The 70,826-nt window shown below is 45.6% G+C and overlaps 5 protein-coding genes across 6 annotated transcripts; 4 read left to right on the plus strand and 1 right to left on the minus strand.

Moving 5' to 3' along the window:
- Positions 1 to 3,475: 3,475 nt before the first annotated feature.
- LOC149273658 (nuclear receptor subfamily 1 group D member 1-like) lies at positions 3,476 to 9,190 on the minus strand. Its single transcript, XM_089506063.1, has 8 exons — positions 9,136 to 9,190; positions 6,021 to 6,308; positions 5,835 to 5,923; positions 5,335 to 5,479; positions 4,814 to 5,223; positions 4,349 to 4,534; positions 3,788 to 3,998; positions 3,476 to 3,675 (listed from the first exon to the last, which is right to left on the minus strand). The coding sequence occupies exons 1-8, from the start codon at positions 9,188 to 9,190 to the stop codon at positions 3,476 to 3,478; spliced, it is 1,584 nt and encodes a 527-aa protein (XP_089362189.1).
- Positions 9,191 to 17,288: 8,098 nt separating this feature from the next.
- On the plus strand, positions 17,289 to 25,499 carry LOC149273659 (male-specific lethal 1 homolog). The gene is made up of 9 exons (XM_089506036.1): positions 17,289 to 17,578; positions 17,726 to 18,248; positions 21,433 to 21,662; positions 21,808 to 22,184; positions 23,756 to 23,820; positions 24,443 to 24,510; positions 24,628 to 24,752; positions 25,202 to 25,274; positions 25,409 to 25,499. Exons 1-9 carry the CDS (start codon positions 17,289 to 17,291, stop codon positions 25,497 to 25,499), a joined length of 1,842 nt encoding a protein of 613 aa, XP_089362162.1.
- Positions 25,500 to 27,075: 1,576 nt separating this feature from the next.
- On the plus strand, positions 27,076 to 35,104 carry LOC149273660 (protein CASC3-like). The gene is given in 13 exon segments (XM_089506058.1): positions 27,076 to 27,252; positions 28,953 to 28,980; positions 29,756 to 29,793; positions 30,013 to 30,186; positions 30,414 to 30,565; positions 30,857 to 31,036; positions 31,302 to 31,966; positions 32,346 to 32,407; positions 32,890 to 32,998; positions 33,424 to 33,522; positions 33,816 to 34,033; positions 34,516 to 34,638; positions 35,069 to 35,104. Coding segments are annotated over 13 exon segments (2,061 nt in total).
- Positions 35,105 to 45,591: 10,487 nt separating this feature from the next.
- Positions 45,592 to 59,923, plus strand: LOC149273661 (rap guanine nucleotide exchange factor-like 1). The gene is made up of 15 exons (XM_089506059.1): positions 45,592 to 45,982; positions 49,038 to 49,116; positions 52,389 to 52,539; positions 52,902 to 52,999; positions 53,368 to 53,483; positions 53,985 to 54,152; positions 54,512 to 54,609; positions 54,864 to 54,986; positions 56,908 to 57,086; positions 57,553 to 57,643; positions 58,220 to 58,270; positions 58,555 to 58,642; positions 58,824 to 58,888; positions 59,121 to 59,175; positions 59,799 to 59,923. The coding sequence occupies exons 1-15, from the start codon at positions 45,592 to 45,594 to the stop codon at positions 59,921 to 59,923; spliced, it is 1,878 nt and encodes a 625-aa protein (XP_089362185.1).
- A 6,497-nt stretch (positions 59,924 to 66,420) lies between these two features.
- LOC149273662 (WAS/WASL-interacting protein family member 2-like) lies at positions 66,421 to 70,481 on the plus strand. 2 transcript variants are annotated; one of them, XM_089506056.1, is made up of 7 exons: positions 66,421 to 66,483; positions 67,722 to 67,854; positions 68,402 to 68,530; positions 68,773 to 69,444; positions 69,581 to 69,790; positions 70,216 to 70,317; positions 70,441 to 70,481. In XM_089506056.1, the coding sequence occupies exons 1-7, from the start codon at positions 66,421 to 66,423 to the stop codon at positions 70,479 to 70,481; spliced, it is 1,350 nt and encodes a 449-aa protein (XP_089362182.1). The 2 variants fall into 2 exon arrangements, with proteins under 2 accessions (XP_089362182.1, XP_089362183.1); XM_089506057.1 differs by having other exon boundaries at positions 68,806 to 69,444.
- Positions 70,482 to 70,826: the final 345 nt, after the last annotated feature.

The raw sequence follows: 70,826 nt of genomic DNA on the forward strand, positions 1-70,826 counted from the left end.
GAATGAGAACGATTGACTCCAGATACTCGGCTGTTACGATGTCTCATCTAGAAACTCAACTGATGGACTGCAGATAATCAGGACAGGCTCGGACCGTGCTGGGACTGTACCTAATGTCATTAAACCTCCCGGTTTGTAGATGATCAGGACAGGCTCAGACCGTGCTGGGACTGTACCTAATGTCATTAAACCCCCCTGTTTGTAGATGATCAGGACAGGCTCAGACCGTGCTGGGACTGTACCTAATGTCATTAAACCTCCCGGTTTGTAGATGATCAGGACAGGCTCCGACCGTGCCAGATTTGTAATGTAGGGTGACCTAATGACTGTAGATGTATCAGGGAGTGGCTCAGACAATGCTAGGTCTACACCTTGAATTTCCTATTGACAGGGCTGTCCAACGATCCGCTGGAGGGCCACGGCTTTAGAAGCCAGCACGTCCTCTGCCATCGACAATGTTCTCGAAGGATCTGGTCTACCAGAATGTGAATCCGTTAGGTATTTGACCCAATCCGTACGAATCCGTTGGACAGCGCTGCCATACAATACAACAAATGGCCTTTTAAAGGGGAAATCCCTGATACCCAGGCATGGATAACCAAGGGAAGAGATTTAACCCTATAATGGGCATCTTTTAGTTCTCATCATGCCATAGAGTGGATGCACTGTGGACCCTTTTGCAAACGTATCTATGCTTTGGTGTTAGGAATAAAAGTTGGGGTTAGCTGTTGTCTAGTATTGTCTGTGTCATATATATATTTTCAGGGATTCCCCCGCCCAAAAACCCCCTCTTTTCCCCATTTTCTCTCCGTTCTACCCCCCCATCTTATAAAAACTAAATAATGATGCCTGTCTATTTTTTTACTGTAATCTTTATATGCAGAGAGCCTATAAATGCTGTATTAAGGATGAGAAAATGCCATGCTAAGGTTTAGGGTTTTTAATGCCCCCCCCCCCCCCCCCGTTCCTGCCCTCCTCTGTAGTGTTGCGCTCTTTAAACTTTAACCCTTTTTCTGAGTAAAGGAGAGTCAGCCCTAGCCCCAGGATCAAGCAGTAGAATGTTAACCCTTGCATTGCTTTCTTTTTGGCAGCGGGCTGGTTAAATGGGGTGTGTAGGGCGTGTAAGCTCAGGAATTTTGGTTTGTGTTTATTGGCAGGGCTGGCTTCTCACCCGTCTTTCTTCTTCTTTCAGTAAAATAGACTAAGTTATTAATATAAAACGTCATATACACACAGCTTACCTCAGAACAGTGTCAGGAGGGTGAACCTGTGAGTCGCGTTGGGGGGCAAGTGTATCCCACCGTTCTCTACACCCTCCTGTCAGTTACCCTCCAAAACCCCCTTCTCCCCAAAACCTTACGTTTGTATCCTCTTTCTAGATATTCCTCCCTACCTGTTATATATATTTTTTTTTATTTTATTTTTTTTGATTATTGTTTTTATGGTCCTGTTTTTTGAGGGCCGAGTGTCCTTTCCACCAATAAATTGTAAGCTTTGTAATTACGTGTTGCAATGCATTCTGGGTCTTGTCATTCTTATTTTGCTTGCGTTTGGAGGGGGGGTTTCTTACAAAGGGAATTGACTATTTGGGTGTTATAATGTCAATCGTTTTATCTAAAATCATTTTACAAGATTACGTTTTGCATCTTCATTATCAAACTTCTCTCTCTGACCTCCGCTAGAAGAAAACGTAACGATATTCAACACATTTACCCAGCTAATTAAAGGGGATTTCCTCCTATTACTCCATATAATCGCACTTTATAACTCCTCCCATTACGCCATATATTCCCTCCCTATAACCAATCATTTTATTCTCTATATCTGCCCCTCTGCCACATAACCAGGGGCAGATCCCCTGATCAGGTTCCTAATGATCACTTTAGCAGCTGTATAATAAGGTTTAGGGGCTTAACATGGAAGAGTCAAATGATTACTCTAAGTGGAACAGCATCTTTAATCCAGCCCTTAATGACATCAATCTGTCCTTATTGTGTTTCCTCTGACATCACATAACCAAGGCATACCAGTGCATATTTTGCCTTTATTTCCCTCGATTTATCTATGACTACAGACTTTCACCCCGATAAGAAAAAAATAAAGCATGCTGGCTCCCAGGCACCACGCTGATGCGGACGCGACATCATAGTCCAGCATCCGTAGTAAGTACAGCCGCTGCTGGGGGGACGACTAGAGGTGTTGATGACGACAACTACTACTAAACATTTACAGCTTTGGGGTTTATTTGCTAAAGAGGGTCATGGTTAATTCAGCAGGGGCTGTCAAAAAAATGTCACCCATTCCTTATACATTAACCACAAGACCTTCTTGTAGAATTTCTCTGGGGTTGGTCCGTGATGATGTGTATTAGTTTCATGCAATTCAAACACGGCCCAAAGCATTATAACCCTCTTTCAAAACACGGTAAAAACTACACTGGAACAAGAAATGTGTGTGTGCTACATATTCTCATGGTAGGCAATCCAGGGGTTAAGTGTTAAACATGTAACACTTTTTTTGGGTTATATAAACATTATATATATATATAGTTCCAGAATAAAAGAATAGATTTATGAAACTTGATGCTGTAGGGATAATACATTAACAAAAGCTGCCATTTAGTAGTTAAATCGCATATGATTAATGTGTATAATAAATTGTCTGCCCCTTTTTTGCTTGAGGGGAAGACACCGTTTACCTGATCCAATAGCAGGCAGCACTTCCAGAGCAATTGACAGTGCAGTTGCGTAGCCTGACCAGCAGGCAGCACTGCTTACCCTGCATCAGCCTTAGACATGGTCCATCATGTTAAAATAGCTTTATTTAAGGTGGAATTACTTTAGTTCCAATATAAATACCAGTAGTTACAAAATATAAATACAACGTATAAGATATGTCCATATAGAACGATAACCCCCATACAACGTGTAGGATACACTTTGTTGATTCCTTTCACTCAGTGCGAGATAACATGCATAATGGCATCTTACGCCCCCTCCCCGTGTCAGGGAAGGGATTAAGGGTAGACAAAGACGCTTGTTTGAAATGTGTATTTATATTTAACAGAAATCCTGATATACACACAAATATTTACACGGTATCTGTACACTGTATGCCAGTAAAATATATACATATAGGTACAATGTTTTTACAGAATTCTCCATTCCCGACACATTGTTGCTGTGTCTAACATAGAACATGCCATTCCAAGACAGGTGTCACCGATGCCAACCGCTCACATTAGTGTCTTTATTTCTCATCATTAAAACTCAAAATGTAGCTTCAAGCTTCAAATATTCAATTTTGCATGTTTGTTTGTTTTTGTTTTTTTAAAACCGCACAGACGCCGATACCATTCCTGTGCGACAAATCACAACTAGTCCACGCTTGGTAGGCGACAGCTGGTTACGTCGGCACCAAGTACCTGCGCTGTCATTTAAGTGCCCTTCCTCCATCTGGTAGTTAACATGTCCCATTAGTGCGCGTCGACACGGAAAGAGAGCAGTTTCTCTGAATGCAGACTGTTGAGGGTCCGCAGGTCCGGAAGGCGAAGCAAGAGTTTCGTAAAGCGGGACGTGTCATTGGGACTGTTCTTGAGGATGAGAGAGCGGAGGGCGCGGATCAGAGTCTCTTGGAGTTGTTCTACTAGAGATGCGTTCTCCATGCCAGAGCGATCTGTGAGCAGAAACAGAGACGATTGAAACATAGAAAAGGCCTAAATATACAAATCAATCTTGGAGCCGTTACGTCTCCTATTAACCGGTTCGATGGTCTGCATGGCACTTACCGGCAGACACCAGCACCAGCGCGGTGAAGATCCCCAGCTCCTCCTGACTTAAGTTGAGAGAGGCCAGCTTTTCACTGAAATCAAACATGGAATTGAGAAGCTCCCCCATCCCCATGGCCTGGAGTTCAGGTAAGGTGTAGGAGGCTCCGCTCAGAAACCTCAGGGAGCGCTCGCGCACGTCGAACAGAGAAGCGAAGCGGACCATCAGTACCTGCAGCGAGAGAAAAGCCAACAGCGCGCTTAGAGAAAAGACCAATTTAAAGTCCGTTTAGGGAACATACAACTCATCTCAGGGGCCGTATTTATCAAGATATTACGACATGAGTGATATCCCCCTTTTTGCCTTTTACCGCTTCTGTCAGTGGAAAGTGGGTATCGATTAAATCCACGGGATCTAATTAAGCCCAAAAGGATCAAATTTAGATATTTTGTCTAGGCCACTGAGCCTTAAGGGGTAAAACTGCATAGTGTTTCTGATACAAAACTCACCCCCCCCCCCAAAAAAAATTTTTCAAATATTACTTTAAAAGCAACTTTGCTAGCCAAGGGTTGTGAGTTTACCTCGAACGTGCCGGCCTTGAGCAGCGTCACTTGGTCCTGCTGAGTGAGCTCTTGGAATCCGGGAATGTGTCGTGCGAATTCCACCACCTCTCGCACGGCTGGCGTGAAGCTAAGAGAGAAATCTTCCCACACCTCCTGAACGGAGCGGTGCGGACCACCACGGGGAAGCGCATTCATGGGACACGCCTGAGGAGAGGGGCGTCAGAGATCAGTACAACTCCTCAAACTCATGGATGTTCTGCACTCATATGTTCAAGTATCTCATGATGATATACCCGATGTTAAGTATCCACCTGAATTGTGCCCCAGAAGGCCCTTGCTGTTCACTTTGTTTAGGAATCCCCCACCACCCCCACAACTTTCTATACAGTATGCCAGTCCTAGATTATATTTATTATTTTTATAGATAGCAGAAAATGATCGCCCCTAAATACTGCAGCATTTCTGTGTCTTCTGAGCTCTTACCAGGTGAACGTCCTGGTTGGTTGGGGTTTCTCCATGTGTCCAGCATGATGGAAGAGGATTGCCGTGCTGATGCGGCCATGATGCCTTCTTTACTCTGTCGTGGGCATAGACGAAAATCTGCTGGTGAGCCTGGGTCACCTGGCATATGACATCATCAACGTGTTCCGGGCTGGGCGAGCGTGGAGGCGTGAGCTGCTGGGAATAGTGAGTGTACGCTTCGGGGAGCGGAGGCGGTGAAGGGCAGGAGACCTGTCCCAGGTGCGATGGAGAGGACGGCTGAAGTTGCTGTGGCTGTAGCGGGACCGGGCTCCGTCTCCCAAAGTGACCGCCGGCGATGTGGTTCATCGCACTGTGCATCTCCGCCAGCATCCGCTGCTTCTCCCTTTTTGGGATTCGACCAAACCGAACAGCTGGAGAGGAGAAGAGAGGATGAAGCGTAAACATACATGAACGAAGACACCTTGTCGGTGCACAAAAAAGGGGCTCATGAGCCGACACACAATGTAAAACACAACTCTTACCATCACGGGACATGCCCACCGACAGACACTTCCGGAAGCGGCACTGCTGGCACCGATTTCTGTTAATCCTTACAATGGAGCAAGTCTCATTTTTCAGGCATTTCTTGTACTGAATGTTCTGCTGTATACTGCGTCGGAAGAATCCCTGGAAGAAGCGGGACAGTCGGCATGTTTAGTAACGAAAACACAGATTCCCAGACAATGCCATGAAATCATCAAGATCAACTACTCTCGGGGGGGGGGCACAAAGGAAACGTCAAAAATACATATTGTCTTATTTTCTTAATCTGATTTCCCTGTCATCGCTACCCGAGCCGGTTTTACCGGCTTATATGCAGCAAACAACTTTACGGGCCGGGCTGTGATTCCGATGTTGTTTGCGTGCACCGTGTTTACTCGGTAAGCCTGCGATGGAAGATCGGGGCGAGTGCGCACCTGAAAACGATGCGCTAACCACGGGCATAACCATCGCTTATACAAATAAATCAGTGGACGCTCACCTTGCAGCCCTCGCAGGCGTGGACGCCGTAATGGAATCCTGAGGCCACATCCCCGCAGACTTTACACAGCAAGACCATACCGTTCAGCTCTAAAAGATGGAGGCACGCCGTCAGTACACGCATACACGCCGCCAGTACACGCATACACGCCGCCAGTACACGCGTCAACAAGTTCTGGACACTTACTGGTGATGCTGCTGGACGTCTTGCTTGGAGACACCCGGCTGCCATCATCCAGCGCCACGTGGAGCCCTCCCGGCGAGGCCGCCGGGCCATACGATTGGCGAGGGGACGTCTCCCCGCCAGACCCCGACGAGCTGGCGCTGTAGGAGTGCGACGGGGAAGGCGGCAGGTAGGAGGCGTAGTGAGAGGAGCCGCTTTGCGGGCTGCCGCCGGAGCAGTCGCTGTACACAGACACCGGGCTCGTCCGGCTGGGGGAGCTGCCGCTGGAACCCACGTAACTTATAACGCCCCCTGCAGGGAGAAAAGAGACAAAGTCATTAACAAGGGCCGTCCCAGTAATCATCCCCGCATTATGTTATCGTTTAAACCGATTCACCTCATTGCGGCCGTTCTGTATAAAGCAAGGTGAATTCTGGGAGTTAAGGCTGCAGCGCTCTATGCTTACGTGTAAAAAACACACACACAGACTAACAGTCATACGACGCACATTACAAACCATGACGCATCGCTGCATCCAGCCAGGCACCTAAAAGGTTAATGTCTGAGGGAGAGGCAGGGACTCTGCACTGCAGACACGGCCGCATTGCATTCTGGGTAACGCATGCAGGGTATGGAGGACGGGAACCCTGTCACCGCGCCAGAGTTCATACTAAGTGCTGCAGAGCGGATCGCGCCGTGACATACTCATGTTACACGCACACTGCCAGACATGCGCAGACATTTTGGAGCACATCTTTATCATAGATTGTTATGAGTGGCATATATGTGGGAAGTCGGCACCTCCCCGTCACACGCACACGTATGATGTAACGTGTGAGGCATGTATGATCGGATCATCCATAAGGATTTCTGGAAATTCCTAGATCTTCAAAGGTGTTTTGTGTAGAGTCGGCGATCTCGCCCCGGGGAAGCCTCCCTCCCTCCCTCCGCTCTGCCGCAGTCTCGCTCCCCCCGGAGCCGTCACACGTCTGGCCTCTATTTTAGGCTTCTGGGAAGGGGTATTCTCGGAGTCGGGCTTCCAGCTGACCCGATTCTCCCTCCACAGAGAGCCAACGGCTGGCATATTAAACCATTCAGCTCCACAGAACAGCCACCAGGAACATTCCATCAGTTTCCATGGCGACTGCTCCATATTTAGAGCTTTGCTGCAGAAGTGCCATTCTAGACATGGCCCATTATACTATCCGTATCGCATTACAGTTATCCTCGGGTCTCTGGCTCTCCCCCCCCCCCACCGCTCACGTGTTTGTCCTGAGGAACGCCATCCGGCTCTGAAAGGGTTACCCAGGATCCTCACGATTCTCTTCCCTTTAATTTATTCCCCCCCTGGCTGTGAACCACCCTGTACTTTGATGCCAAAGAATCAACTGCCTCCTTCAATAGTCCACGAGTTTTATTAATTATTCCGCCCCGCAATTTCCTGTCGCCCTGCTCTTTATCAAGCGTCCCCGGTTTTATCTCTCACGCTCTCTCTCCCCGTCTCTTTTTACTAAATCTTTATATATAAAGCAGGTGCCGCCATGTGTAAAGGACACAGACTGCATGTGACCTGAGGTTACTCGGCTCCCTGGTCTCACGCACGCACTCCACGTGTTCCCGGTGCACGTGGACCTACGAGTCACACCCCCAACCTTCTCTGCGGCCAATAGAGGATGTCCTATCTACTGCCTCGCACGCCTCCTTCAACGGCTGTGTCATCCTTTGACGGCTTCATCGCGTCAGGCGTTAATATGGGGGCTTGACACGACCCCATTTAATTATGTCAGCCCCCCCAATGGCATAACTGCAGCAGCCGCGTAGTGAAACGGGGCGATACACAAGAAGTAATAACCAAACCACAGCCACGCGCACACACGTTCCCTGTATATTTTACCCGTTGTACAGCGCTACGGAATATGATGGTGCTATATTAAACAATCATAATAATAATAATAATAAGTCAATCAACTCTTGGAAAGGGTGCGGTATGGAAGAGGTTAAACAGGACAAGGAATGTCCTCCAAGCCCCAGCAGTGGGAGTGGCCGCAATGATGACATCATCAGGGAAGTAACCAGAATTGCCCAGTGGAGGGGTGGGCTGAAGGAGCAGGAATGAAAACACTGTGCACATGGCTAGGAAGAGACAACACGTGAGGAGGGAGGGCGCATCCCGCTCACACACACAGCCCGAGTGACCTACTTACTCGTTCCATGTGACTGCAAGCTCTGCAGGCCAGGGCTCCTCTCCCTAAAGCCTGAGCCGCTTTAACATGGTAAATACATGTACTCGACCAAAAATAAACATTTATATATAATAAAAAATATATAATATACATTAAAGAACATATAGAAAAAAAATGAGTACTGCAAAATAAAATAATTACCTCTAATGTTCCACTTTAAGGACGAGCTTTAATCAGCCTCTTTTGCAAGTCAAAAGCAACACTTTTTTTTTTTTAAATTTGCACTACTGGACTAACACACCTGTACCAAGCTATTATATATATATATATATATATATATATATATATATATATATATATATATATATATATATTATATACACACACAAATAAAACTGGAAGTCTTTTTTATGTTGGAAATTTCACTATTCCAGACCTGTCAATTAGACTGTAAGCTTCGCTGCACAGCACTATGTAACTGTACATTGCTGATCTCTTCTTGAGAGATATATATATATATATATATATATATATACATACACACACACACACAACCACCAAAACACTGATATATAAGTAACTGCTGAGTAGCAGGACAGGGTCACCTGTGGGGTTTGACAGCTGTCAGTATGGATGACATAAATCATCAACTCTGTACACACGCATATCTATACATAACCTGAAAACATAGGGGTACACACACATACATACATGTCAAACACATACAAGAGCTACTGCAGCCATGCCAATGCCCTGTATTACTGCAGATTGCATAAACAAAAACAAATGTATAGAATGGTTTCTATAGACAGATGATATATATATATATATATACACACACACATAAATCTTCAATCCTGACAAGTCCCCACCACATAGTCCATACTTCGGTGCACATTTCAACGAAAAAGCAGTACTTTATTGCACACAGACAGTGACATGCCCACCCTCCTCACCTGTATTACTACTGCAGTCCACGGTTGCCATGGCTGAAATATCCGGATCATTCATAAAGGTGAACCAAGCAAAGGCGTCCACTCCCGTTCAACTGACACCGTGCCCGATACACCCGTGGGGTGCTGAGATTTCCTTATTTAATCCTTAAACGTGTAAAATTAGCAGCGTCTGCGGCATTGGGTAGAGACGATAAACCGCAGAGCCCCCTGTCCTCTAGTGTCCTTTTTGCATCTAGATTCGGAGAGTCTCCTCTGCATACAAATGGAAGCCGATCCCTACTGATGGAACACGCTCTGCAGGCTGATGTGCTAATGAAAGATATAGCAAAAGGCTGCAGACTATCTCACCTGCTAGAGATCCCTATAGGAAAAGCCACCTTATTTCTGCAAAAAAAATACTAATGCCGTCTATAGATTGCAATTAAATGCTTGCAGTGTATAGAGATGCCAGTGCGGTTTACAGAGATTATCGCAAACCCGCCCGGCTCTTTGCACCGTATAGAAAATGCCAGAATCCCCTACTGCGATAAGTGTCTGCGCTGCGGCTATCCTCAGCCAGTGATATGGGTGCCCAGAGCTCAGTAACACACGTCTACTCTCCTCGCTATCCCTGCTCCGCAATGCTCTCCCTGACACCTCCTGCTTCCAAGACTCTCTTCACTGCAGCACAGCGCATGCGCACAAGCTCTCGTCCTCCCTGATCCCGGCACGCGGCACTGAAGCACGGACCACGTGACTCTAGGGAGAGCCTCGTGCCCCAGTGACACACTTTCTTCGGCAGCTCGGTGCTGCGCAGGCGCCAGTCGGATTGCGGCTGTTATGTTTTCTTCCCCCTTTTTTATAAATCAAACTTTATTTACAAAACAATGGCTGTTTATTAAAATACAACAGGGAGAGGAAATTACATAATATTAAATATTATCAGAATACTACAACATGGGGGTGACAAAGTTACCTCTGCAGGGCAAATACCATCTTAGTATAAATAGAGCTCTCATTCCCCATGGTTTTACTTGGCTAGTGTGAGTGTATCCCAGATACATGAAAAAAACTTACAATAATGTGGAAAACTGCAGGCATATAGCTTGCCTAATTCAAATATTTGGTTGTAATTGATAATTACGTAAATAGCTACAAATAGGTTATAATGTGCCCTAAAAATTCTTTGTAACGCCCCACCTCTTACACACGAGGTTTGGAAATTTCAAATATTGGGTGGATTTTCTAACACGGCCCTGCAACATGTATGCGTTTTGACCTAAATTCTAGAACCAAAGAAATCTTGCTTAAGTTATCGTTGCTCAACTATTTCACAGAATAGCTCACGTTGGTCACCTATTCATTAAAAATATCTCAGAGGCAATAATTATCCGACGCTGGCTCGCTTGGCACGGTGCCATGTTTTGTGCAAGAGAAGCAGCAGCCGTTGGTATTGTGAAAACCCCCATAATATTTATTTTTCAGGGTTATCGTTAAAACAACAACTAGATGTCATCTGTATCGGTCAACAAAATGTGACGTTGACTTCCAGACCTCATTTAAGGTGTAGTCATACCCCAAAATTCTTGGGGATCAATAAAGCAAACTTTAGAGGCAGGGGAAACTTTCATATTATTTTTTTTTTATAAACACAATTTATTAAAGTACCAAAAAAATAAGGTTGGCCGATTCTTTAAAATAAAGGTTTAAATTAGTAAATCATATCTAGTTCTACTTCTTATCAGGTCTGTACATGTAACTTTGTAATACATTTGGCTACCAACAAGGACTCTGGAGAACAGGGCTACTGAGACACAATTATAAAACCCCAGGGATAGAGACGGAGTGGGATTTTTCTTACTTGAGAGGTCTTACAAATAGAGCCGGTTTAGAAAGTTGCTAGAATGTTGTAGAATGCTGTTGGTAGAGTGCACGTGTTTACGACTAAGTCGTTGATGTGGAACTCCAGATGCGATCGCTTGTTGAGGAAGCATCAGCTAGTGGGAGGCAAGAGCTGAATCAGGCACCGGGAGAAACTGCCCTACAGACAGGCTTCAGTCCCCAACATCACATGCTACTGGCAGTGTGATATTTCATTTACTGGAAATTACACATCAGAGATACACAGAGTGACATCATAACTAAGTATTTAACGAGAATAACAATATCTGATTCATTTTGCCGCAGTTTAATGCGCAGATATGTCTCCATATGTCCAAGTGGCAGGGGACTCTTCCTGTCATCTTATTCTATTGTATGTGCGGTGATAGAGGAGGCTACTGTCTTCCCTGACGTATGAGCAGCAGCAGGGGTTGAGGATTTAAGCACGCCTGGTCCGGGCATATGGCTATGCTGCATCGAAAACAAGATCAAGGAATTATTAAGGATTGAGTTTTTATGGGAAGGAAAAAGGTCAGACTAAACTGGCAGAATGGTTCTTCAATCAAAGTTTCATTATGTCTCAGCCCAAGGGTAAAAAAAAAATCTCTCATGTATGGGTATAAGAGAGATGGCTGCTGATCAGCTCAGTAGCCCCACTGGGCTATTGAAAGCTTTTTTCCAATTGACCATAGAGAGGGGGGTGAGAGTGCCATCACTTAGTTGGCTTCCAGGGGGTTCAGTTGGCCAACCATGTTTCCAATACCTGGCTAGCACTCTAAAGGTCAAAAGAACACATTTTCTGTATATGTCACTGAAGTTGAGTTCTGTAAGGTACTATTACTGTGTTACATTAAATTTAAGCATCCCAGACCAAGATGCCCCCCAAGATTACGGTGCAATTAACGTCGCAACACAGAGGGCACTCGGCATGCGCAAGCCTGTAAAGACTTCACGGCCCCGTGGTGGGGTTCTTGGCTGAATCCTTTGTATAATCTCCCGTTGTATCCATCCGATGGTCTATCTGGGATGAGGTCGATGACCTTGTGAGATTTACTGTTTGCTACCTGTTCAGATCTGGCGCTGGTAGAACGATGTGAGATAGCAGTAAATCTGTTCTGTTGATGAGGACACCCGGTCCCTGCCGGTCACGCAACACGTGTTACCAGCTCTCCTAATCCTGGCCGAGCCACTGTGCAGTCAAACAGCAGAACACAGGACAAAACTTTTAAAAATGAATTCATTCCTCTGCTTCCGACGTATGAGACATAGGCGACGAAAGAGTAATGGCTCCCCCAGGTAAAGCGATGTTCGGTAATAAATCATTCCGTGGAACTATAAGAATTGTTCCTAATAAAACGGTTTCCAAGAAGCGCAAGTTCTACAACTGGCAACAAAACAGTTCAGTACTTAGGAATCCGAACGTAAATGGTATAAGCGGAATAGTCACCTAAGTAATCCTGTGGGTTACTCAATGTTTACCAACGGGCATCGACTCGGCTCTAAAGAGTACCTTATTGAGTAACACAAGACGCACACGTGTTTATTTATAATGGGGCAACATTCTGATCTTTTGTTATTGGGATGGCTATAGTTCTATAAAATCCATTTGCCGAAGGGGCCAGGACACTTTAAGATCCCACGCCTTTTGATAACTATAGACCTTGTGAGTCAAATATGCTCCTTCATGGTCCAAATGATCACTAGGGTATTGTGTATAGTGCTGGAGGTCCCATCTCAAGAAAGATATAAGTATTCTGGAGAGGAAACAACGCGAGGTTTACACTGATCAGGAAAGAATTTAAGAATCCCAATGTGTGCAGGTTGGAGAAAAAAACAAAATATAAGATGTTATGCCCAAGAGAGGGGTAGATAATTGGCATAGCTTTCCAGTAGAGGTGGTAGAAATGACTGCAGTGAGGAAGCCTAAGCATGTATGGGGCAGGAATAAGGTTATCTTGTGCATACGACAAGACCGAGGACCATGTGTGGAATAAAACCTTCCAGCAGGTCGAAAAATGCCCATTATACGGCCGGAACACTACCTCTCTCCCAGTCAAATTCTGACATGAAATGACATGAAAATGCAGAAAAAACGCAACTTAAGTATTAAAAAGGTTATATTTAGCCGTCTAAATGACAATAGTGTTATTCATTTCCTGCAATAGATTCATGTCGCCTGTCTTTGTGGCTTGGGTCTGAATAATAGCACTAAACGCACACACACACACTCCCGACGCCCGCCGGTGCTTTTCACCCAGTGAGTCCTGCCGACAGTGTTCTCGGTGTACACGTGCGCACACGCATACACACCCCTGTTATTCCAGGTCAGTTCATTGGTTAGGACATATGTGCCGTTACTGCAGGAGGGGGATAAGCGCCCAGTTTATGAGCTTTGCTCTGTGTTCTGATGTTTGACTGCAAAGTGGCTCAGCCAGGATTAGCAAAGCCAGCCACGCGTGTATTGTGACCGGCAGGCGACGGATGTCCTCTGCTATGTAACAGGCAGCTCATCACGTGTCCCCCGTGGTGTTTATCCCTCAGGTTGTATCAGGAACACCACTGAGTAGACGTGTCAAGCGGGCAGCAAACTGTGTGTAAAGTGCAACACGCGTGTTTTCAGGCGCCACGCACACGCCTGTGAAAAAACACTCATAATCATTGCAAACACAAGAACCCATCCTGGTCACATATCTAATCCCGCTTTGCCCACGTGCTGAAAAGCTGGCACACAATGTGTGCCACTGAACAAGACCATGGCTCCATTGCTAATCTCTAGGTAAAGCGGGCAGGCAGCTTGCCAGGATGGGAGGGGGCATCGGCATCCCGAGAGCTGGCCCTCGACACCGCACCGTGCCACGTGACCCAGGCCATCTCAGGATCCTACCGCTCACCCCCAGCCACAATAACAGTCAAGTTGCTCACAATTTACTCAATTAACCCCGTCTTTCCTACACTGCTTTGGGGGGGGGGCTCTGATCTTTTTTTTTTTTTAATCAGACTCCGGGCGTTGGAATCAGCTGGGGTTCAGCGATGAGTTGGTTAAAGCCGGGGATGTTCTTCTTGGCGCTTATTTTCGGCTGTGCAGGAATGTAGGTCACTAGACTGCGGGTCTGTACATCCAGCTGGCACTTCCAGAAAGAGGGTCTTTATGCCCGGCACAGATGGAAAAACTAAAGGGGTTTAAAACTGGGGGCTGGGGGGAGAGCAGCTGCCAGTTCATATTCCCCGTAGAACACCGACGTGCTGACGGAGTCTACGTTGGTCGTTATAAAGCAGTTTTTAATGCGTACGGCTTCTATAATCCTGTAGGATATACAACCTCAATTCTTAAATCTTCTGATATAAAATATGCAAAATCTCATTAACTCAACTATTTATTATAACGCGTCATATACTCCATGCAGCATTTAATAGACGGACTAAATGGGTCTTTTTGTTGTGCATCATGGTCTACAACCAACGGCCGGTTGTACTGGTGGTCCTGGTGATAGAGGGGGGGCTTTTAAAACGTCCAGAAGGCATGCATTTCCGTGATGCTTTACTGGCCTTTAAAGGGTTAGTGGGTCGACCCGCTTGGAAATGGAATTCGTAAAAGTGGCACTGGGGCATTTACAGGCTCTGCTCCTAGCCCAGTGGGTAAGAAATGGTTAAACGGCGCTCCAGTAGATCCGCCTGTTATTTAACAGCAGTGTTTTGGTTCTCGCACACATGTGAGCCGAGACGAGGCTTCCCAGCACGGTTCAGAAGGCTGAGCGTCTAGGAGGAGTCACATGGCTCGTGCATGTGACCGCGTGAGACACTTCCCCGTCACACAGCGCTGCCTGCTGCAGAGACATGTGCGCGGGGAGGCGTCACGAGGAGGAGGATGGTGACTGCCCAAAGTGACTTTGCAGGAAGTCCTTTCGTCACGTTGGGAGGGAATTCAAGCCGCACCGATCGTTATGCACGGCACCGGCAATGTGGCTGCGGATCACGCTGCCCGATCGTCCGCATGATAGCAATTCAATAAATGTATCAGAGCTTTAACCGCTTCCCGACAGACTGACCTAGAAAACACGCTTCAAGGGTTAAAGCATCAGCTCGATTGGTGAGCAATGTGACCTCGGGGCTGTAACATGTTTACAGCGCTTCGAGTAAGTTGCAGCGTGATGCGGGCTGAATCAATCTGGGCCGTCCGACTAACACGTGAAGGGCGACATAGCAAACAGGAGCCCGGGGTGGGAACAAATAGCACATTATGGGTTTGCGGGAGGGTAAGGAGTTTGGGCTGAAAGCCTTGAGGGCAGCACATGGCCACGAATCTCCACTTACGATGGAATAATGATAGCTGATAACAGCCACAGATGCCTCCTGAGCCAACCAGCCCCCAGCGCAATGATATAGAATGGCGCTGCCAACATCACTGCGCCAGTCTGTGACACCGGTCAGGTTTAATGGACTGCTAAAGAGACACCACGACAGGCTCACACTGAAAGGGTTACTGCCGCGATAAAAAGAACGCTTATCTATGCATTCAATCCCTGTGCTGAATGAACCAGTGTGCAGGTCGGGAGCTGCTGGTCTTCTTCGCTATAGTTGGTACCTATGAAAGAATCTGGCCCCGAATACAATAAATACCCCTATGGTAAATAAGGAAGACCTTTTCCCCATTTTGAAAGAGCGGAGAAAGTTGTGCAGTGAGTCTCCCGCTAGCGAGTTTCCTCCATCGTGTCTTCTAGGATATTTTCGCGTTATTAAAGACGCCTATGTGGCGCCGCGCCTTGTGACAAACGCTCACGGTGTTTCTAATATGGGTCACGCGGTGACCGTGACATTTCTAGTATATTGGAATTACCGGGTGAATCATCACAAAATAGTATATGATAGTCAGGATGATGTAATAATCAGCACTGCCCGAGCCTGTCCTGATAATCGGAATCGTACTCAATAACGTAGGTATTGGGTATTAGCGATCAGCAGCCTAAGGGTTTGTAAGGTCTAAAGATGCCCCTCCTGAGGGTTTGTAAGGTCTAATGATGCCCCTCCTGAGGGTTTGTAGGGTCGGAGGATGCCCCTCCTGTGGGTTTGTAGGGTCGGAGGATGCCCCTCCTTAGGGTTTTGTAGGGTCGGAGGATGCCCCTCCTTAGGGTTTTGTAGGGTCCAAGGATGCCCCTCCTTAGGGTTTTGTAGGGTCCAAGGATGCCCCTCCTTAGGGTTTTGTAGGGTCGGAGGATGCCCCTCCTTAGGGTTTTGTAGGGTCGAAGGATGCCCCTCCTTAGGGTTTTGTAGGGTCGAAGGATGCCCCTCCTGTGGGTCTGTAGGGTCTACGGATGCCCCTCCTGACAGGTAATGACCCCATAATGGGTCCAAGAGACCAAGAAAGGAGCCCATTTGGCCGCGGAAGCCCCAATCTACCTAAAACACATATACAGCGGCACGATGTACCGGATCTCAAACATCTAATGGATGTTAGAACGAAACCCAAAGGTAGCCGGAGTTCATGTATAGAAAGTCACTCAGCTTCAGACGTCTAATTATATCTTAAGTGTTACACATATCTTAAAATTATAATCCACGGCGCTTCCTTCCGCCTCCCTTACGCCCTTACGTATTTTACATCATCACGGAGGCCACTTGTGATCTACAAACCATAAGATATTGAAATAAAAGTATTTGTGATCCGCACCCCAACACTATGGGTTCTGTGGCCTGAAGACCACCTGAAGGTGGCTTATACACACATTAGGGGTTCACACCCCACCATCCACCTTACATCCCATCCAGGCCGCCCTGGGTGTTGATTTGGGGTTAGTACCCGAGATGGAGATCTGCCCCAGTTTTTGGGGAGTTTAACCCCTTTTTTGCTGTAGTAATAATTGTAAGCTTTGGTCATAATGCAGTATGTTTCAGATCTTTGCAGATATTCCAGGGTTAAAGATCCCCAGACATTTGGGACATTGCTGTAGGCCAGGGCAGATATCACAGAATAGGTCTCCAGGTCACTCAGTGAGGAATCTGATGTCCATCGGCTGCATCCCTTGCCAGGTTGTCCCTGAAAGGAACGGGGCGGTCAGTGTTACAGAGCCCATCAGCACTGCTCCGGGGTTTGCTTGCATTGAACGAGTGCCCATAAGCAGCATTCCTTGGCATCCACTGGCACTAAGGGGCAATGCCCAACTAATGGGATAATAAACTAAACCCTAATATTAACGACTCATGTCCAAGGACACAATCGCTTTAGTTTGAATTGCGTAATCTGCAAGGAAACTAAACTGAACCCACAGTCTTCCTGAGCACCGTACCCCTTACCCAGCATGTGCCTTCCCATCTTATTAACCCTGACTTGCAGACTGGGGTACCCCGGCAGCCAGGCAGACTCCCCCGACTCGAGTACCCTCGCAGCGAGGCAGACTCCCCCTAATCAAGTACCCCGGCAGCCAGGCAGACTCCCCCCTGACTCGAGTACCCTGGCAGCGAGGCAGACTACCCAGATTGGAGTACCCAGGCAGACTCCCCCTGACCCAAGTACCCAGGCAGACTCCCCCGACTCCAGTAGCCAGGCAGGCTCCCCCAACCGGAATACCCAGGCAGACAGCCCCGACTGGTATGCAGCCCCTCGTCTGGTGTACTCAAGCACACAGCTCCCCCCTCTACTTCCCTCCTTTCCGTGTAAAGTTATATCTACTGTGCTTCCCTGAGTCGCCATCTTGTGGTGGTTCCTCCTCCTGGGTCCTCCGTACACTGAACCCAGGGGGCCTCGGCCTCCTCCCCTCACCTCACTCGAGGCTGCAGGAGGATGCCGGGTCCGAGGAGGAGTTATGAGCATGAGATCCAGCGTGTGCCGCCCGAGGCCCGACGACCCCTCATCTGGGGAAGAGCCTCAGGAAAGCACGGGGCTTGTGGGCCGAACTAGGCCGCAGCCTGAGCGCTGGACTGGCGAGCGGGGGAAGTGCCAGGCTGGTCCAAGCGATCCCTGCGGCAAACTCGGAAGCGAAGCGGGGGCGCTGGCGGACAAAGGGGCTGGGGGAGCTGCCGGAGCAGCAGTCACCGGGGCCGGGGCGGCTACCACAGCGGCCACGGGGCAAGGCCAAGCCCCGGCCTCGAGTAGCACGTCCCCAGCTCCTCGCTGGAGACCGCCGCTGAGAGGGGGTGCCGGACCTGGGGCCTGTCTAAAGCAGATTGTCCTCCTGCAGCTGGACCTGATTGAGCAGCAACAGCAGCGGATTCAGGACCGAGAGCGCGAGATCGGGGAGCTCCGGGCTGAGAAGGACACGGTAAGGCACCGCCCGGCCGGGGATGGAGCGGGGAGCCCGCTGAGGAAATGGGAAAGAACGGGGATTGGGCCTGTACGGTGGAGCAGTTGGATTTTGATGAAGTGATGGTGTACATTATGTAAAATCGGTTACTAAAGTAATCCGCGAGCGTCTACACGAATAATAAAGTAATAAATCCGTTAAACTGCACCGGAGCCGCCCGAACAACACATGAAGATACCCCCGACGGAAAGCAGTCTTTTCCCGGCACGGTACAGGGCTTATCCCGACCACCTGCACGCTGTAGGGAAACGCATATATAGCGCTGTATAGATCCGTTATCACTAACGGCAACAACGGAAACTCCTGAAAGTGCGGACTGTCAGCAAATGATGTCATATTAAGCATATTGTATTAATATTATTTACTGATTTATAAAAAGCCACCATATTCCGCAGCGCAGTACCATGTGGTTAGTATGTGATGCCGTGCGTGTATGGATAGTACATTGCATGAAACATATGTAGCCCGAATGGAAGCGCCGTCTCCCTTATGTCTCGTTTGTGTAGCGTGTTATACACTCCATAAGGGGCGCCCGTCAAAGGGTCTATTAGCCAACTAGAAAAGACCCTCTTATATTAACAGAATATATTATTTACTTTATATAACGCCATCGTGTTCAGTAGCGCTGTACAATGTTATATTACTTAGCCCGTTGCTTTATTGAACGGTTAGCCTCCTTCTATTCTAATATGTGCTGATTGAATTCATATGTCGGCTTGATGAGATCAGGGCTCTCTCCTCCTAACGCACCGGTTAGTCTGACAGTTCTGTCAGACCCTTTGAATGTACGGACTGTAAGAAGCGCTACGGAGATTGTTGGCGCCATATAGATAAAAGACCGCAATATGTTAAGGTGCCGCCATGTGATTTATTTCTTTTTTTCTCTGTGGTTAATACATGTCCTCTGTTAAAAATAGGTCTTATAACATGCTTGGTCTCACCCTTTCAGTGTTGGATGACTCATGTAAGAATAAATTGTGACAATCCAAGATAAGATGCCGTCTGTTAATGTATCCATCTATGTATTGGAGATATATATATATATATATAGCGTGTGTGTATATGTGTATTGGGTGGATGGGTCACGTCTGCTGGAGAACATGAAACAAAAACCATGGTAACAAAATTAAGGTATTTGGTGCTGGTAAATTGTTTGATACTTTAAACTAGTAGCAAAAAAAGGGTTAAAAAGTAACCAATAAACCATTTTCTGGCTTAATAGTTTATTCAGTAATTTCTGAAGTCCGTCTTGTGGGGTTAGTTTATGGAATGACTTCCCGTACGTTTGTCGGGTATAGCGGTCCGTATTTATTGGAATAATGTATTTAACGATTCTAGGGACGAGCGTTGCTTCAGGAAGGTTTAATTGGTTTCCATGGCGATTGCAACACGGTTAGAGCCCCAGCCTCGGAAATTGCTCTTGATAAATACGCCCCATCTGGGGTTATCCGAGAAGAGCAATTCTGGTGCAAAGTGTTGATGTCACCACGGCGACCGGAGGAATGTGCTTTTTAACCGGTTCCTAAAGAACCGTTTCAGCTTCATAGTCTTTTGCGTCGCATAAAAAAAACCCGATATGGGGTTATTTTTTGTGGGTGCCGGACCTCTAGTCCTTGTGATTCACGTCTGTATTTTTCTTGCGAGACAGCACTGCTATGTTCGGAGTCTCGCAGCGAGACTGGGGGCGAGAACAGAGTGCAGTTTTTTTTTTTTTGAGAGGGAGAGAGAGTGGGATTCGTGGTAGAGAGTAAGTGAGAGAAAGGGAAGGAGTACGTGTGTGCACGAGAGGAGAAGACGAGAGCTATGGAGCGTGGATGTGTGATCGGGTGCTTGTGTGATCTGTCTCTCCAGCCCTCCATAGGAAGGACCCACGCAGGCTGAGGTAATGCCGCCTCCCTTTCCTACCCCCCCCTTTCTTATTGCTCCCCCCCCACTAACTGTCCTCCCCCTCTCCACCATGCACATTCATGAGAATCGCACAGGACCATCATCATGGAGTTGGAAGAAGGGGGGAGGTTTAAATGGGCTGCCATGGCAACAGAAAGGAGGGGGGGATACCATGGATTTAAGGTTTGGTGGAATAAGGGGTGGGGGTAGAGATTCTCGAGATTTGTATTTATTTATTTATTTTGTGTGTGGCTGAGGATGCTGGGGTGTCCCGCAGAAGTATCAAATGGGTATTTAGTGTCCGGCACTGGGGGGCGTGGGGGGGGGTGTCTGTAGTCATTAATTCCCCACTGTGCAGGATTAACCACCCCTTTCATGGCACTGCCATTAACTATTTTATCCCAAGAAGTTTGCAGAGCCTAGGGGTGCAGGCCTGTGGCAGGCAGAGAGTTAAACCTGTAGCGCATTGAATGTTTTCTAGCCCATTAAGGAATTAGGTAGAAGAGCAGCGTGTTCATTCCTCCGCATTGTGCGCTAATTCCGTGGTTTTATTCCCCCCCACCCCTGCCCCCTGTTTCATGGCTTCTCTTTGGCGCCCATTAGAGATGGTGGCCCCAGCGGGTCTCTTGGCTGCTACCGTGGCGTCTGTCTCACACACACACTGATTTGGTGCAATGCAGGCTGAGTGTGGCTGTCTGCACCCTGCTTCCGCTCTCCCTCCCTCCCTCTCTCACTTTCCTTTTCTTCTTGCTTTCTCTCCCTCCTTCCTTCCTTTTTTCTGCTTTCTGGTTTCCTCTGCTCTTCTGCACAAAGTATAGTAGTATAGAGCATCTCCGCTGTCCTCGTACCACCTTTGTTGTAATTAAGTGGAAAGCTCCCCTACACCGCTACACCCTCTAACCCTGGTCTGCATATAATCCAGTCCAAGCCCTATCATTATTAACTCACGGCCACTGGGCATGCGCAGGGTGTGGCCCATAGGCAGCATAGGTCTTGATGTAAAGAGAAATCCCTGCTACTAAATCGCAAGCACCCAACATACTCTACCCAAAAGTGTTGGCCGGGCCTGTCTCACTGTTGCGCTTCCTTTAGAAGAGACTAATGGGGCTGCGCATGTTATGGTGAATTTTGTTTAAATTGTTTTACATGTTAACAGTACATACATGTAACGCATTTAATTGTTTCTTTACATGGTAAATCTTGCACCTTAATTACTCCCACCCATGACCATACCAACGTTCTCTCCAACCCCCAGCTCCTGGCCCGCATTGAGCGGATGGAAAGGCGCATGCAGCTGGTCAGAAAGGACAGCGAGAAAGACAAACAACGCACGTCCCAAAGCCGTGAGCCGGCGAGCGACATGCCAGAAGCGCCGCTCCCAGAGAGCGCTGGAGTTGGGGAGCTTCCCCCAGAGCACTCCCCTTGTCTAGGTGGCCACATCTCCAAGCCGTTCTCTTGTGGCCGCAACGCAAAAGGAAACAAAAGGTTTGTAGCACCCCGTCTCCTGGTGACTTCGTCCATAGAAACACTTTTTTGAGAGTTTTACCGCTTATATACCAAGTTTATGCAAAGTGGACGCCAAACTTGCTTGTTTTTCACAAGCTGTTTTTTTTTTTTTAACCCCTTCTAGGAAATCTTCTTTCAGTAGCTCGGAGCACAGGACCTCGGTCAAGAGATTATCGTCGGACATTACAAAGCTTAAGGGCAAAGCATCCCGGACAGAGAAGGAAGATGCGGAGCCCGGGGGCTCTCTCTCCGAGTCTGCGTGCCAGCGGGAGCTGCGCAGCAAAGAGACCCCGGAGAAATCCAATTCTCCAGTGGACACTTCTCAAAGGCACTCTTGGGGTAGCTCTGTGACCCTTTCTCCGAAGGACAGCAACCCTCACCCTAGTGAAGCCGATTCCCTTCCCTACCTCTCCACCACGGACATGTATCTATGCCGCTGGCATCAGCCTCCCCCCTCCCCACTGAGGGAACCTTCTCCTAAGAAAGAAGAGAGTGTGGCAAGTAAGAGACAAGCCGCAGAGCTTTTTGTGGGGGCTAGTGCACTGGGGAGGAAATCTGCAATACTATTCAGATGAGTTTCATAGAAACCTTATACGTTACATAAAACAATGAGCGACACTCGGGTTACACTCACGGTGCTGTGCCCTATGGCTTATGGAGAAATATCCCGCGACATGTTTGGATCCAGCAGCGAGCTAACAGGCGAATGAATGAGAGAAAAGAGCAGATATATGTTGGCTTTGGTGAGGGGCAGATAAACTCCCTGCGAAGTCCAGGGAGGGGGCAGGTAATAGAAGTCTGTGGCAGGAGAACCTCAGAGCTCCACTCCCACCCAGGTGGACTTTAGGAAGGCTGAGGGTAAAAAGGGATTGAGGGGCAGAGGGGAGGTTTTTAAAAGTTGGGTGATGCCTTTGGTTAAGGCTATGATGGCGCCACGCTTGCGCCCATCACTTGCCAACCGTGTCCTCGCCGGTCTCGATGAAATATTTCTTCCTTCTCACAGCGTCTACGCAAGAAGCATATATTCCGATTTATTCCAGGTTCGTATTTCCCGGAGAGTTGTGTCATATGGTGAGCGTTCAGCCAAAATGATTATTGGAGCATAACCGCGCACGAGAAATGTAGGCCACGCCGAGGACCCGCTATTAGCCACCCCGGGTATCGGGAGGGAAATGACTTTTAGAAACGTAGCGTGCCCGGGCATCGTTCCTGCTGCTCTGACTTCATGCCGGCAGAAACGAGCTCTAGGAGCTGGCGTGAGAGGAGCCGTTTGTCTCTTCAGCTGAGTTAGTTTACTATTGTGAAGCGAAATAATGGCCGCGCGAATCGGTGGTAAACGTGAAAGCGGAGGGTGGATGTGGGGCGAGGACGGGGGGGGGGGTCTAAAGGCCCAAAACCAATCTTTATCAATCGGGAAGGATGAAAACTGTCCTTATGCGCTAAGATAATGAATGAACCAATTGGGGTGCGCTGGGCAAGTGCATGCTGGCAAGCGGATTCTAAGCACAAAGAGCTAAGTGCAAATGGCTAATTTAGAATATGTTAAGTTTTAGGTATTAATATTTTATTGATTACTGTATTTTTTATTTATTTTTGGGGGCGCTGCCGGTCCTGGAGAATCCGAAAGTTGTGATTTCCCACCAGTATTATTGTAGGGCAGCTTTTCTGCCGAAGAAATATTGATTTTTCTCCCCCCCCCCCCCCCCGTTTTGCTGCTGAATAAACCCGCATTACCTGCTGTTTTACATCAGCTGAACAGCAGGAGCGCGGCGGTAAAATCAGCTGCATCGTCTTTTAACCCTTTGCTAAGTGACGGAGGTGCAAATGATGCCTCTAATCAGATCAACAGATACGTTGGGCTAAAATAATCTGCGTTAACCAAGCAAGATTATAGAAAATGCACATTGCAGGGATGCGTCAAGTGCATCCATAGTCTGTGTCGTGCATTTGATACATTGGTCCGTGTTTGACGGGGCAGTTTGTTTGCCCCTTTTTTATTTTTTTTTGCTGATGGACCTCGTATGATGAATGAAGATGTTGCGGGGAGTAGAATTCTTTTTCCTCTCTTGCAGTCCCCTCGTGGAGAGAGCATCCGATCGAACCTCTCCAGGACCTGAGCTCTTCTGACATACCAGAGGTAAGAAAATTGTAGAACGGAAGTCGTAGAGGAACATGTCAAGAACATGGTATGTACACGGTCTGCAGAGCTGTTGTCTAGGGTGAGCAACCGGTCATTTAAACGGGGGGGGGGGGGCATCAATGTAACTTAAAATTTTTGCTGCCGTGCATGATGCGTTCTTTCATTGAGCGTCCCTGGTTAATAAGACAGTCATCCTCCTCTTGCTCCGTTCCATTTGCTGTATAATATGTACGTGAGCCTATTCACTGACCCCCTTCATTATATACACTTATATCCCATTAAGGAAACTGGGATGAATGCATAGTATTTGAGTAAATGTGTTAAAAAGCCGCGTGTTTTTTTTAAAAGTGACATTTGAAAGGGACTGCGGTACGTTTAATATAAATGGTGCACAGAAATTAGCTGATAAATGTAATTATACCGGCAGACTTACTTGTTTGACCTTTATACTGCCGCCAAATGGCATGCAATTTACTGAAGGTGGAAAAAACGCACAGAATTATAGGAGGAGAAAAAAAAAGCCAATGTTTTAAAAACGCTCTACGTTTTGAACTCCTAACCGTTCTGCCTTTTTGGTATAGCTGTCCCTCGTTCATACGTTTCGCTCTCTTCCCATCAGAACCTGGATGATGCGGTATTCGCGAAAAGGCATGCCAAGCTAGAACTGGATGAGAAGAGGAGGAAGAGGTGAGAGGTGTAAAGCTTGCCCCGGGGCATGTTTACTTTAAACCATCACTAGTGATCGGAAAGAGTGTCTGACTATGCCGTTTGCATTAAATCCTTCCTTCGGTCTGCATCCTGCAGGTGGGACATACAGAGAATTCGGGAGCAAAGGATCTTACAGCGACTGCAGCTGAGGATGTACAAGAAAAAGGGCAGCCAGGAGAGCGAACCAGAAGTCTCCTCGTTCTTCCCAGAGATTGACGACGGTACGTCTGCGGAGACCCCAGCAAAGGGAAAACATTTCTCTGCCTCTGTCTTTACTACGCGCCCCGGCAAGGTGGCTGGTGGGCATGACCCAAGACAGACCCAAGGCTTGGCTGGTTGGACTATGTCCAAACCAAACCAGACTTGCCCACAACATGAGTACGGATGCTTGCAAGGACCAAAACACTAAATGATAGGAAGAATCCGGTCTGGTGGATACGTCTTCCATCACAAGCTATGTCGAGACAGGGGTTTGTCTTCAGCCAACAGGGCTCACCCATCTATGGTGTGACCAGCGTTTAGAGAGGCGCACTCTATTCACTAACCACATAAATCTACCAAAGCGTTCCACCTGCATTATTATTGCTGCTGCTGTGCTAGAAACTCTCTCCCCTTTTTGTTTGATGTTCTCTCTCTCTCACCTTGATAACGTGTGGTCTTTTCTCCATAGTGGAATCTGTGATGATCACCCCCTACCTCCCTGTTGTGGCATTTGGACGCCCTCTGCCCAAAATAACCCAGCAGTAAGTATTTGACCTGCGGTCTGGAAACAAACTATACGGGTCTTGTACTCTTTGCGTCATCTGTAATAAGAGCACCGACCCTCCTGTCCACGCACTCCCCGCGTCTCATCCTCCTGCACCATTTTCCTTTGTAGGAATTTTGAGCTCCCCTGGCTGGACGAGCGAAGCCGTTGCCGGCTTGAAGTGCAGAAGAAACAGACGCCGCATCGGACGCCTCGTAAATAGGCCGAGGAGCCTCCAACTTGCGAAAACCCCCTTTTTTTATATAAAAGTTTATGCACTGCGAGTTAAAAACATGACCTGTGTTAAAGGGGTTAACGCTGCCCTTATCTATAGAGTTCTCTGTGCTGCATTGCAGACCCTGCCATCATTGTGTAGCTGTCGGTGACAAAAGTTGCCTCTTCGGTGCGAATGACAACAAACGGCAACCAAAGCCGCCGCGTTTTGGGCCAAGTTTACAAAGAGCAGTTCTGAAGCAACCAGCAACGATTTCCCAGTTTCATTAACCCATCGCGTTCTGATGGCTTTGTAACAAACAGAACAACTTGCTTACATTGAAGATATTAAACATATTTTGTGTTATCAGTGAGCTCCTTTTTTTTTGTGCATCAGCCCCGCGGCTTAGGTGCCGTCTGGTTAATTCTGCCTAAAGATTCCCGCTATGTCCGTGTTATGCCTTAAAGAGAGAGTCCGTAATTCTCTTATTATTTACCGATCCTGGTTGCTCTCCAAAGATCTCGTTTTCTCGTTCCTACCCCACAGTCCTTATTTGAATAATTGCCCTCTCGGCAAGCTCTATAGCTGGCTGTTGTTTCAGAGCCTCCATAAGGCGTGCCCCTAGGTAATAAATTTCACTTTTCTGGAGGGTAAATCCCTCTAAGCCTGGGGTGGGGGGGTGACACTGATGGACGGGCCTGCAGCGCAATGTTTTTCCATGAATTGGGGGTCTTTCCTCGCTCGCAGTGCGGATAAAAGTTTACATTGTCGGAATTTCATGCTCACCTCTCGCCGTTCGCTTTTATTTTCCAACGTGTAAAATAATGTTCCAGTGTAAATATTTTAAATCCAGTAATGTCTACGGGGAGTTTGTTGTGACTCTTTTTTTTCCCCTTTTATTTTTTTTGTTCTGTGTAAATAAAAGCTTGGGGACAATTTCATGTTGAAATTGCGTCTTTCGTATTGAAGTTCTAATACAATCGCTAAATGTACTATATGCCGGGATTCAAAGATTTGGGGGGGGCGCAGTTTTTTAAATTGTAAGAATAAAACGGTACATGATTGCGGGTAAACTTGCACCCTGTCCCTAATGTGAAATAAATTGACCCCGGAGCGGGGGGTCTTTACTAAACCTGCAGTTTGCTGTTAAGTTGAATAGGTCAGCTCGCTGTTACTATTCACTATAGAGGGAGAGACCCCCCATAAGAAGGTGAGAGCTGGAGCTGCATAGGGTGAGTCTTCCCAAAATAACTATACGTTACGTAGGGCCATGTCTGCTCTACCTGCTCACTGGGGTTAGCCGTCCACCATGTGTAGAGAAGCTGGTGAGTTGGGATGCTTAAAGCTTGGTACCGATAAACCTTTTCTAAGCATCGGGGTAAAGGTTTGCCTCATTCATGTTTACTGGGAACACATAAAGCAAAGGCAGACACTAGGGGGTTCTGGAGATGAGCGTTACACGCATTCTCTTCCTGGTCTGCGCATGGCACGCCGGGAGTTGTAGTCCATTCCGACCTCTCGCTATGCTGTTGCGAGGAGCACGTCGGGAGTTGTAGTTTCCCGGAAGCCCCGCGGATTCCTCGATATGGCGGACAGGAGGCGGCGGAGACGTGCTTCTCAGGACAGCGAGGAGGAGGAAGAGGAGTCTGGGAGTGAAAGCACCGGCTCCGTGGGTCAGCAAGGGCCAGCTGTCAGAACCGAGACTCGGGAACCGGGACCTAAAAGAGGGGAAACCGAGAGAGACAGCAAGGAGTCTGAGTGTGTGAGTAGAGGAACCGGCGAGCTGAGGAGGCCGGGCTGCGATCAGAGAGCGCTAAATGATGGGGGGGGGGGGTAGAACCCACGTGGCTTAGAAAAGGGTAACGGGACCCGGTCCACTGTGGAGAGATGCAGGGGTGTAAACGAGCTAAATGCGGGGACAGGAAGAGAATTAGAGAGGCCGAAGACTGAGTAAGGAGGAAATCAGGGCTAAGTGAGGGAAGCAGTGCATGTGGAGGGGTCTGATTGGGGTGGAGAGTTTTGGGGACAGGGTATTGGCTGAATGGGTGCGCGGATTATGGCAGAAAGCTTCATAACTCTGGGGGCAGCGAAGGCCTGGATATGCTTCTGGAGCAGGGTTCTGCATGATGTGCCGGTTATATGGCTGGAGCCTGGGCGCACACTTTGGGGGCAGGGCAGACCTAAGCGCACACCTTGGGGGCAGGGTATTGGCTGGAGACCTGGGCGCACACCTTGGGGGCAGGGTGTTGGCTGGAGACCTGGGAGCGCACCGGGGGGGCAGGGCACTCATTGGCTGGAGACCTGGGAGTGCGCCTGGAGGGCAGGGCACTCATTGGCTGGAGACCTGGGAGCGCGCCTGGAGGGCAGGGCACTCATTGGCTGGAGACCTGGGAGCGCGCCTGGAGGGCAGGGCACTCATTGGCTGGAGACCTGGGAGCGCGCCTGGAGGGCAGGGCACTCATTGGCTGGAGACCTGGGAGCGCGCCTGGAGGGCAGGGCACTCATTGGCTGGAGACCTGGGAGCGCGCCTGGTGGGCAGGGCATTGGCTGGAGCCTAAAATGTTTGCCTGGTTTGAGGGACAGAGCAGTGCCAGAAATATGGGCGCCTGCCAGAAATAAGGTTAAGAAGAAAGTCAAGGCGGAAGAGTGAATATTGAGCTGTGTCGTAGAGATTTTGTTTTGTACGAGTTATTTTGTAGTCTGACTCAAGTCTGAACCTGAAGGATTGTGAGCTCTACACTTGCAAACATTTTTTTTGTTTTATGGGGAGTAGAGAATGCAGAATGGTGGAGAATTGTAATGTGCGTGGACCTTGTGCATTAATATCCCATTGGGATACATTTAGGCATGGGCCGTATACAACTATAATAGTGCGAAAATCACCGCTTCTGCCGTCCCAGCCGCAATCCTTTTAATATATTTCTTGCAAAGTAAGTGAAGAGCCGATCATTTTACCCGAGTCGTGGATCACAACTTTTGCAGGCGTTTTATGCGGATGAACCCGGATGTCCCTCGCTCCTGGGGTTACATGGAACCTTATGGTTAAAAATACTGCTCGGCAGCAGGAGCGGTGGGTTTGCCTGCACCTTTATTTCGAGATTTTACTCGTATGTTCTACGATCATATATTCGTCAACGGGCGTTGTGGCGAGAGAGGCTCCCGATGGCGTTAAGGCCACTATTTCTGTATTTTTATGGAAGAAGTTGCAGGGCTTGCCTAATCTTTTTGGGAGAATGATGCGGGCCGGCAGGCGAGAATCTGTAATAGCACTGTCCCTTGTAACCGGTGTCCACTCCCTGCTCTGATCTAAACCCAGCTCTTTCGTACCCAACAATAGTGCGAGTGTAGCTCACTTGGCGTGATGGATACGCGCCACTGGAGATACATGATGGATAAAGGGTTGGCTATGTGTGGCCCGGCCAATGTGTCTCTCCTTACTAATCGTCTGCTCTTCTTTCTCAGGAAAGCGAGGATGGCATTGAAGGGGATGGTGAGTTACTTTGCATGTTTTCCTTGCTTTTTACATAAGAAGCGATGTAGAGGAAGAGTGAAGTTAGTGGTTGGCGTGAGATAATATAACAGTTGTTTTAGAACACGGCACGACAGGGTTACTGTCATCAAGCAGATAACGCAAAGGTTTTGGTGTCAGCGCTTAGGAGTAAAGGCTATAGAGTGTTTAACATCTGCTGGACGGCATGGGTAATATCTACCCCTATACTGAGTCTCTTACGATGGCATAAAAATAACAATTTTATGTAGAAACATCTAAATCCTGAAGGATAAGCCTAGGCAGATATAGTAGTGACCGCTATCTGGTGTGCTCTCCAGTTGCGGTTGACTTCTGCGCTTAAGGTATATTTATTAAAGTTAACACTCGCACCTGGGACCCTGTTTGGGACAGCGGTGGTCTTGTTTTATGTAGTTCTTTGTGTAGGTGTTTTGGGTATATACTTCTCTACCAATGTGCCCTTAAAGTTTGTGACAGATATTTTATATATATATATATATATATAGATATATAGATATATATATATATATAACACTCTCATACATACATATGCAGTTTTGGTGCAGGGGATTAAGTGTGTCCATTACCATGGCAACCTGCTGATTGAAATGTGCCATCGGTTTCCCCAGGAACACCTTGGGGAATCTAGACTTTACACAACAATCACACTTTATAAAAATCTCCCATTTCCAGCTACCATAAGTTTGTTGTTTTTTTTGTTTTGTTTTTTACAATGTACTTTTCTTTTGTCTTCCAGCTGTTTTGTCGGACTATGAGAGCGCAGAGGAGTCAGAGGTGAGTAGACGAGGCTGTCCGCGATAGGCTGCGTGGGTATTTCTGATCGTTTACACCTTTTACATGGTGTTTGTTTTCAAGAAACAAGCTGTCATCTGTTGTAAAATTACTTTATGTCCTGGGTTGATGAGTAAGGGAAGTTCTGTATGGTGCCTGCCATCGGATATGTGCCAGGCCCTTTTTAAAATGGTGTTTAAGGTCTTATATTATGTTCCTGAGTTATGTTATAATTCAGACACTTTATTATAGGAGGAGGCTCATTACAGTGAAGAGGAGCCTCTAAAGACTACATTGAAGCAAGAAAATAACACTACAGAGAGTCCGGCTCCGAAAGACGAGAAATCTAAAGCGAAGGAAGCAGTCACCGGGGAACGCCAGAGCGGAGATGGACAGGTATCCAAACCATGAATTCTCTGTAATGTTCATGTGTACTAACGCTACAGTCAGTAATGCATGTAATAGACCCTTTTCTACTTGAGTTACATTAGAACTGGTATGAAAAAAAAACCCCAAAGGCAGCAGGTTGCAATTGCTTGCATGTAGAGTAAACAGAAAAGGGTAAATTGCAGGTTCCCGGCCTGGTCTAGTAGGGCAATCAAAGTAATGTTTCTGTGTCGCAGGAGAGCACAGAGCCAGATGAGAACAAAACCCCCACAAATTCTCAGAAGAAGCTGGATGATGATGAGGACCGGAAGAATCCAGCCTACATCCCTCGGAAGGGGCTTTTCTTCGAACATGACCTCCGTGGGCAAACTCACGATGAAGAAGTCAGGTGAGGCTTCTGTATTTATTTTCGAATTGTCTGCCACATTGCTGGTCCCGTTCTGTGTTGCCAGTCTTGTCTATGGACATTCGGCTAAGTGGCTTCATTGGTCCTTTGATTCCCGTAGTGGATGCTACTAAAGTTCTTCTCATAGTTTCAGTAAGTAAATTAAATGTTCCGCGCTCAGCCTCCCCGAAGACGTCTGACTTTAGCGTCGGGCTCTGTTAACCAGATTCTAACCTCTTTATATTTTAAAGATGAAAAAAAGGGTTTAAGTATGTGTTTTTTATTCGTTGGCAGACCAAAGGGTCGGCACCCTCGAAAACTGTGGAAAGATGAGGGGAGATGGGAGCATGACCGATTCCACGAGGATGAGCAAGCCCCCAAGTCCCGAGAAGAACTCATTGCTTTGTACGGTTACGACATTCGATCCTCCAGAAACCCAGAGGACATCCGACCCCGGCGGCCACGAAAGCCAAGGTGGGTCGATGCCGAGGCATGATGGCCTTTCAGCTGTTTGTATGACATCATTGTACGTTTTCTTTACTGGTTTGCATATCAATCCCTATAGCTGAGTATACCCAGCTGTGATGCACACTCCTGTCTATACGTAAAGTACATATTTCTGAAAACAAACGTTTAAAAGCTAGCAAACGATAATTCATAAACAAGTGTGTTCTCCGGGGGAACACCTGTGGTTTAAAGCGCTTAACTGGCATTTACTGTAAGAATCCCCTATTTGCAGGTTTAACAGCCCCCCCAGGAGAGAGGAGCCAGAAGAAAAAGCCGACAGACACTCAAACCGCTACCAGGACCCTAATTCTAACCCTTCACCGCGGTCTTACAACAGTCGAGGAGCTCCTATTTCTGGCAAAGCTCCCAACCCAAGAACCTACTCCAGACCAGGCGGGTACAAGGAGAGTCGTGCGGGCAATCAGGCCGAAGAGGATGCCGCTCCTCCTTCCTCCTCGGAACGCAGACAGGACTATGGCGGTTACAGAGGTAGAAGTATAGAGCATGTTCCATCGCAGCCGAGGGAGGCGTCTCCGGGAGCGCCGTCGCTTAATAAATCTGAGCCGGCGGTAGAGAAAGAAGTAGCGGAACCATCGCCGACACCTCCAGACCGACCCGTGGAGAAAAAGTCCTATTCCAGGGCCAGAAGAAGTCGAATTAAAGGAGGGGAATCGGCAAAGAGCATTGACGATGCAACTCCTCCAGAACTGCCCCCTCCTCCCCCGGCGCCACCTGTAATGGCTCCAGATCTCTCGCTCACGCAACCTACTTTGAAACCTGGCGGCTGGGAACAGCCTGTTGATGGAGGAGTGTCTGGACTGGAGCAGGATATGTCGCAGGTCAATATTTCAGACCAGAACTGGAGCCAGGGGCAACCTCCTTATATCTCATCCCGGGGTAAGTGTGCTTGTTCCAACTCTGAATCCTAACTAAAAGGTTACAGAACTGATATGGCGTCCACCTATGGACACCATGAAGGGACACGTGTTGGTGGAGGCTAATTGGGCGTTTTTAAACCCATTCAGATGCTCCAAAGATGCAAGCACAGTAATGCAAGGAACATTAATGCGTATCCTTGAACAGCACTTATGTAGATAATATACATAAGAATATATTTTTGGGAGCGTACTCCCCCCCCCCCCCCCCCGAAAGCAAGACAAGATTAGAAGTACACGCTATGTACCAACCATAGAAGCCACATTCCCCCAAAATGTTTTGACCGTCGGTAACTTCTAGTACACTTTGGCTAACCTCAGCGGTGTTGCTTGTACTCTAGGCGTCCCCAATCACATTCACATGGGAGGAGGCCCACCGCAGTACAGTCGCATGGAAGGCATGGTGAGTAAAGGGGGGCAATGGGAGCAGAATCAGAACGTGGCCACCAGCTTAATGAGGGCTTACGAGCTTGAGACTTTTGTGTGCGTACCAATAATTGGGTGAATTTCCTCCTGAATATTGAAATTTAGAGCATGTCTAAAAATAGACAGCAGTCGTCCTGTTGCACCATAACGGCAGAGGGGTTTGAGATGTTATAACATCTTTTTGGAAGCCTGAAATAAACATTTGTACAAATGTGAAGAATTGTGATATATTATGCACTCCAATGCTGTCGTGTGTCGTCCTCGGCACGTAAACTATTACGTGATCCTTTCCAGGAAGGCAAACACGCGCCTGTTAAAAGTGTAAAACTGCATAGACACGCGTATGAAATGTATTCTTCATCAGATCTTGCAGGTCTGGTGGTCTTTTCTACTTGCATAGCACGTGGCTTTAAGGAATGGTTTGTGTGGTCACGTTCTCCTGTCCCTTCTGGTATACAGGCGGTGCAGAGAGGACGTGTTAAAAGATATTCTTCGCAGCGTCAAAGGCCTGTTCAAGATCCAGCGGCCATTCACATTGGCCTCATGGAAGGACATTACTATGACCCAAGTAAGTGCCGGGGCTAATACTACGATAGAGACAAATTCTGTATCTCTTACGAAATGGATACAAGGTTACAATGCAAAAGGAATCGGGAGCAGAGAGAGGGACATGCGCACGCTACTTTATAGATACCGGTGACACCTGGCTATATGACGGTGTGCGCGCACCATCTGCAATTGGGACCGGAGACCGTAGTTTAGAAGTTAACTCAAAGGGTTACGTTTACTGTGAGAAAGCATTAGTTCGTCAAGATGTGTAGTGATTGAGGTTTAGTGTAGAAACTGAGTTATTTTCGTTATAGCACAAGTAAGATATGTGATTTTTATAGCATATAGAATTGGCAGAAAGCTCTCTTATCTACCTTTTTCTTTTTAATTCAGTGTCTAGGCTTCTATATTTCACCGCTTTTTAATGTTTGTTCTTTGTTGCAGTTCAGTACCAGGGACCAATATACGCTCATGGTGACAGTCCATCGTCCATGCCTCCTCAGGGTATGATCGTGCAGCCGGAAATGCACCTGCCTCACCCAGGTACCGGTCTCTACTTCCCATGTATCTTTCCATATGGCGCTGGGGTGAAGCTGTTACACTTCACACTCGTCCTGTAAGGCTGAAATGTGGTAGTTCAGTAGCGTATCATCCATTACCCCATACAGACTTTGTAGGTCAGTCCGTAGTTTAACATGGAGTTGGGACTTGGTATTGGGTTGTGAGATGCCAGTTACTCTGTTGCAACATTTCTTTTTATGATCTTGGTAGTGAGTTTCTGAATTGTTGATTATTAATATCATTGGGATGTAAACAGAATTTTGTTTGTGTTTCAGGCATGCATCCACACCAGACGCCGGCTCCCATGACCACCCCTAACCTTTACCCATCTCCTGTTTCCCTGCCGCCTAATCAGCCCCCTCCCCAGCAGCTTCTGCCTCCGCCATACTTCACTGCTCCTCCTGGTGTGATGAATTTTGGCAATCCGGGCTACCCTTACCCCCCTGGTGCTCTGCCCCCTCCGCCACCAGCTCATCTATACCCCAATGCACAGGTAAGAAAGTCATGTTTGGCTGCATAGTTATTGGCGGTATTACTAGATCAATACGGACAAACTGAAATTCCGTGAAGCAGAGAACCCCTTTTTAGGAGGAATAGTCCCATCTATGGTACCTATATTACGTCGGTTATCCCTCTCTCTAAAGGCCGTTTGTCAGCCCTAAATCAGTTTTTCTGGACATTTCATTTTAACTTGACAGCAGAGATGGAAAGGTTGTTCGTGTAATTGAATATTCAACAAAAAAATACAATTGCGCATGTGTCCAGCATACTAAGGCATGCGGTTTGTTTAAAGTCCAACTGTAAATATGAAGCTATCAATAAGGTCTGAAGTCTTGTGAATTGTGACGCTCAGACATGCTAGTAAACGGGGGGGGGGGCGGTCAAAAAAGGTGTTAAAATGTATTTAACTATTTTATTGCATGTGATGTACCAAGAATGTGTGAAACGGCTTCTAATGTTTTGTTACGGTAACAGGCGCAGTCCCAGGTGTACGGAGGAGTGACGTATTATAACCCCGTTCAGCAGCAAGTTCAGCCGAAGCCTTCGCCTCCCCGGCGCACCTCGCAACCGGTCACTATAAAGCCACCTCCGCCAGAGGTAAGGAGAGAGGAATACAATTCCTAGACAGCGGTGAATACGATTATCAAGGTGAGGAAGGACTCTAGTTCTAGAATTTCACAAGAATTTCCTCCCATGACATTTACCTTCAATCTACTTAACGTGTCCTTTTCGTGCCAAAAAATATATTTCTGTAATTTAAAAAAAATAAAATAATTAGTGACCATAATAACCATGTGTAGGGAGCTGGTCTTTTGCCCCCTTTCGTTTGTTTTTATTTGGGTACGGGATGATAAAAAACACTTAATGTGGGTTAGAGAGAAGTAAAAAGCTGGATGGAGGAGAGGCAAAGAAACAATGTGTATAAAATTATAGAATCATTATAGTCATTCATACACAATTTCATATGCATGCAGTAACAATAACATTCATTCACTCGTACTGATTGTTCTCTGTATTCTTCTTCCAGGAGAACAGACACGTGAAAGAGAAAGTCATCTCCTAGATCATAGACTTTACCACCAGTCACCGGACTGAAAAAAAAATATTCTCTTCACTCCCCATCCTTCGTGATCCCCTTCCTCTCTGTCTAGACCACGCAAAACTCTCTCTAATCCGTGTTCAGACCAATCAAACGCGTTTCTTCCCGGAGGACTCTCTGACCCGAGGGTGTTGACACAGCCCAAGGCCGCCATGTTTAATGCTGGGTATTAAAACACAGCATTATTTTCCTGGGATTCAGGATGGACAGTGTGAGAGACTACAGTTTGGGTTAACCCTTTTATGGGTGGAGTGGCCTTGTTACCGCAAGTGTTAACCCTTTAGCAACTAGAATTGCCTGTAACTCGTTGCGCTGCACGTTGCATTACTTTGTGTTGCAAGCCTGTCTAGGTGAGAAAGGGTTTGTTTAAATTTAGTCTCGTTTAAATTTTGTTGACCTAAACACACTGTGATGGCTTTTTTTTTTTTTTAATATTTTGTTCTGTGTGCGTGGGTTTTGTTTCTTAAAAATATGTATTTTTGTGAACGGCGCTAGTGTTAATAAAATTTCAGTGAGATTTTCTTCAGCACCCTTTAAAAAAAAAAAAAAAAAAATTACGTTTAAAATGAGTAAACTCTCTAGCTTATTGCTAGAAAATTTAGGTTTTAATAGATTGTTCACGCTGCCATTTAATCTTCCTGTTTTGATGTGAAGCTATCTAAAACGAGTCATTATATTTAATAAATGAGTGTTTGACCCCTACAGGCACCCAGAAAATTTGTGACCTTTTAAGCCATCTCATGGCCCAACACGGAGGTAGGCTTTTACCCTAAATGCCTCTGTTTTGTAGCAGTTACCGTGGTGCTTAGTATGCCATAAAACCCCTTTTGACCCTCTTAGGACATATCTGTACGTCGTCCTGAAAGAATACATGTCAAATTCTCACATATCTAGTTTAGAAGTCCCTGCCACATCTGGATCCCTCTTAGGGATATACATGATGGACATTTATCAGCGTTGCTGGTCTTGGCTATGGACTTTTGGCTAAATGCCAGCAATGGTCTTGATTTCATCAAACCTTGTCATAGACGCTACTTGAGTTATTCTCATCGCTTTAGCAAGCAAACTGAATTCTACAGAACTATTTTCCAGCATTACTGACAACTGGTCCACACAATTCTTTGCCACTTAATTTCCTCAAAATCCTCACTTATTCAAAACACCTAAAATTTAGGACTGGGCATGCTGGGCACTCTCTTTATGGGCAAATCCGCCTTCGCGCAAGACTAAAATTAGTTGGATTTTATGTAGGGGCGTGGACTCATCATATCCATAGTGTGGGTGGCCCAATGTATGTTAACCCATTAAAATACACACTTATTCAAGCGTTATGTAAATTCATGCCAAGTGTGCCACCATTGTTTAAGAAAACAGTTATTTTAGAAATGTTTGGCGTGCCTTGGCATCATGCATGTCATGCAGGATCTGTTTTGTGTAAACACACCGTTCTGCTATTGAGTTATAATATAAAATATTGTCTGTGTTGAATAAGAATCTGGCCGAATAAGAAGCCAACTTCATCATCGTCTGTTAAGTTGAAAAGTTTCTGGAGTTTGAAAAATATCTTTAGAAGGCAGCTAATGAGATCATATTTTCCCCTGAAAGCTAGACATAAATTACCAGTCCAAACCATGTAAGAACTTGAGTGACAATCGTCCCAAACCCCCAGCATGTTTTGCGCTGTGCTATACATATACAGTATTCTGTGTACATTGCAGATCCAGGGAGGCTAAGAAGTCTCCATGAGACAGGATCTCTACGCTAGGTTTCAGGGTCTCCATTCTGAAATTCTGGGTCTGGAAATCTATAAAGCAGAATTTCCCAGAGGGTTTTGGGTCTACCTGCCTCCTTCAGCAAAATTCCTTTATTCAACGGAAAAACTAAAATACTTGATGCTGTCTTGTTGGAAGAACTCTCTAAAGTGGATTTCTCCTCCTTCCACAAGAGAAATACTCCCAGTAGGATCTGGAGCTCTTATTAGACCGGTTCTCTGGGTCAATACCCGAATCCTCCTGCCCATTTATCCTTTAAATGGGGGTGTTTCCTGTGATGTCAGGGGGAACGCCTCTTGACATCGGCAGGAACGCCCCCAACGTCAACGGGCCAGCCCACCGACAGCGGTACCGCCCTCTGATGTCAGTGGGCAGTCCTGGCCTAGTCCCGCCAGGGTAGGCTCTGGGTAGCCGGATCAAAGAAGTTCCCAGGTATGGCAGTGTCTTCCAGGCATCTGCCGTTGTTAATCTGTGGATGGCGGTAGAGGACTGCATGGGGAAAGTTGCGGGCGGTCTTGCTGGGGTTGCGGGCGGTCAGGCACTGTACCTGCGGGACCCGGTAATCCCGTGCAGTCCCGCAAGGCTGCCTTCTCGCTGCTCCCTTACAGTGTCTCCTCTCTTGCTCCGCCCAGGAACAAAACAGAGTCACGTGATGTGACGTCACTTCACGTGACTCCGCCTTGTTCCTGGGCGGAGCAAGAGAAGAGATGCCGTGAGGGAACAACTCGAGGGCAGCCTTGCGGGACTGCATGGGAAATCTGCCGTTCAGGTAAGGAGGTTGGGCTTAATTGGCCACAAATGTGGCGGGAGTGGAGTGTGCCTGATTTTATATACTTGTTAGCAATGGGTCTGGCTGAAACACCTAAAGTCAATAATTAGGAGGGGTGCCATATAGTGGTCATATAGCGTATATGGCTATCTTTGCGTAAATAACTTCATATTTTCACCTCATAAACTCAAACTCATAAACTTGATATTTTTCACCGAGGTAACCCCTGTTATTTTTACTATTTATTGAGCAGCAGTGCCTCCCGTGGTTGTTTAGTGTTACCTCAGTCACAATCTCCAACACGCTCATGTACTTTTTGTTATGGATGTGCTGCAGCCACAGGACATTGGGGAAAGCTGGGAGTTGTAGTTCTAGATTTCTGAACAGATAACTAATTTACTAATCTGTCAGTAAGTTGCTCCACCAATTGGTGATACCGCAGTAACCACAGGCATTTACCGTATTTACTAAAACGTGAGTTATAGAGCTATAGAGTTTTTAGCCTGACATTGAGTTCCATTGGACATATGTTGGTTGCTGTCAATCACTGCTTTCTTCTTAATCAGCATGTATTTTTTCCACATGTCTGTAGTCATGGGATGTCTCATTGTGATTTTCATGCGATTCCTTTTGTCCCAGTGGATGCATAGTTTATATGCATGCTTTTTTTTTCCCTCCCCATTTTTCCTTCCTTATCCAGGGGTTTGTTGGCAGATCTGGTTTGTTGCTTGAACTGGTGGCGATTGGTTTTGGTCTAATTGTTTTGAATGGGAGATTTTTGGGCTTCTTCTGAATGAGGTGACCATTTTCCTCTCCATCTGAGACACATATTTTAGCAAGCATTCTATTAAGTCGGGTTTGAAGCTTCTCTTTCTCTCTCTCTTTCTCTCTCCCTCTCTCCCTCTCTCATCACCTTAAATGATTGGCCCCTACAGGGTTATACTGTAAAAGCCAAGTTCAATGGACGTAACATAAAAAAAAAGTACATAACCGCCAAGAATATACAGAAGTACTGATGTCTCATTAAAATAAAAACCAGTAAGAGACACTAGTTTGGACTCCAACTTGGTGGAGCCAGTCGAGAGCTCATCTTATAGTATAGGGTCAAATGGAGCAGGAAGCGAGTGACAGTGAGTGACGGCTCCACTGTATTTGCAAGCAGTCCGCGCTGGTCACCGAGAGCAGTCCATGTAAATGTCTGAAGTGCAAGCTGCTTCCTCAAAATTCCTTAGTGCATTAGGAAAAAACATTTGGCTTCCTTTAAAGAAGACAATGTTATTTTGTAAACATCAGAAGTACTTTAAGATTGGTTTCGATCAATAAGAACAGATTTAAACAATTCTAACTAGTTTATTGTCATATTAGAGTGACTTAGGTCTCCATATATCTTTCATCTTACGTTTATTTATATGGCCCTAGCAGATTCTGTAACGCACCAAACACTGGGTCTTATTAACCAGTTTTCATGTCATTATAATACTCGGGTCATATTGAATCCATTATAACGGTGCGAAATATCATGTCTTAAATTCAGTGCTGCTGCTTCCTAGTGCGGGAATCAATAGCGCAGTCCGCGGTCCTGTGATCAATGTAATTAGCAAATGACAATGTTCTCTTATCTCGACCTTCTCTTACGAGGAGGGTCAGGAAGTTTTTCCTTAGGGAATGGGGGGGCAGTAGGTGAGAAGGCAGATGGTTTTATGGATCAACAAAAATATATATGAATTTATAAATATATAGTGTTGTTTATATCTCGAAGCATACTTCCTTTAATATGGATACATTTTGTTTTTGTTCCACAAAATACAATGTATATTAACCACTGCTTTTTGCAATCTTAATCAATTTAAAAAAATCTGGTAGTCTTAAAGCTCAATGGCTGGTTTCAGGAAAATACCCAAGGCGTTGCAGGAAGGCCGCTTGTCACTACTGGGGTGTAGTGTTGATGTATAAACACCAGGGGGTGCTAAACGCTTAATATACTGGCATGGGATGGGGATCTTGGTGAATCCAGTAGATCAGATCTGTTTGCTTGATCCACCTGCAGGTGCCTTAAAATTCTACTTATTTAGGAGTTTCCTGCGCAGTTTTGTGAGAACCATAAACATAGTGTGGGGATATTCCTTACAATTAGATGTATCCAGAATGTTGGTCCAGTCTAGCTTTACCTGTTCTTTATTTGTGTTCTCTGATAAACATGGAGAGATTCTGATATTCTGCTTTTGTTTTTCTTATTAAGAAACATTAATTAATAGTGTTGTTAGGCATAGCCATATCTATAGGACCACCTATCTTCTGGAGCCTACTGGTTAGATACAGTGTATCTGAACTCCATGGGTCCACTCTTCCAGTTAGCTGACCAGTATGGTCCAGATAACACTCAATGGTGGAAGCTCCATGTGCTCCTAGAGCTACAGATTCCCTCTGAGTAGATAGAGGTCCATATGTGTGATCAGGAACATCCCATGAGGACCACGTGGGGGAATAATTGTTCTTCTGGTCAAGCTATAGGTTGTTGATGTTCTTTATCAAGGAGCAGGTCTCTCACATGAGGTTACTTCAGCCTTTCTAGTTCTAAGTATGATGTGATTAACCTGTTAACCCATAGGAGCCATGTCATCATCATGTTGGTGTGAAAATCCCTTCTGAAAATCTCTTTTTAATATATATTTCCTCTCACAATATGTCCTACAGGACACTGCAGGTCATATGTTGGAGTCTGTCCACTGATTACAAGTCTTCTTCCATTCCTTGAGCTATTTCCTACCTGCTGCAAAGTCTCAGACATTTTTAGATCCTTGTTATGTATGTTGGAGTCCACGCTAAGCCTTTCCTAATGAACTTTAAATCCCTTTAATGTATTAGTCCCTGTGTCCCCCGCTGGGATGCTAAGTGATGAAATAAGAAGGATTTTCAACAATAAGTTTATGTTTATGTAAGGTGGGAAAAGGGCTACAATGTATGTATGTTACAATGCTTATGTATTATGTTTATGCAATGTGGGTTACAATGTATGCAAAAATGTACCTTGAAAGAATTCATGACTTTTATATGGAGGAGGGATCAGACATGAACTATGTTCAAAAGTATGGGGTCACTGCTGTTTTCATGATAAAAATAAGTACATTTTTAGCTGGAACATAATCTCAAAAGGGTTTCCTAACGATCAATTAGCCTTTTAAACTTAAACTTGGATCAGCGAACACAACGTGCCATTGGAACACGAGTGATGGGAGTGATAAAGGGCCATTGGAACACAGGAGTGATGGGAGTGATAAAGGGCCATTGGAACACAGGAGTGATGGGAGTGATAAAGGGCCATTGGAACACGAGTGATGGGAGTGATAAAGGGCCATTGGAGCACAGGAGTGATGGGAGTGATAAAGGGCCATTGGAACACAGGAGTGATGGGAGTGATAAAGAGCCATTGGAGCACAGGAGTGATGGGAGTGATAAAGGGCCATTGGAACACAGGAGTGATGGGAGTGATAAAGGGCCATTGGAACACAGGAGTGATCGGAGTGATAAAGGGCCATTGGAACACAGGAGTGATGGGAGTGATAAAGGGCCATTGGAACACAGGAGTGATGGGAGTGATAAAGGGCCATTGGAGCACAGGAGTGATGGGAGTGATAAAGGGCCATTGGAACACAGGAGTGATGGGAGTGATAAAGAGCCATTGGAGCACAGGAGTGATGGGAGTGATAAAGAGCCATTGGAGCACAGGAGTGATGGGAGTGATAAAGGGCCATTGGAACACAGGAGTGATGGGAGTGATAAAGGGCCATTGGAACACAGGAGTGATGGGAGTGATAAAGGGCCATTGGAACACAGGAGTGATGGGAGTGATAAAGGGCCTCTACGCCTATGAAGAGATTATGTTAAAAATCAGCCGTTTCCAGCTACAATAGTCATTTACAACATTAACCCCGTCTGCACTAGATTTCTGATCCATTTCATGTTATTTTAATGGATAAAATTTTCTTTTCTTTCAAAAAGCTATTTCATGAAGTCTGGAATATATGATGGACATAGACATGCCTTCCGCGTCCACAGGTAGCGGGGAGAGAGGAAACTTACCTTGAAAAAAGGACATAGGAGGGATTCTCATGGCTTTGAGTTTGCCTTTGCCTTCCCTGTGGACGTCTATGAAGGTCTTCGCCAAGTGAGTCAAACAGAATGTACCTGAGAAATCAATGCACTGGGCTTCTAGGAAGCTGCGCAAGATTGCTAATTTGTCACTTGACAATCAGAATCACTAATAAACGGGTTTGATGGGAACTACCCTGGGCTGGGAATATGGAGATCCCGTTTGGGGGTAGGTTTGAGTTTGGGAAGGGGGGCCATGACAGATTCATGGGGAAGCCTCTTTTCTCAGCTTCCCAGTCCCATCTTAAGTCACCCTGGGAGGCCAGGAAACCCTGCCTAGCCTGCCTAATCCAGAGTTCTACAGACTATGAGGGCCATGCTCTTGACCGGGCAAACCTAGAAACTGCATGGAATTGCCTGCTGGAAATTTAAAGAGGAGTCGCATTGGTACCCATAGTACCAAGCTACCCATAGAGACCCCAGTTATGAGGGTAACCCTTAAAGACACAAAAGGCAAATTAATGGGAGGACCAGATGGGGAATAGTGCTTGAGTTTTGTGTTCTACTGTATGTTAATTGCGTGTTCTGTGTATAAATAGTGTGTGTTTTCCCCTACACTGACTCTTGGCTAGTGACTGGGGGAATTGGGCTACAATCATTGCTCCTGCTTCACTCTCTCTCTGTGGGTTCTGCTGTTTCTGGCTGGTGGGGTCCCTGGGTGTTGGAAGCACGGTGTGCCCGTGGTACCCGTCACTCTGGAGTTATACGTATTGTTACACATTTTTGTAGCTTTACCTATTCAAGAAGCAAGAAAAATGAATAGATATGGATAGGCCTTTATTTCATCCGCACGCATGTTTTGTAACGTGTCTGAACCTGACACGGGAGAGAGCGGACGGAGGCTAAGGTAGGACGGGAGAACAACTCGGTTAAAATAAACGTTGAACATGTTACGCTGTAAATAGTACAAAAGAAAGCCCTGCCCCCCCCCCCATCGCCCCTAGGATCTCACACCTTTCATGTCACCCATCTGCTGGTGAATATTCACGCCTGTGTGATAGTGATAATTACTGATGCCATTGGCGGCTGTGCTGGGATTAGGGCACGAGGCTTGAGGGGCCCTTCTCTATGGCTGAGGCCTATGTAGCCCCTGATAAGATGGGAACAGGAGAGGTTCCTTGTATTTAGTGTTCCTCAGCCCCGCATGTCCCGTCTCACGGAGCGTCCCCCATCTGCCCAAGCGTGTAATCAGGGCAAGTACGCGGCTGTCTTATTCTATGGAGATCAGGGTGTATGTTCAGCAGCGGCGGCAGGTTGGGTCCTGCCTTCCCTGACGTGTTCTTACGACACACTACATGTTTACCTGGAGTTTGAACCTCACCTTGTGCGGGCGTTGTCTCCGGCAGGAGTTATTATAATGGAGGAGGGAGAAAGGGGGGGTTATGGTATGTATGGAGAGTTTAGCATCAGGGTGTGGAGGAGGAGGCTGTGTTAACCCTATCCATGCTGGAGCACTGGGTGACACCTCGGGTCTCCTGGTGCAGCAGCAGTTAATCTTTCCTCTCGGGGATCAGACTGCCTGTCACAGCTTGCGCGGCGTCTGTTTAAGAACACGACAAATACATGCGTGTGCAAAACAGGCACATGTTGACTGCTCTGTACATAAGTAGACAAGACTTCTATTCAGTGCAGGACACTTAAAGAAATATGTCTAGCCGCCACCAACAACAATGGCCGCCTTGTATACTCCAAGCAGAAATACATCCCAACACCCATTGTATCCCTGTTAGTATACTTGCTGCCTACTTCTCCAACTGCTATATATATCTATATACCATAACTACATTTCATTTTTTCATCATATATGCAGCCCTTTAATATATGACATATTTTCCAATAACCCTTCCTCCTGTGCTACCTAGCTTTTATATTGAGCCATATAACCTTTCCTTATTACTATTACTCCATATGTCCCTCATGTATATATAGCCTATTGATCCATACCATCCTTTGCTATAAGAACTCCTATACAGCGCCGTGGAATATGTTATTGCTGAATAAATCAGTAAGTGATAACCGATCATGATATACAGGCTCCCTATTTTGCTTAATATAACCTCTGGACCCAAACAGCCTGTTCCCATATCACCCTCCTATTACACTATAACCGCCCCCCCCCCCTGCCCCCACCTCAATAGCTTCTCCTTTCAATTATTTTCCTCCCCACCTTTTTGGACTATGAACCCCAAATCCACCCCCGCTCCATACACAGTAGGCATAAGGAGGAGTGTGTGTGCCACAGAGGTGATTCATGCCTGATCCTGGAGAGAGGAAGCAGGGAGAGGAGAGAGAGATAGATAGGGGCAGCTAGAGAAAGCATGAGGGTAGAGGGTAAGACAGAGAGAGCTGGGGTGAAGTAAACAAGAGGTAAGATGAAGAGGAGGTCTGACTGTGAATAGGTGGAGGATCTCAGCATATCAGGAGCTAGGAGAGGAGCTGTCAGGAGGAAGGGGCTGCAGGTAACTATTAAGGGAGGAGATGCACTGAGACAGGGGGTGGGACAGACGCCTGCACACAGAGACTGTCCCTGCCTCCCCCACACCGCCAGAGACCTCTCACCATACACAGGGACCCTCCTCCCTCCCCACTGCACACACAAGGGAGACCCTCCTTCGAAACCTAGGGGGCTCACTACCCCATTATTATTACATAGACAGGGGTGCATGGCAGAGATTACACATACAGGAGGCAGACACATTCACACATACACACCCCCTTCACACACACACACACACACACACACACACACACACACACACTGCCACTCTGCCACTCTGCCGTCTAATGCCACAGCTTCTGATTTAGCATCTCTCCTGCTCCCCTCTACACCACCCCCGCCCCTCTCTCCCTCCCCTCCTCTGGGAAGCAAGAAAAAGAGGAAAAGAAAGGGAGAGGGGAGACAAAGGAGGATTGGGGAAGAACGAGAGAAGGGGGGGGACAGCAAGGGGAGAGAGGGGTGTTAGGGTGCCAACAAAAATACAGTGAGGGAGAAAAGGAGACGGTTCTGGCAGGTGGAAATCAGACAGGCGCCTGGGAGCTAGATATCTGAGACGGGAGAGAAAGCCTGAGACGGGAGAGACACCTGAAACAGAAGCGACATCAGAGGCAGCCTGGGACAGAAGCGACATCAGAGACAGCCCGAGACAGAAGCGACATCAGAGACAGCCCGGGACAGAAGAGACAGCCGCAGCCAGTTGCTCCATCGCCGCTTGGGATACGGTGACAGCAGAGACGGCTGCAGAGACATGTGCCGTCCGTCCAGTGTGCGGAGATCGCCCGGCACCTGCTCACCTTGACTGCGGACTCGGGGAGTGGAGTGTAAGCCCCGGAGCCGCGCAGCCCCCGGTTAGAATCGGTGAGGACCGCTGCACCCCATCCCCTCCAGCGCCCTCAGGAGGGATCTTTAAATCAAGGAGCTTCATTTTAGGATCTGAGCCTCTTGTGATTCGGTGTCCCGGGACTTGCACCATTTTACCTTTCATTTTCTCCCATTTTTAGGGTAACTGTAAATTCTGCTTATTTTGTATTCATTAATGGGGGTGCTTTCCGCTTACACCCTGCATTTTATGTTAAACGGGTTTCTCTAATGACCTCCTCACTGCCATATCTTTAGGAACCCTCCATTGTCGGCATTGATACTTCAGACCCATATCAGTGCTTTTTGGGTAATCAAGAACCCCCCCACATTCTACTAGTGTCCTATACCTTTGGGGGGCTCAGCCCCCTCCCGTCCTAATTCCCACCTTTCCTCTCTCAACACCATGAAGCCTTTGGAGAAATTCTTAAAGAAGCAGAGCTCCCATCTCTCAGGGCCTAGACACCTGCATAGGAGGCAAAGTGTTTCCAAAATAATACCCTCCTTCCTGAGGGATTCACCTGGTGATTCTTCTGGAGGAGAGAGGTGTGAAGAAGACCCCAGTGGAGCCCCACCACCTCCACAAGACTGCTTGGAGCTACCAGATGGCCTGCGCTCCCCACTTTCCTTCTCATCAGATGAACTGTCCCCCTCAGAACCTCTCACTCCTCCTCCAGGATCTGGTGGCTGGAACTTTACTCCTCCTGGACCTCTACTTGCCCCTGATACACCTGAGGCACTTCTGGGGAGAGTCCTGGATCAGCTGCTGACAGCCCCCAGACTGAGTGATGCTGCTGGTAAGAAAGGGGATGGGAGGGTGGTCTAGAACACAACACTGGCAAGACTTGATGTCAGAATTAGAAGGACTGGGCCCATAATGTAATTTAGTTCATTCAAAATTGCCCCAGGTCCTTACATCACCTTCAAGACCATAGATCCCCTGTACAGGTTTGTCACATGTTGCACAGGTGACATGTGAGGTCATGGGACCAACACTTAAATCAGGCACAACCATAATCAACAATTCACTGGCAGAGGGGGCTTTTTCTGGGACATTTGTACCGATCCCGTACGTTATAATATAGTAACCAATGCAGAGTAAGAATTTACAATGTTACAGACATGGCCTAAATATTAAGTCTAGGTCTCCATAATCTAGATCTACTCTAGTCTACGATGGCCACCAAGGTTAGTAGTGACCTCTGAACCATGCTTAATGTCTGCTAGGACAGCTATACACAAAATTGGTTTCTAGAAGTAACGATTTAGAGTTCCTTTGTACTAGGTGGTTTCCAGATGCTAAATCCACTAAACTGACATGGGCATCCATGTTTATCCTCTAATATCTAGACATAATTGGTTCAGCCTGGGCATTAGATGTGACAGATGATGGTTCTAGCCACAGTGCATTGTGCTGATTGAGCAAGTAATGGTGAATCTAGACCTAGTGGATGCAGAGCTAATGAGGTCAAAGATGTTTGGCCAGGTGGATCTATACAAACATTTGCCCTTTTTTATTATTAACGCCAAGGCCGGTTAAGTAACTGAATCTGGCATTACGAGGACTAATTGGATTAGTATTAACCTGTAAGGGACTATTAGAGGGACTGGTTAAGTACCTGCTATGGGAACTGGTGATATTGATATTATCCAGAAAGGCTCTGTTAGAAGGACTGGTTAGTGTACTGTGTATTGGGTCTGGCATTATTGGGTCTGGTTTATTCACTAAATATTTAATTAGATCAGTAACAGAAATGAACTTCATGGACTGGGAATGAGGGTTGTCCCTGGCAATTTTAGTCTTATGGTTACAGGTTTCTCTAGACTTGGGTGATTTGCTAAGAGTTTTCTAGACTGGGGTAAATTTAGGATGGTAAGCTCCCTCATGGATATAAAGTCCAAAATGCCAGCTCTGTGACTATATAAAGTCAGGTGATATTAAATATGGTACTTAAGAGATGGCTTAATGTGAGGTTATTGACCATGAGACCTTAGAGGACCACAATAGATTGGTGATGCTGACTCTGTTATCTCTAAGACTGTTAGTGATGGACACAGCAAGATTGCAACCTCTGGGACTGGTGTTCATCTAACCTCTAGAACTAGTCCTATAATAGATGCTGAACCTTAATGTCCTAAATACACTAGAAAATGATAACAGCATAGAGCCTCTAGGACTGGATTTAGCAGATGTACAGTTCCCAACACCTCTAGGAATATATAGTAATTCCGGGAACAGATTGTACAGCAGGTTGAAGAAAAACTCAGAGTTCTCATATACCAACCAACCCCCCTCCATCAGAAGAGCAGCCATATTAACTCTCCCCTGCCTAATAATATACCCGTCTCTCATTAACGATGTATGGTTCACACAAGACTGCATGCTCAGCTGACATGTCATGACACTCTCAACATACGGTGAGACAAATGAAAACATGTGCAGTCACTCCCCCAGACCAAAGCAGGTTAAACTGTATCACGCACACATATATATATACATGTATGTATATATATATATATATATATATATATATATATATATATATATATAATAAGTAGATGACATGAATAGGTTCTCCTGCTTTCCCCTCTTCTGTAACAGGAAAATCACGTGCTGCACTGACATGTATGTTCCTCACATAGGCTGACATGGACATTTTACATATAGTCTCTTGGCCTTGTATTATTTCTGTGCTAATGAGGCGCGTGGGAAGCCCCGTCACTCTGCTTGTCCTCCCAGAAACACTTGGGATAAAACGAGAACATTAACCCTTTTATTGCAGGGTTTGTATAGCATGTAATATAGCCTCCTGACTGCACATGATCAGGACAGGCTCAGACAGCACAGGGTCTCCCCGGTGCAGATTATCAGGACAGGCTCCGGCAAAGCTGTTTTTCCATTTTAAAGACTGATCCCCTTATTGCAGATAATAAAAACATATTAAGGCGGTGCTGATGTAGACATCTGTGGATATTTCCCGGTTGTTGCAAGGATGTTATTAGGGTGTGCTTGGTTCTTTGCAGACAGGGACGTGCCAGGACACCCTGTGCAGGTACACGTTTTAGTATTGCGTAACCTGATGATCGGTAAATGTATATCCTCATCCAATGTGCCGAAAACATGCTTCCTGTCCTGTTATGGAGGATCGAGACGCAGCGATGAGGGCCAAGCTAGCTGCTAACCTCTTTCCTATTTCCCGTTCATGTTTTCTCTTCTCCCTAACAGCCTATCTTATATTGTTTTCTCCATTGCTTGTACTATCTTGCCCTCTCCCTTTTGCTCCCAATTTCCCATTAGCTCTCTATGTTCAATATCTCTCACTCAGCTTCTCATTTGTTTGCCCTCAGCTGTCGTTTCTCTTTCTTACCCCACCGCTTCGTTTTCTCTTTTCTGTTTCTCCATCTGCCCTTATTCTGCCCTGTTGTTTTTCTCTCACTCCTATATCTTGCTCAGCCTAAGTTCCCGTCCTTCTAGTTTTCAGCTCATATTCTCTTAGTTTTGTTTTCCTGTCACCTCCTCTCTCTCTTGTTTTTCAAGGAAAGCCACTCACTCCTGTATTCTCTTTAAAGCTTTCCCATATGTTCCCCTCACCTGTTCTCTCTCTCTCTCTTCTGTTTCCCCTCATCCTCTTTCTTTTTGCCCTGCTCTGTCTCTTATCTCGCTTGTTTCTGTTCGCCTATTCTTTCTTTCTTCTGCTTTCACTCATGTCCTCCATCTCTCCAGTTTCCCCCCTTTTTTTCTCCTGTATCCTCCTCACGTTCAATCCATGCCTCTTTCCCCTCACCTCCTATCTCATGTTCTCCTCACCTCCTTTCTTTTGGGTTTGTAACTTACCTGTTCTCTTTCCCCAGAGTTAGCCCTGGATGATTTTATCTTGACGCACACTCTGTTTCTGCCCACGGACGAGCTTCTTCTCCAGTTACAGCAATAATATCCTTTTGTTTTTGTTTTTTGTTATGAAAACAGTGAAGCCAAGACGGCAAAGGGATTTTGTGGCTGAATCCAACTTTATTAGAAATTAATGTATTTTTGACTTCATAGACAAATTGTGACAAAGCCATGCTGACACTCAGGGGAGGGCTGGCATCACTTACTCCCTCTAACAAACACTTACACACACACATCAATGTTAACACACAAACACTTACACACACACATCAATGTTAACACACACTTACACAAGCACATCCATGCTAGCACACAAACACACCTACACATCAATGCTAACACACAAACACTCACACATTCATGCTCACACATACACATCCATCCTAACACACAAACACATCCATGCTAGCACACAAACACATCCATATTTGCACACACTTACACATACACATTCATGCTAGCACACACACTTATACATACATTCTCATTCTAACATATATACATTCATACATACATACTTTTTACCTACTCATTCATTCCCTCCCTCACGCTACCTAGAACTCTACGGGGCAAATCCATCCTGTTGTCTGCTAATGTGGATGGGAAGGAATTCTGACCACAAGCTTTGAGCACCTGCTTGAAACTCGGTCACATAAAGGGTAAGATCATCAGAAAATGCAGTCATTGAATAGGATCATTTTCTGAGAACACGTTGCCTTTGTACGAATCCATGTATCATCCATATTAATGCGTATAATGAGTTTCCGGAGGAACACATGACAACTTATTACTGTATTGGCCTGAATGTAGGCTACCTCCTGATTACACACCGCACCCCTTAAACTCAGATGGATTTGGAATCACAAACCTGATTTCCAGTAAATTTGCTCGTAAATCGGATTTGTAATTCCAAACGCATCAACCTTTGAAGGGCTTTATGATCAATTAAATGGGAGGAAAAATGAAGCTTGTATTCCGCTTAATATGGTATGTTTGGAGGAAGGATCCATCTGTTTTTGTTTTGCTCATTATTCCTGCATGGATGCCAGAATGGAAGTTCTCCAGCCTTCAGTATCTCCAAGTGCCAGGATTATCATTATGGCAGCACATTAACCCCTTAACGACAATGGGAGGTCCCTAAACCCATTGAAAACCATGCATTTGGAGCCCATACATGTGTGGGCTTTGTCATTAAGGGGTTAAGTGCCGAGGAAGGAGACATTATAAAAACATCCAGAGCATTCTGTTATATAGGAACCGTCTCTGTGCATTAATAGGACAACTAAAGCTGGGGATATGTTGCGCTTCAGAACAAAAAAATCTAACCAGTAAAGCATAATAAAGCCATAATAACTTTTTTTTAGCATTTTCAACCCATTATATGGTCGATCATACGCATTGAAGAGGATGTTAGAAGCATGGCTGGGATCGGGCTTTACAGAGATTTTGTGTGATTTTGATCCATGCAATATCATTTACAAGAAAAAAAATATATATTAATTGAATTTGTAAACACGTTCCGTGTTGTTTCTATACACATTATCGCGACCCTAAAACCCTCGTACCGAGCAAACCGTCTGAGCTGCTAGAAAATGGGGGACATCGAGGGGAGTACGTTTCAAGAATACCCCGTAATTAATTCCATCGTTTATTGTCTGCTCCCACACACATAGCATGTGCGTTTGGTTTCTTTAGCCTAAGACAATGGCTGAATAGCTTTATTGAGGCCGCTATGTGTGTTACTATGGCTGCTGTTACTTCACTGTTGTTGATTTACATTGAAAACATTTAGGCAAACACACAACTGGAACACAACATGTCACGGCTGGTAGGGGTTTGATACAATAAGGTAGGGTGGGGGCCATCCAGCTCCATAATAGGCAATGGATTGGTAATATTCCACTTACACCATGGTGTAATACAATGAAGACTATTCTGATTGTCGACAGGCTGACACGCGTCATGTACGATGTAGACACAATGAGGTCACAGCGTGGTTGGCACCAGTGATGATTGTGCATTGGATTTGAACGATTAAACGTTTATAGTAGATTTAGATGTTATTGGACAGGATTTTCTTTTTGGAAGCTGTAATACTTATGTTTTATGCCCACTGTGTGGATATGAACGCCGTGTAAAGTCCACTGTGATATCTTCATACAGGTGCGCTGCGCAGAAAGGGCTCTGGGAAGCTAATGTTATTCTTACGGGGCTACTTTATTCTGCGGCCGGTATCCAGATGCATTTGGGACTAGAACTCTAGCATTACATCCATTCATTACCCTACCTTGTTGGTTTTGGTTTTCAATCAATTACTGTGATGTTTTTGAAGATATTTGGCTGAAATAATATTTCATTATTTGTTTGCTTCATCTTCCATCCAATCTAATGGTTTGTGAATAAATATATATATATATATATATATATATATATATATAGTCCTCTGTTAGAGCATTGGGAGATGCTGGCTGAGAATCCTTAGAGTTGTTGCTTAACAGAAAACAAAAACCCTACTTTTCAACTAAAATTGCTAATTTAATGCATTTACACCTTAATAACATATCCGGCTTTACCCCTCACTAGCCGTCCTGCTGTGATCAATGTTTCTATATCTCAGCAGAGACCTCAGCGGGGCACAGCAGTGTTTGACCTTTAAACTGTCCGCATGTGGCCCTCAGGCTGGAGTGACAGCCCTATGACAATCAGCCCTGTGCCTCCATGTTGTAGGGAGTAACATTCCTCTCGATTCATTTTTTTTATTCTCCGCTTTCTCCTTCTTTTAAATGATGGAAAAAATATTATGTCCTAAAAACATATAAATATATGCAGAACTCTGCTGAGCCACTTGGATACTTTAAAGAAACATTAAAAAGTGATTTTGATACAAAGTTCCAAAAGTGGTCTCACCACCATAGCAACAATTGAATTGATATTAATGAGGATTTAGGATTTCTTCTCTCTGTTTCGTATCTGATTTTTGGTTTTCTTTTTTGTTTGTATACGTTGTTACTATTATTAGCTTTTATTTATATAGTGTCATCACTTTACACAGCGCCTCTTACAGTCCATTTATGACAAACTGAAGTTATCTTACTTTCACGTAATAAAGGGTCATTTTTTTAACCACATAGCAGGTGATTTAATTACTGTCTACCTGGAAACATTTGGCGGGTGCCAGTCCAGGATTTTATGTTTATAGGGTTATTCTGTATGTGGCACTGTGCCAAGGCGCCTACAGATTATATTGGGAAACCGTTTCTTATAGCCATATGAATCTTTCCACCATTTACTGATATTTTCCTTAACTTGGACACTTTCTGCGGCTGCAGTCGCCACTCTTCTCCAGCCTGGGAGGGGAGCGATACCCTGCAGAAAAAGCAGGCTGTCCTCTGTGCGCTCCTGCATCTCCTGGACACCTACAAGGATTCTTTGCAAGAGGAGGAGAGGACCTTCCAGTTAATCAAGGTTAGAGTTGGCTTCAAAGCTTTGCAAGCGTGAATGAGGTCACGCGACTTGTAGTATAGACCATGGTTGGCCAAGCTGTTTCAACCTAAATCTCTCATCATTCTACCCAAGCCCTGAGTTTCCAAGTTGGAGGCCAACAGCTGTTATGGTCCATTGCTTTTCCAGCCCTGGTGTGTACGTAGATTATTCTGCATGTGTCATTGAACTGCCTAATGCAACATACAGTTTTGCTAAGGTGCATTGGTCTACATGTTAGAAAACTAAACCCAGCTGAGTGAGAATATATTAATGGTTTGAGAATTTGCTGGGAAGAATGGGAAGGGGCTCCCATAGCATTTCTAAGTCATGTGTTCTACCTTCAGGATTTCTATGTCCTTGTTATGCGAGATGCCCCAAGTTTCCCACAGCTGGAGGGAACTGTAATTCGGCTGCATCGACTGGTGGAGACTGCGGAGCTCAGGTGACATGCCACATACTTACACACCTTGAGTACACACCATCAGATGTATTAATGCTCTTCATACATACTCATCCTCTGTCATAGACTACAACCAGAGGGTCAGAGGTGTAGATGTAATGCGAGGAAGTTTTACTTTACTGAGAAGGTATTATATAAGTGGAACGGGCAGGGGGCGTACTTAGAGTATTAGAAATTTACGCATGCATATGATCAGCATATCCTGAATCTAAGACAAGACCAAGGACTGATTACGGTTTACGTTTTAACAGCGAGAAAAATGTGCAGACTAGAAGGGCTGAATAGGTCTTATTTGCAGTCGGTGTCTATGTTTCTACATGTTTTAGTAAATGTCCCTGTCTAACTCCCAGGCTTACAGACGGCAGCGCAGCTCCCTGCTCTAAGCAAGTCAAGCCTCTCTTCCGCCATTTCCGAAGGATCGATTCATGTCTTCAGCCCAGAGTGGCATTCAGGGGGTCTGATGAGAGTAAGTGTCTTCTCTATGCAGAGTGCAGTAACGCCATATAATGGTTGTGTTTTATTCTTGCTTATAATTATTATAGCTTTATGTGTTTTTGTTAAGAGGTTTTTGTTTCTTTCTATTGCCTCTTCTTCTGTCTTCTTTCTTCGTCCACTTCTGTCCACTTCTCCTTGAACCTGGCCTCCTGGTGCACTTCCGCAAAGGGTGGAGGTTTCAGCCATACTCAATCCCCGATTGGAGGAATGTGGGAGAGGCTGTCCCTGTGGCTCCGCCCTTTTTGCCGACGTGTACAGAGAGGCCAGAATAATGGATATAGATTCCTGGAGAAAGAGATTAGCAGAAATGCTTTTGTTTGCTCACAAATCTATCCCAAAAGAACATACCTTGGAGACCAATGTATGGACTGGCTCTGCTCCCAAGGGACACGCATAACCCATATAGTTATTGTATCCTCATCATTGTGTGCAGCTTTGGTGTTCTCTTTTGTCTGATCCCCTCCTGTGTCAGTCTTTTGCAGGGTTTACATGCCTGATCACTCTTACGTGACTATCCGGAGCCGCCTCTCTGCGTCCGTTTCTGACATCCTGACCTCCGTGTCAGAGAAACTGCAATACTCAGAGGAGCAAGGGCAGAGAGAAGAGCCACTCATCCTGGTGGCTGTCACCAGTTCTGGGGGTAAGGAGACTTCTACTCTTCACCGTTTCCATGGGGATGAGACACCCAGCGTGTATTTCTGCAGTCAGTCAGCTTACATGGTTCAGTGTGATGACCGCATTACTGCGATGTGCTCTGACAACATGTATGGAAAAATGGCACGGGGTTAGCGTGTTGGTCCAGGGGATGTGCACTATACAGGGCATGCTCAGACGGTCTTGCAGGAGAAACTTGACATGGATACGCTCTCATAATGCACAAGTACATCTTGTAAACTCTCCTCCCAACTCCCTCTTTAGTGAATAAACCCAAAAGTTTGTGTATGGTTTTAAGGGTTATCTAAAATATGTCCTGCCCCACCTAATTCTTTATCCTCTCAGACAAGGTTCTCCTGAAGCCGGATGATGGCTGCATCTTCACCACCCTGGGGATTAACAGTCACCTATTTGCCTGCAATCGGGAGGAGCTGCGTTCTTTGGTGAGGACCTGTATGTCACGTTAACTGGAGTTATTAATAATGCAGGTTCCAGAACTGGGGAGCTTTTATAGGATCATGCTGGTGACACGTGAAGTGGGCAACCCATGCCTGGTTAGGAGTAGAGCCAGAACCTGGTCTGTCTTGCATGAGGAATCACTTTTAGCCGCCATAGTCTCTAGCGAGGGCACCATCTGTTGGGATGCAGGTTACCAGTTACCAGCTTTTACTTTTGCCTCATGCCTCCCATATCCTAGGTGCCGCTACCAGAGGAGGTCCAGCTACCCCCAGAGGATTCCCATATTCACCGCATCGAGGCCGAGGATTTAGCCAATCACCTTAGTGCTTTTCATTGGGAACTTTTCAGCTGCGTGCATGAGGTGAGCCAACCCGGAACATACATAGAGGCCGCGTCAGGCGTTACGTCAGCCATCCAGGACACGCTAGGCACGACGAAAGATGGAATATTCTTAATAATAGGTCACTGCTTTCAGGTAGTCTTTTTTAGATGATTAGAGACTGAACTGATTGGCTAAATCTAAAGGCTAACCATCAACAGATCAAAATATAAAAATGGCACGGCCAAAAAGGAAGATAATAAAGTGTACTGAGATAAAGCTGACTAGATGGCCGGACGGGTCTTATCTGCCGTCAGCGTCTATGTTTCTATTAGAAATCTGATGAGAGCCGCCATCTTAGCTTCCTGTTCTTAGGATTTGCATGAGTTTTTTTCCTTATTACTTTATGACTCAACTAAAGTTAAGTTCTGCTCGCCTTTGGTGGAGGACATGAGCGGGGAGTTCAGGAACGGAAATTGTTGTTGTTGTCGTTGCCACAGATTTCGGGTAAAACAGTCCCTTCGTTTTAAACTGAAGATCTATAAAACAAGGCAGCTCCCATTACACAAAGCCAACAAACCCACTTGAGGGCCTTACAAGCTCGAAGCTCGTCAATAGTCACTCCACAAAGTCTATATAAATGGAGATTTGTCACCTTCCGGTGGAGTGCCCGGTGAATTATTATCACAGTAATAATATAACTCCATGGTCTCACCCTCACAAAATGTGGAAATCCAATAACAGGAGGCTTTTTTTGGTGAATTGAAGGGAATGTATGGATTCACAAATCAAAAAAGGAAAAAAAACAGCAAAGTCAGTACAGCTATTTCATTTGTATCCGGGATGCGAGCTCTAGCGACCTAGGACTTTGAGATCAGGGTTTATATCATTATAGACAACAACCCAAAAAATCCACTTCAAACATAAAAACACTTGTTAATTTTAGCCTGCGTGGATTTCCCTTTTGTTTGACTCCCACGCAGTGAATTTTGGTCAAAGCGGATCCTGGCTGTAGTTGCCATAGCAACATTTTGGGCAATTTGCCAGAATCGAACGTTACGTTTCGGGAAATGTTTCCAGGCTTTAGCATAAAGAATTGTTTCCAATGTAACGTCGTGGTGTTTTGGGCTGTTCTGTCACATTGTTGTTACGTGGAGGATCATGAGGATCTATAATAATGTTACAAAATGTCTAAAAATATTCACCGAAAATCTTTAGAGTTCATTAAGGGGGATCTGTCACGTTCCATATAATGCGTTTTAGATAGCGCCATCATATTCCGCGGCGCTGTACAATGGGCGTATTGTATAAATGTACAGCTCGAGACAACGTTACAGGGAGGCTGCACAAGTATGGCGGGGAGCGTGTGTTAAATCCCCATGTGGGCATTTGATTTCAGTAATTACAAGGAAGGAGTTTCTCGTATTACATCAGACATCCAATGTAATCTAGAACGTTACTGCATAAAATCATTGGCGGAAGTGGAAAACACAGAAATAATCAATCAGAGCCATTTGTGGGTTTATTTTGGAACCCGAGGATGAGCTGAACGTTGACCGCCGTTCCTAAAAAAATCCATAAAATAAACATTACAAAAAATAGCTTTGACTAATTCCTCTTTATTAATATTATTCCACGGAATTTAATAAAATCAGCCAAATACGGGTACATTTTCAGGAACTATTTATTTAAATAATATTTTTTTTTTTAAAAGAGTTTTTTAGTAGTTTTTATGTTTTTGGGTTTTTTTTCCAGTTAAATATTTGCAGTTATTTGTTTTATATTGTCCCATCATGCCATGTCCATGCAGCTGGTCATTTAACAGTTTGTTAAACACATATAACATACATTATAAGATATGCAGAAACAAGAAAACAGTAAGTAGGAGAGGGTGTGAATGAATGCAGTGTGGGTTCTGGAAGTAGCCAGACTGGAAGACACATTTCTCCTGGTGTTCCCACAGCTGGAGTTTGTGGACTATGTGTTCCACGTGGAGAAAGGACGCAGAGAGACGGCCAATCTAGAGCTGCTGTTGCAGCGTTGCAGTGAGGTGCAGCACTGGGTCAGCACACAGACGCTGCTCTGCGAAGGGCCAGCTCGGAGAACACAGCTCCTCAAGAAATTTATCAAGACGGCCGCCATGTGAGTGTGTCCTTGCTGTGCTGTCTCTCTGTGAGCCCGACGCACGCTTCTATCTCTGTGTTTATGAATGCAGGCGGGGTGGGTTTCTTTCCCGCTGGGTTCCTGTGGGTCCTATGGAGTGAGTATGTCTGTTAGTGTGCAGCGTGTGTTCCTGTGTGTCCTGTCCTGTGCATACACAGCATTGTATGTATACGGGAACATTGTATGTTCTTTGTGTGACCTGAGAAGCCTGATGTAAGAAGAGAGTCACCTTATATGTTTCTGCAGACTATGTGCATTATTTATGGCCATAGCATGGTTGGCAGCGTTTTCTGTGGTCATTTTATCTTAAGGAATACAAGAAAACAGTTATTCTAATTTCTCAACATACATACATTTTCTTTCTCTGTGAGTTTGCTCTTTCTTTTCTTTTTCTGCCCCTTTCCCCCCCCCCACAGTTTTACTCGACTCTTTCATCTCTCCCCAGATGTAAACAGAACCAGGACCTCCTCTCCTTCTTTGCCATAGTTATGGGTCTGGACAACGGAGCCGTGAGCCGTCTGCGGGTCACTTGGGAGGTGAGGACCAGCTACACCTAATCATTAAAATCCCACAACTGCACAGCGGCACGTCTATAGTTTGTATACAGCAGCTCATTCATACGCATCAAAAAAACAACAATGCAGGAGAGGGAAATGACCCTGAGATATCCAGCAGTTGTCATATTAAAACATGGAAACATTATTTGATTTTTAAGCTTATTAGCTGATTAAAAATCCAGTTGTTGTCCTTTACACTCCCAAATACTAACAATTCCTCTGTCTTTCTCTCCCAAGTGCTAAATCCTCTGCCTGCCCTTTTCTATCCTATACTATCCACGTGTATATCTAGAACATTGGGCTCCTTCCGCTGTTCATAGACTGGGACGTATAGAACTCATATATATATATATATATATATATATATATATAAAATATCGCTTTGGATACCCCTTAAGTTCTGTGGTGTACATGAAGGATGTACTAGTTTCAGAATGATGTATTTAGCCTGGAAATAGCCACAATACGTCACTATGTCCTTACTAAACAACTGCGATGCCAGGAAATCCTGAATCCGCTCCTGCCATAACGTTATTTCATTATCTCCTCTTTTAGAAATTGCCAGGGAAGTTTAAGAACCTGTTTCGGAAGTTTGAGAATTTAACGGTGAGATGTCTCATAACACATGCCTTAATCAATTCTTTGTATAAAGCAGCATAACGGATATGTCTTGTTTTGTGTTTTTTATTACGTAAATCTTGTGAATTTTGTTATGACTGATGCATGATCCGTATGTGCGGCAAGATCAGCAGGAAACTACTGATTCTTTTTTTTTTTTTTCTTCTAAATATATAATTACCAGTTTTTCTTTAGAACGATTTCACGGAAGTGTTTGTACAGTTCTTGTATTATTCAGACAGGTCTTCTCACATCTGTCTCTTTGCCTATAGGACCCATGCAGGAATCACAAGTCTTACCGTGAGATGGTGACTCGGATGCGTCCCCCGGTGATCCCCTTCATTCCACTTATTCTGAAAGGTGAAGACAGATAGAGAGAGGAAAGGCCATCTCTTGTCTTTGCTTCTTCTACCCCCTGTGTTATTCAGACTGCCAGGCAGGCGATGCCTCCCTTTTCTCTTTACCTTCTTGCTTCTTTTCTCTGTATCTCATATGTTCGCTCATGTTCTTTGCCTTCATTTTTTTTTTCTCTTTTTCCCAGATCTCACTTTCTTACACGAAGGCAGCAAAACATTCATTGATGGGCTTGTGAACGTTGAAAAGATGGTGAGCATCAGTCATGATGAGACAGCAAAATGCTAATTCATCTGATCTCTCTATTGTTAGTCTGAGGACGTGGGACCCACAGATATTGCCTGTTACTTGCCTTTTTTTGTGTTGGCTGATCTAAACTTTCTTGGTTTGCTAGACCCACTAAAATCGTAGAGCCTCTTAGTGGACCGATCCCCATTATCATTCATTAACAAAGTATTTAATTTGTCTCCAACCCTTTCTATAGCATGCAATTGCCGAAAAAGTTAGAACTGTGCGGAAATACCGGAGCAGTCAACTAAGTGAGTAATGAGTGTCCATGGAGCGGGTTTGTATATTCTTATTATTGACAGTGAGATGGAAGCCTCTGCTGATTTTGTATACTGGGATATAAGGGAATTTCTATTAGCGGCTTAGACACTATATATAGTGACGTTGAATTCATTAACCTCACGGGGTTAGGTTTGGCTCCCTCTTGTGGCCAAAGCTGGAGTCACATTATCAGCGATAAGAAAAATACACGTTTAATCTCCCCAAAACACTAATTAGAGGTTAATTATATTTAAAAGCATCAGTGGCCTTTAGCACAAGAATTATTTTCAATATTTGCAGTCACAATGTCCTGGTATATACTAGCCTGCCAAAGTAATGTGATAAGAACTTAACAGGGCACCTTTGCTAGCTTCTTAACAAATATATACGGTATATCAGCAGACTAGGAAACATAACATAACCTACAGACTTCGCATCAGGTACCGCTGTAAGTGTTGCCTTGAAAACGTATGTCCATTGCCATTATGGCCGACATACCCTAGACAGGAAGGTGGCTGCTCTTTTATATTGATTATACTGCGCTTTATTCTACGTTACCGTCCCCTCTCCACGGCTCGCTACGTTCTTATTATATGTTCTCTCTCCTCTGCAGGACTGGAAACCGATGTATCCCCCAATCACTTGCAGAATAAGGCGTACGTCCGTCAGTTCCAAGTCATTGACAACCAGAACCTTCTCTTTGAGTTGTCCTACAAGCTGGAGCCGAACGCGCAGTGACACGAACCACAGAACAGCAGAGAGTGCGCACGGTGCTGGAAACCATGGAACAGCAGAGGATGCGCAGCGTGGAGTGCAAACTGCATGCCCTGTACATAGGACTGCTGTGCTGGCAGTAGAGTAAAGGATAATGCATGTGCCGTGTCATGTGTGCAGATATTAGAGCGGTAGAGAACATACGTGTAATGCAGTGTAAGGAAGGATACTGCATACTAAAGCACTGAGGGGTCCGAGGCTTGGCCCCCGAGTATTTGTACACAGGGGCCGGTCAGATCTCCGACATAAACTGTCCAACGTTGCTACTCCATGCACAGCTGGAAAAGCAGACTTCATATCAGAGGGGACTGACGTGGCTTTCAGTCGGGTCGCATTCATTGGATGAAAATCAGTGGGGTATTTTTGTAATTAGATTAAATGTACAGTACGATTTGTGATATTTTCTTATAGGGGAGCGTTGCACTGGAAAGAAGACTATATATGTGCTTACATATATATATATATATATATATATATATATATAATACATAACTGGAATAAATGTATACACACCATATGTATGCAAATATCTACATATGTCTACATGCAAATAGCTATATATATATATATATATATATATATATATATATATATATATACACGGTATATATATATATATATATATTACATAAGATAATTTACATACACACACATATAATGTGCACATAGACATATGTAGTGTATATACATACATAGAAGTATATAGAGAGAGAAAAAAAATATACAAGATTAGTTTGCAGAATATAAGGATAATAGGAAAGTAAGAAATGTTGATTTTCTATAGCTAAGCGAGTATTTTTTTTATTCAGTGATATTTTCACTACTTGTGATATTGCACATGTACACACGCACACACGCACACACACACATGCGCACACACACACACACACATACATACACACATACATATATATTCAGGAATCCTTGCTGTATACAATATGTGATGTACATAAAATTGTCAGTATATTGTCTTAAGTATTTAAATAATAGAATATTCTTTCTCTTTCTGCCCTGTGAACAAAATTGTGTGTGTATATACACAAATACACACGCACATGCATCGGATACAGGTCTATGTATATATATATATGCGTGTGTGAGGAATACACACACTTATTACTGGCTGTGAATATAACAGCAAAGTTGTGGCAAGGACTGAGCCCGTCTGGACGGGTGTCAAGAAGACAAATCAGAAGATGGATGAGTGTAAAGGTTTTGTACCGAGGGGAATGTGTACATTTTTTTTTTATATATGTGTATATTTGGGTTTATATGGCAAAGGGCAGAAAATTCAGCACTTAAAGGGGCAGTCAGGCCTATGGACATACAATGTAGAGGCAATAAAGGGAAATCACTCAGCCATTAAACAGTGTTTACAGCTTGTTGTGTGTTCTGTCATTATTATTGTAAATTATTTACAGTGCATATTGTACTGTACAGGTGTTAATGACTGCAGGTGAATGGCCCGTACAGACATACACAGGTACCCTGATGCCGATGTGTTCATGCCAACCCTACCCCATGTTTGCAGTTTCTCCGTTCTGTGTAACTCTTGCATGGGTTGCTGTGCTCTCCATTTACAAGACGACTCCTTGGAATTCTTCAACCATTTTACCCAGGACACGTATGCATTTTACACGTTGCTGGCCAGCAAGGGTAAAGGCACTACCTGGAGTATACTGGTTTGGCACCCAGTGGTGCATTCTGGCCTAGGGTCGTAGATCCAGGAGGAAGGAGCCCCTGGGCCGCTTAACTAGGGGCCTTTGTGCTCCATAGAACTCAATGGGCCAGTTGGGGAGATTAAAGATCTTCCTTGAAGATACTTTGCTGGGTACAAGTGTATCATCATGCTATACAGACGAAAACCATACAATAATTATACATATACATATAAACCAATATGTCACAAAGTAAAATAAAAAGTCCTTGGAAAGTCCCACCCCTATTCATATCCTTCTGTCCCTCTTTTCTACACTGATGGCTCTCTTTTCAGAACGTTTGCAGGATATGAGTGTTCTATAGCCCAAAAAGTCACATTGTGTTTATAAAAAGCATAAAACATAATAATAAATAAAACACGCAAGGTAGAAGCTATAGTTGCAGGGGCAAAAATTGCCCTGGGCCCCTCTGCTTCACCAAGCTATATGTCCCACAATTTATTTCTTTGCCCCCAAACAGCTTGTGAGTGCCACCTTTTCCCCCAAGCAGCTTATCAGTGCCATTCTAACCCCCAAACAGCCTGCCTGTGCCATCATTGCCCCCAAACAGCTTGTCTATGCCATCATGGCCTGGCACACATATGTAAACACTTACACAAATTTACACATACACTCATACTCACTAACACACACATACACTCATTCTAACACACACCCCCTCTCACTCCACTTGTGCTAACACCACTTACACATCTATGCTCACACACACATAGACGCTCACACTCACTTGAAATGTGAAAATGGCATTATATATATATATATATATATATATATATATATATGTTATATATGTTATTAGGTTAGGAACGTTTATATATTGCTATGATATTTGATACAGACCAGCTAAAAGTGTACAAATCAAAATCTTTACTTCTGTTTAGACCTCTTCAACATGGCGCCCGTTCGGTACCTTTCTATATACTAGGCATGCGGAATCAAGCTTTTTTGACCTTCCCAACATGGCGGTCATCCTTCTACGCGCAACGAGAAGCCCGTGACGTTAACACGTTGCGCAAGCCCGCTCCCCTCCCCCTTGCGGTGACTCCATTTTGTGCTAGTGGCCGAAGATACTTGTTCTATTTCCGGGTTGGTAGAGACCGTAGGACCGGAAACCTGAGGGAGCAGCGGAGAGAGGGTGAGTGAAAGACGGATATTTACTATACGGAAGAGGCTGACATTGGGAAAGGCAGACCATCCATGGGGCGCATGCCCACTCCAAGCGGGGCGCCTGTGAGTGACAGGACGGGAACTAAAACACGGGCAGTGGGGCTGACCTCACCTGCGCGGACAGAGCTATAGGAGACCTGCAGGGTCAGTGACAGGGGGATAGTTGTGCTCTGGGGCAATCAGTTGGATGAGGATCTCTGGGGATGGGGCATTACTTACACAAAGAGCCCCAGCCAGGAATCTGTTCTGTTTATCTTTGGGTTTTCAGTGCAGTTCTGTGATTTCTTCTATTATTATGCAACTTTTATCTAATACCCCCCCCCCCATGACTTCAATTCTCATCCTGTACAAGACACTGATTGGATGATGGCTTCCCATTGATGGACTGGGGGGGGGGGAATTCTTGTATATAGAATGATTATTATTGTTTTGTATGGCGCCGTCGTACTCCGCTGGGTGATGGATGGTGTGGTTTATTTTTTGGAACGGTATTAGGAACGGCAGAGAGCTGTTCGATGGTTTTTTTTTTTTTTAGTGCGGACTGCAGCGACCACCATGGCGACAGGACAAACATTACCTGCCTGTACACCGTACGTGACCTTGTTTTGCGAGGTTTTCCCGTTTACGTTAAAAATCTAAGTGTCGTTTTATGATAGAGTGCACGCTTAATGGGTTTGGGCGTGTTTAGTTTACCTCTGTAAGGGACTCGTATAAAACAAATAATAAAACCTCAGGTTCAATCACGTGCTTCTGTCGTATATGGTGAATATATTGCAGTATAATTTATACCTATATGTAAAAATATATATTATTGTTAAATGTAAAATTGACACAGCCGGTAGAAACCAAGCTAGCATCTGCCAGGCTCCAAGTGTATTTTATACATGTTCATGGCTGGGGCACCCCAGTAAAATAACTAAAAAAAAATAAAAATTCTATTTTTTGAAAATATGTTATCACCATAGAAACCAACAGGATGATCCTGTTGAGTTGACTATTCCATTGGTTCTTTTGGTAAGAAGACCACTCTTTCCCCCGGAATCATTTATTTTGACACATAATCCCAAATAAATCCAAACTCCTTTTGTATATGTATCCAATCTGTCAGTAACATGCCTTTGGTCTCTTGTAGTTAACCCTTCCTGTAGTTAAATCTGGGTGGGTGGTTGCTGCACCTCATGGTGGGCGTTCGTCGAAGCCGGTTCTGATGGAGAACGGGTGAAGGTGGATGAGACGTAGCCTTTAGAATGCATTTTTTTCCAGCCTCGCCCTGCTTTCCTGTAAGGTATGACGGGGGATAGCGGGCCCTGGAGGTTTCGCCGCATACCTTCTCTGACGGCAGCTGCGAAACCTCCAAAAATGCAGCTAATCCAGAAACAGGATGAACAGAAAAAAAACGTACAGAGTTTAGAATAATTTCAAGCGCTGAGATCCGCCACGTTCCCTCTCCTACTTTGCTGTTAACCTGGACCTTTGTAAATGTTTCCGTTTGCCGGCCAATTGCGGTGTGCTGTTTGTATGGAAGCGGCTTGATTGGCTCTAGAAGTGACCATTCCGTGTCCCGTGATAAATACATCCGTCCCGTGTCACCATGTGCTGGGATGTATAGAATCGTATCTTGTCAGCAGTGGAAAGAAAAATGAGCAGATTTGGTACAGAGGATAAAGATGGAATTACATAACATTATATCCCAAGCTTTTGAAAGTCTCTCATTACTACTTAGGTTTCTCTTCAGGCATGGTCTTGATGGTAGGAAAGACTCCATACGTGTATTCCCAGCTGTCTTGTTTTGCATGGGACAGTCCTGATTTTCAGGCCCACTGTACCACTTTTGCGGGCAATGGAGATCATGGGCCGGTTTGGGTGATTTCTGATCTTGCCCGACCGGACCAGGGAGCTGTAAATTAGTTGGAGGTCGGTAGATGCAGCACAGACCTCCATTGCAGCTCCCAAGTGGTCACCTTGTGCCTCAAGGTGGCCCTTTGGGTAAGGTAGGCAGATGGCCTTGCCCCTAGCCCCACAACACCTCCCAACAAAGCTAACCTGCTATGGAAACCTGAGATGTTGTGGGGTTTGTCCTTGTGTTGTGATGTTGTGGCGTTCTTGGCATGACACTGAGTAGACACCATTGGGAGTGATGTTCATGGAGCAATCAAAGTGCAAGATCTCTACAATGGCTTCCCGTAGTAGCTCATATCTACCTGAACAAGATCTGTGCCAAACATGTTATGCTGAAACTCATCATGGACTTCCGATGAAAAGAAAAGAAAATCCTCTCATTTCAGTGTCCGTTGGCATCCACCCCAATTGTTGGCCAAGTTTGTCATCTCTTGCATCAAATATCTCAGTTGCACGTTGCGGTGGGAGGTGTGATCTTCGTTACCGAGCATCACCCGGGTTCTTGTTTAAGGGGAAATTCCCAGGCCCCTCGTTATGTTTCACAGTTGGGAGATCTCCCTCCCAGTTGGTGTGTGTGTGTGGGGGGGGTTATGTGTCACTTCCTGTTCTCTGCTTTAATCTTCTCACCGGGAAGGTAGATTTCGGCAGTCACCCCTATGTATAGTCATTACAAAGCTACCAGTCGTAACCTCCTAGGAGCCCTGGCTGCCCTTCTCCTTGCCTTCTTAGAGGGGCGGATTGTACGCGGTATCTATGTGGTATCTATGTGGCATCGGCCACATTCTCTTATGTATTACTCGGCTGTCAGGCCATTTTCCAAATCATTTTCTAGTGTGTATTTAAGGTGAGGCCTCCAATTTGTTCTCCCTCCTCCCCCGCTTTATACTTTATCACGTTGTTTGTTCTTAACACATTTCCTTCTACCGTTTAATCTTTCACTTTTAATAAAATCAATGTGCTCTGAAACCTCTCAAAGGTGCCGTTTCACCTATTCCGCTCAATGCTGCGCTTCTGTAATTAAATGCAGCGTTAGAAGCGCTCCTATTACTGTTAAATGCTCAAACCTTTCCCCGGAATAATTATTTTGAAGGCAGCTGCAGGGCTGCAGTTTCTAGCTTAGGTAAGTGTTTTGTTTTTCGAAGAATTCATTTAAAGGTCTCAAAGGTGCGTAAATATATTCTTTTGTAGCGGAGCTTCAGGGACACCGAACTGTCCCTTCGATTCCAGGCAGAAGACAGAAAGAAAGGAGCTGTATTTAAACTCTGTTGTTGCTGTCCCGGTTACATCGGGTTCTGGCAGAACGCGGGGTACACGTCCAGCGAATTCTCATGTTTAGTGTACCGGATAGATATCCTGGGGGGTGCAGGTGGAAGACATGCTACATTATGGCATTGATGACAACGTGTTCATGGTAGATGGTGCAGAGGTGGCAGACAATACAGGTGTTCACCAACACACATTAGCCCTGGTATTTCGGCACGTATGTGGTCCATGTTTGTGGTTATAACATGGCTATAGACACATGTGGAAGGATTAGATATCTCTATGGTGCTGTTGGTTCTCTTTTTGCACGTCTCATGGTTTGTCTCTCTCTGTTCTAGGTTTCGAGTTGGCTCCCCCTCCCCCCTCCCAGGGGCTGGCATAAAGAATCCAGAAGGAATAGTAGGTACCAGAAGGATGCCCATCCCACCACCACCTCCGCCACCACCGGGTCCTCCCCCACCTCCTACCTTCTCACAGGTGAGCTTACAAGACTTTGGTGTATTCTGGCACACGGGAGCTCAAGGTGTGAACTCGCAGTCCTTTACAGATACAGTAGGGTGCTGGTCGGGCATTTTTAGCGATGCCAAGCTCTGCGTTTGTGTATGGGGTGTACCTTATCAATATGCACTTGGCTGTGCCAAGTAATGAAAGGATGACGTTGCAGCTTTGGGCCCGGCAGGGATGTGTAATTATCGCCTTTCTAGGTGTAAGTGCGGCCAATACGGTGTGTGTGTGTGTGTGTGTGTGTGTGTGTGTGTGTGTATATATATATATATATATATAATATATAATGTAAACTGCTTACATTAAATTGCCCAGGACCTTGGCCTGCTGACTATGCCCATTTTATTTCTTATTATATTTCTTATTTAGTAAACGGCCTTGTAAGCAAATTCGCTGCTGTTTCAGAAGCTGAATGTAGTTCACACAGGCCAAAATCTTACCATTTACCATCTTCATCTACTAATTAGAATTTTCTATGCGTTTTTATAAAAACAAAAATCCTGGCGCACTACTTTCAAAAAATAAAAAAAAATATATATATATGCCAAATTCCAATAGTTATTTGTAGAGATCGTAGGTACAAGTAGGGTAACCTTATGATAGGGTAACTTGATGTCTGCTAGATTCCCTTGAATGCACACGTTAGCTAACGAACGCTGTAAACTAAGCTGGCATTCTCTTCGGCATCAGCCATGTCTCATTTTGGAAGAAGGACCTTAATGTTCTCTGCCCTTCAGTGACTTGAACGTCTCTTTAAATTTGAAATTTAAAGTCTTCCGTCTCCGTGCCATGCGCCACGTTCGTCTCTAATTGCTTTTTTCCTCGCGCGTTATTGATCTTCTCTCCACTCGCGTCTCAAGACTTCTCCGGAGCTACACTTAGTGGTAGTGACTTTATGTCACGTCTCATCACGCTTTCCCACCGCCTTTCAACGTTTCAAGGAACGCTAGATGAACCTCCACACAAAAACCTTTCCCGTAGGTTACTAGACTTCTTTAGGGCCCCCTCCGTTAGAGCCCATCTGACGTATACGTCTCATGTGCTTCAGTTTCTTTCTCTAGAGCGGCACACAAAGTAACTTCATAAATCTCAGACGTAACTCATGTCTGAACGCGGGGCCGGCCGTTGGTAATCTGTCCCTTGCCCTGAAGTGTGGCACAAAAGGTGAGCAGTCGGACCATTCACTCCTTGTTTTGGTTTTGTGCTGACAGGCCAACACAGAGCCCCCTAAACTGAGCCGTGATGAGCAGAAAGGTCGGGGGGCTTTGCTCAATGACATCTCCAAAGGAGCGAGGCTGAAGAAGGTAGCCGTGGTGAATGACAGGAGCGCGCCTGTTCTGGAAAGTAAGCAGATACGGACGTCTCAGTTACCCTGACGGTCTTTCTTTCTCTTCTGATGATGATTGGCCAGTAAATGGGGTTGTGTTGGAATATATGTATATAAAGGCTTGGGTACGAGAAGACATATCAATGTAATGATAGCTGCAGATCACTTTTAGGCACGTTTTCCAGCTGTAAGGAATCACCCAGTGATTTTATTACATGAAGGAAATTAAGTTTCCTTTTTGCTTGTGTACACTGGGCTGTGATACGGTGCGCACTGCTCTCTGCCTTAGGAAAGGGTACTTTCACCAACTATTAGGATTTTCCATCAAATTAAACATGGACATTGAATAATAACCTTTAACACGTGCTTTTGGCAAATGGTAAATACAGGTAAACTATGTGTTGGTGCCCTGTGTACTTTCCCAAAATCCTAATTAATAACATTTGTTTCTTGCATTATCTTGGAATCTGTTCATTGTATATAAATTATTAGCCTCGTCTTATAGTATTGTTGCTTTAATATTCATAAATAGAACCTAATCGTAATTCTCATTTTGTTTTGCAGAGTCTAAAGGTGGAGGGGGAGGAAGTGCCGGATACGGGTCCAGCGCTGGAGGGGCTTTACAGCCAAAGGGAGGTCTCTTCCAGGGGGGAGTCCCTAAATTGCGACCAGTGGGGACAAAAGATAACTCGGGTATGCCAGAAAACTTTACACACACACCAACACTCTCACACACACACACCAGCACACTCTCACACACTCTCACACACACACCAAAATGAATTGTTTATTTTGGAGCTGCTCCTCCACCGAGCCCTTTTTGGTTGGTGTATTGTTATGGGGGGGGGGGTGTTATTCCCACGTCACCTCACGGAGAGTTCTAACTTGCATTTAAAGTGTGTGTGTATGAGCAGCAAATACTGTGAAACGGTCAGTTTCTCTACTTCTAAAATCTTTGTTTCTGTCAGAGAGCCCATCAGGACGCTCTCCACAGATGCCCTCAACCAGATCTCAGGCTCCTCGTCCGCCGGTCTCTGTGGGACGTCACCAGGATGACTCCGAGAGCAGCAGCAACTGTTCCTCTCCTCCAGAAATGGCACGAGCACATCGGCCATCCTTGCCTGATCTCACACGGCCACCCAATTCTACAAGTCCTGGCATGAAGCACAGTTCATCTGCACCTCCCCCACCTGGCCGCCGGGTTGTGGGGGCTCCTCCCACCCCACCTTCGTCTTCCTCCTCCTCATCCTCATCCTCTCAGACAAGTAAACCCTACAACAGGGGGAAGCCGCTACCTCCAACTCCAGTGCACCGCGCACCCGCTGCTCCTCCAGTAAAGCCTCCACCCTCTCCTGTTAACGTACGGACCACTACCTCCCAGCCCCCTCCCCCTCCTCCATACAGACAACCTCCTGCCTCCCTCAATGGACCACCGAGTCCCATCAACGATTTGGCACCAGAACTGCCGCAGAGGCACAACTCACTCCATCGCAAGACTGTTACCCCTGTGCGTGGACTGGCACCACCGCCACCACCTTCTGCCAATCTGTCACCAGGAGGCAACAGACCACCTCCCCCAGCCAGAGACCCCCCGGGGAGAGGGGCAGGTAAGATCTTCACTCTACCATGCAGTTGTCTTTGTTCACATAGCTTATATATCTGTATCTTAGGATGTTGACGTCTAATCCTGCAGAGGTTGGCGTACAACAGTCTTCTTAGTAACCCTAGTCTTTTCACTTGCAGCCCCCCCACCGCCTGTGGTTCGGAATGGAGGCAGAGATGCCCCACCGCCTCCGCCGCCTCCGTACAGAATGCATGGTGTAAATGAGACCGGCCAAAATCGGGCCAAGCCTCCTCCGCCGCCATCCAGGACACCCTCTGGTCCTCCCCCACCTCCACCCCCTGTCAGGAATGGCCACCGCGAATCTGTGTCCATCGGGAGGTCATTTGTAGGTGAGTTTTTAATACCCGCATTGTACGTAAGCGAATACTTTAAACTTATGTCTGTTTTCTTAAGTGTGCTTAGATGCATCTTTGAAGTAAATGTCAGCCGCTGGGGAACGGCAGGAAACGTAAGGGATGAGATCGAAAAAAGCTGTTGCTCCTTTTACTAAGCGTGATAACTTGGCTCAGCATAGACGTATGTTGGGCATCTATGTAAAGTTTATTTTTATATGGAAACAAAACTTTTTTTTATTTGATCGTTTAAGGAGGCTCATTACGGAATCTGCTCTCAGATACAGTACTATAGCATTTCTAGAAGCTTTAAACAGCGGTTTTCTTTTTATTTTCTTTCTCCTTGAAATTGTGGATGCTAATTTCTCTACATTGACAGATGCACGACGTATGATTTAAACACATGTATTTCACTCTCCTAGACGATTTTGAATCAAAATATTCTTTCCATGCGATGGATGAGTTTCCTGCCCCTGAGGACTACAGACCCTTCCAGAAAATCTACCCAAGCAAATCCATCAGAGGTGAGACCAGTAGATACGCGGAAACTCCCCGCTTTACATTGTAAAATCCAGTATCGCCACCTCTAACAACTTCTACTGATCCGTAAAATGCTTTTTTTTTTTTTTTTTAATTTTCATTCACAGTGACACGTGGAGCTCCTCCACTGCCTCCTATTCCAAGGTGAATATCGTCCAGACTCAACGCTAGTCTCTCCCAGTGCTTCATTCTTTACCGACATCATTCCAGCTGGGGGATCCTCCTGCATGAAGACCCTTGTCATGGGAACAAAAGGAACTGGGATACCCGCCTCTTGCCTGTCTATGCATTCCACGTATACCCCTGTCTCCCATAGAGAAGGCTCCACTTCTTATATGTTGGGGAAACGGTTTGGCTAAGACTCCCAGGTCTAACGGACATTTATGGCCCATGAAAGCTTGTGAATCCAATAGCTAGAATGCGTACCTACTCCATGTCCCTATTCTTCTACCGTGTCTATGTACGACTTGATGGACTCTTAATTCAGTTAATG

The sequence above is a fragment of the Sceloporus occidentalis genome, unplaced genomic scaffold, assembly GCF_023333645.1.
Source record: "Sceloporus occidentalis isolate IW3139 unplaced genomic scaffold, rSceOcc1.0.p SCAF_361, whole genome shotgun sequence".
NCBI lineage: Eukaryota > Metazoa > Chordata > Lepidosauria > Squamata > Phrynosomatidae > Sceloporus > Sceloporus occidentalis.

Bases quoted from the DNA above. Each gene is read 5' to 3' on its own strand.
- LOC149273658 (XM_089506063.1), bottom strand. From the start codon at position 9,190: ATGAATGATCCGGATATTTCAGCCATGGCAACCGTGGACTGCAGTAGT. The intron at 5,480-5,834 runs GTGAGCGTCCAC...CGCTTCTTCCAG, and splicing joins ACGCCTGCGAGGGCTGCAAG to GGATTCTTCCGACGCAGTAT. The intron at 5,224-5,334 runs GTAAGAGTTGTG...TCTCCTCTCCAG, and splicing joins GGTGGGCATGTCCCGTGATG to CTGTTCGGTTTGGTCGAATC.
- LOC149273661 (XM_089506059.1), top strand. From the start codon at position 45,592: ATGAAGCCTTTGGAGAAATTCTTAAAGAAGCAGAGCTCCCATCTCTCA. The intron at 57,644-58,219 runs GTGAGGACCAGC...CTCCTCTTTTAG, and splicing joins GTCTGCGGGTCACTTGGGAG to AAATTGCCAGGGAAGTTTAA. The intron at 59,176-59,798 runs GTGAGTAATGAG...TCTCCTCTGCAG, and splicing joins ATACCGGAGCAGTCAACTAA to GACTGGAAACCGATGTATCC.
- LOC149273662 (XM_089506056.1), top strand. From the start codon at position 66,421: ATGCCCATCCCACCACCACCTCCGCCACCACCGGGTCCTCCCCCACCT. The intron at 66,484-67,721 runs GTGAGCTTACAA...TTGTGCTGACAG, and splicing joins CACCTCCTACCTTCTCACAG to GCCAACACAGAGCCCCCTAA. The intron at 70,318-70,440 runs GTGAGACCAGTA...TTTCATTCACAG, and splicing joins CCCAAGCAAATCCATCAGAG to TGACACGTGGAGCTCCTCCA.
- LOC149273659 (XM_089506036.1), top strand. From the start codon at position 17,289: ATGTGCCTTCCCATCTTATTAACCCTGACTTGCAGACTGGGGTACCCC. The intron at 24,511-24,627 runs GTGAGAGGTGTA...TGCATCCTGCAG, and splicing joins GATGAGAAGAGGAGGAAGAG to GTGGGACATACAGAGAATTC. The intron at 25,275-25,408 runs GTAAGTATTTGA...TTTCCTTTGTAG, and splicing joins CTGCCCAAAATAACCCAGCA to GAATTTTGAGCTCCCCTGGC.